The sequence below is a fragment of the Armigeres subalbatus genome, chromosome 2 (assembly GCF_024139115.2).
Source record: "Armigeres subalbatus isolate Guangzhou_Male chromosome 2, GZ_Asu_2, whole genome shotgun sequence".
In the NCBI taxonomy this organism is placed as follows: domain Eukaryota; kingdom Metazoa; phylum Arthropoda; class Insecta; order Diptera; family Culicidae; genus Armigeres; species Armigeres subalbatus.
Genome location: NC_085140.1, coordinates 363,144,439 through 363,216,527, shown reverse-complemented (window position 1 = coordinate 363,216,527; position 72,089 = coordinate 363,144,439). Strand labels below are relative to the sequence as shown.

The 72,089-nt window shown below is 38.0% G+C and overlaps 1 pseudogene; it reads right to left on the bottom strand.

Annotated features, from left to right (window-relative positions):
* Positions 1-49,114: 49,114 nt before the first annotated feature.
* On the bottom strand, positions 49,115-61,875 carry LOC134210087 (uncharacterized; annotated as a pseudogene).
* Between the last annotated feature and the right edge of the window lie 10,214 nt (positions 61,876-72,089).

The following is a 72,089-nucleotide window of genomic DNA, read 5'->3' as shown; positions in this document are numbered from 1 at the left end:
GAACTGCAAATTTCTCAACTTCATCGGGAGCACACGCATACTCGCCGATGTGCTCAAGGACCGTGGATTCGGCATCGTAGCGCTGCAGGAGGTTTGTTGGAAGGGATCAATGGTGCGAACGTTTAGAGGTAATCATACCATCTACCAGGGCTGCGGCAGCACACACGAGCTGGGAGCAGCTTTCATAGTAATGGGCGATATGCAAAGGCGCGTGGTCGGGTGGTGGCCGATCAATGATAGAATGTGCAGGTTGAGGATCAAAGGCCGGTTCTTCAACTTCAGCATAATCAACGTCCATAGCCCACACTCCGGAAGCACTGATGATGACACTGAAGGACGCATTCTACGCGCAGCTGGAACGTGAGTACGACAGCTGCCCAAGCCACGACCTCAAAATTATCATAGGGGATTTGAACGCTCAGGTTGGCCAAGATGAGGAGTTTAGATCGGCCATTGGAAATTTCAGCGCTCACCGGCTAAAGAACGCAAACGGTCTACGACTAATTGATTTCACCGCCTCTAAGAGTATGGCAATTCGCAGCGCCTACTTCCAACACAGCCTTCCGTATCGGTAGACCTGGAGATCACCAGACAGAATAACAAATTGACCACGTTCTGATTTATGGACGGCACTACTCCGACATTATCAACGTCATGACATATCGTGGCGCTAACATCGACTCTGACCACTATCTGGTGATAGTTAAACTGCACCCAAAACTATATCCGTCATCAACAATGTTCGGTACCGACGACCGCCGCGGTACGACCTAGAGCGACTGAAGCAACCTGATGTCACCACTGAATACGCGCAGCATCTCGAGGCAGCGTTGCCGGAAGAGGGTGAGCTCGATGGGGCCCCTCTTGAAGACTGCTGGAATACTTTCATAGCAATAATTAACGACGCGACGCAGCGAAGGGCAACGTCGGGTATTTGGAACGAAGTCGACAGAACGATTGGTTCGACGAAGAGTGCAGACTGATTATAGAGGAGAAGGACGCAACGCGGACTATCGCGCTGCAGCAAGGTACCCGGAAGAACGTGGAACGTTATAGACGGAAGCGGAGACAGCAGACCCGCCTTTTTCAGGAGAAGAAACGCCGCCTGGAAGAAGCAGAGTGCGAGAAGATGGAACAGCTGTGTCGTTCTCAAGAAACACGCAAGTTCTATCAGAAGCTCAACGCATCTCGCAAGGCTTCGTGCAGCGAGCCGAAATGTGCAGGGATAAGGATGGAAGCATCTTGACGGACGAACATGTGGTAATCGAAAGGTGGAAGCAGCACTACGAGGAACATTTAAATGTACGACTTGAGTCGAGTCAAGTACGAGACACTGAAGACGGCCTTACATTTGAGGTCGAAATACGTATCTGTCAAGATACAATTAAGTGGTGGAATTCAATGGGATTGTATTAACTCGTCTTATGACAAGTGAAGACATTCCACTAAAAAGCTCAAAATAATTTTCTTATCAAATTCTATTTTTTTTTTGTTCGAGATGAACTACTGCGATCATTTCATTGAACTTTTGTAGTATACCCGTGTTTGTTTAGTGCATGTCTTTCTGCTTCATTTCTATTGAGAAGAAATGAAGTAGTCGTTTTATATTCAGATATTTTCTCAAGCTTAATGTAAGGCCTCTTTACATTAAGGTACCGCTAATTATACCCTTCGAGAAATGGCTTATACTAACTCTAACTCTAACTCGATTTAGAACACGGGTCCGAAACCTTACAATAATCCAATGTTATGCGTAACCCATGCCGATCTGCAAGACAAAGAGAACTTCTACAGTCAACTCAATGCCATCGTATATAGTATTCTGAAGGGTGATGTCAAGATCTGTTTGGGCGACTTCAATGCGAAGATTGGATCCGACAACTCGAACCATGAGCGCATTATGGGACGCCATGGTCTCGGAGAAATGAGTGAAAACGGAGAGCTGTTCGCAGAATTTTGTGGTAATAACGACATGGTGATCGGGGGATCGCTCTTCCCTTATCGACAGGTTCATAAGGTCACATGGGTCTCCCGTGACGGTTTTACAGTTAATCAAATCGACCACATCCGCATCAGCGGAAGATGGAAACGGAGCCTTTTTGATGTACGGAATAATCATAGTGCCGATATCGCGTCTGATCATCACACCCTTATCGGCGAAATACGCCCGCGCATTGCGCGGATTCGTCGGCAGGAGGAGAGAGTTGGACGACGGTTCAACACACGCCGACTGGAAGATGCCACGGTGAAACGCTCTTTCGTTGAAGAACTGGAGACGCGTGCTGCAGATATTCCAGAAGGTGGCAGCGTGGAAGACCAATGGACCGCCATCAAGAATGCCTTCATCGCCACCAGCGAGAACAATCTGGGCGAACTGCGCACCCAGAGAAAACAATGGATCACCGATGAGACCTGGAGGAAGATAGAGGAGCGAAGAGAAGCCAAAGCCGCGATAGAGCGATCAAAAACCAGAGGAGCCAAAGTCTTAGCCCGTCAACGATACTCGGCTCTTGAGAAGGAAGTAAAACGCTCATGTCAACGGGACAAGCGAGCGTGGACAGACTCGACGAAGGAGAGAGAGCCACAGCAACCGGGGACATTCACCTTCTCTACGGTATCTTACGACGCTTAAGCGGGGCGAAGATGAATGCAACGATGCCTGTGAAAGACGCGAATGACCCAACTGACCAGCTGAAACGCTGGTTCGAGCACTTCGAACAACTTTTTCAAGTACCAGCCACCAACACCTCGGCATGATCTTCCTAGGATCCGACGTATAACACGCGTCAATACCAAAGCTCCATCACTGTTAGAGATTCAAACAGCCATCCAAAGCATCCCCAGGGGTCGATCGCATATCAGACGAGATGCTCAAAACTGACCCCATGACATCCGCTAAACAACTGCATCGTTTATTCACCCAAAAAGGGTGACCTGACTGTATGCGATAACTGGCGAGGCATTATGTTGCTGTGTATCGTTCTCAAAGTTCTATGCAAAGTTATCCTAGCCCGGATTCAGGAGAAGATCGATGCGACTCTCCGGCGGCAGCAGGCCGGATTCCGGAGTGTTGCACAATGGGGTCTTGTTCGACCCTATCCAGGTCGTAGCTGGTGTGTGGCAAGGATGTATTCTATCACTGTTACTGTTCCTCATCGTAATCGACGAAATTCTGGTAGATGCGGATTCGATTGACCGTGAACCAAACCGCGGGCTGTTATGGTAACCTCCTCGCTCAACGGCGCTCTGATATGCAGAGTAAGCTCTACGACCTTGCCGAGCGCTCCTCTTCGGCAGGCTTAGTAATCAACGTCAACAAAACCAAATCGTTGAACGTAAACACGGTGATCCCTTCCAGTTTCACAGTAGCCAAGCAACCAGTTGAAAGCTTCCAATATCTTGGTAGCCAAATAGCGTCAGACGGCGGTACCAAGATCGACATAGGCGCACGGATCAAGGAAGCAAGGGCTGCCTTTGCGAGTTTAAGAAATATCTGGAAAACAGGCAGATAAGTGAAAGCACCAAAATACGAATTTTCAATTCTAACGTGAAATCTGTGCTGTTATACGCTAGCGAAACATGGTGTGTATCAGTGGAGAACACTCAACGGCTACAGGTGTTCATCAACAGATGCCTGCGGTATATAATCAATCAAGTTCAGAGACCAAGAGATCAAGTTCGTAATTTCATTACTTTTGGAGATTTAATGATTTTTATGTCAATAAGTTTTGAACATGTTCGGATCGATGTATAAACATACAGGGTAGGGTGGCTCAAAAAACACTTTTTCAATTTTTTGTTGGGCCGCCCTCTTATTCGGTTCTAGTTGATGCCCTGATGCTCTGGACAAAATTTCAGCCAAATCGGTCAACGTTTGGGCGGTGCTAAACTCGTTGGAAGTTTATATGCAAAAATGTATGCAGAAACATCCAAAAACAGTGATTTGTAATTGTACGGCACAATTTACGATCAAGAACAATGATACTCATTCAGTTCTTGTAGAATTAAATACAGAATGTTATGCTGAAAACCGCGAGAAGATTAGAGTTTATTAGGCAAAGATATTGGCATTTTATTGGAGTGTTGTAGGGGTGAATTTATTTTTTTTTCAAAGGTAAAAGAAACGAAATTTGCTCAAACCCTACTACAGAGAAATGTTTATAACTTAGCCGGGCAAACCGTAATCTTCTCGCGGTATTCAGCATAAAATTCTGTATGAAATTCTTCAAGATCTGAAAGAGTATCACAGTTCTTCATCGTAAGTTGTGCTGTCCAACTGCAATTCACTGTTTTTGGATGTTTCTGCATACATTTTTGCATATAAACTTCCAACGAGTTTAGCACCGCCCAAACGTTGATCGATTTGGCTGAAATTTTGTCCAGAGCATCAGGGCATCAAATAGAACCAAATAAGAGGGCGCCCATCAAAAAAATTGACAAATTCCCATACTAATTTGAGTATTACAGGGGTTAGACAAAATGGTTGAGATAGGCAAAATTTTGCCGAAGTTCAAGTCAGCATAACTTTGCGAAGAATGATCCAATTTTGATAAAATTGGAACCGTCGGACGCGGAAACTCTTCTAGTATACTATCCTTAGGCAAAAGGGCGGAGATGTTCTGGGTTTTCCGAGGCTACGTTCAAGTTGCATTTTTCCACTGCTTGTCATTTCAAATGACGTTTACTTTCATCATGTTTTGTGCTTTGTCCAAAAACTAGAACTAATATGCCGACCAATGGTGGCTGTAGAACGAGAATCCATCAAAACTACACAAAGATATGGCCATTTCCGTAAAAACGGCCCCGGGAACATGATGAAATGATAACAGATCAGAATAATCCAAATATGAGTATCTAACTTCATGGCTTTGCGATACGATGATCACAGAAACATTTCCAAAATGATAGTGTCCACTGCCACCCTTATAGCAGGTTTCAAGGGCCTTCCCGGAAGGTTTTCTCAAGACGATGAATATAGGATCTTTATTAAAGATATATTTTGAGGACTGTAAAACTCTCTAGCCAATTTGTAACAGGTTCCGCATGTTCTGCGAAAGTGATATTTATTCAGAGTGTGGCCAATCCCGTACCGTTTTCACGAAAATGCCCATATCTCTGCGTATACCTATTGGATTTTGGCTCTGTAGCCAGCATTGGTCAGCATATTAATTCTAGTTTCTGGGGAAAGCATAAAACAAGATGTCAATAAACGTCACATAAAATGACAAGCAGAAGAAAAAATGCATTTTTAACATACCCTCGGAAAACCCGGAACATATCCGGTGGCCAAGGACCAATCTCAGGTTTTGGGGATAGTATACTAGAAGAGTTTCCGCGTCCGATGGTCCCAATTTCATCAAAATCGGATTTTTCTACGCAAAGTTATGCTGATTTGAACTCCGACATAATTTTGCCTATCTCAACCTTTTTGTCTAACACCTGTACAAGTGCATGGAGACGCATGGTGTATTAAGTTCATCAACTTCTTGATTGGTGATTGATTTAAACCTTTCATAGTAGGAAATGGTTTTTGATGAAACATTCCTTACATTCGCTTACAACTCTACAGTTCATGTATTAATTTAAAGTTCATTACTTGTACTTTGTTATGCGAATGAGATTGAGTGCCACAATTTGCCCGTTGTCAAGTAGCAATTAAATCAAATTTGACTAAAAAATCTAATAAAACTATTATAACTTTTTTTTATGTTTTTACATCACAATAGCCACCAAATGGCGAATTTCAATATTATCTAAAACATTCTAGAACATGCACAAAATGTAGAAATTAAAGTGAAAAAAGATATGATGAAAAAAAACATTTTAAGGGGTTGTCTGCATAAAACGTAAAAAATCTCGAAAAGTAACGGAATTACGAACTTGGTGTCTTCGACAAAATTTTTCAGGAGAACTTTTGCTACAACTTTTATAAGGAATCAAACTTTACATGTTGTCAAGTTTTTTTTTAAATCTTTCGTTTATTTTGGAGGCTCAATTGCCGTGAAGCGTTACGGAGCCGAAATCAAGTTTAACAATTCATTTCTTAAATCTTATACATAATGTTAGTTTTATTTATTTATTTATCATCAGACTAAGGCCGGAGTGGCCTGTGCTGCACATAAAAGACTTCTCCATTCAGCTCGGTTCATGGCTGCACTTCGCCAACCACGCAGTCTGCGGAGGGTCCGCAAGTCGTCCTCCACCTGATCGATCCACCTTGCCCGCTGTGCACCTCGCCTTCTTGTTCCCGTCAGATCGTTGTCGAGAATCATTTTCACCAGATTACTGTCCGACATTCTGGCTACGTGCCCGGCCCACCGCAGTCTTCCGATTTTCGCAGTGTGAACGATGGATGGTTCTCCCAACAGCTGATGCAACTCGTGGTTCATTCGCCTCCTCCACGTACCGTCCGCCATCTGCACCCCACCATAGATGGTACGCAACACTTTCCTTTCGAAAACTCCCAGTGAGCGTTGGTCCTCCACGAGCATCGTCCAGGTCTCGTGTCCGTAGAGAACTACCGGTCTTATAAGCGTTTTGTAGATAGTCAGTTTGGTACGACGGCGAACTCTATTCGATCGAAGCGTCTTGCGGAGTCCAAAGTACGTACGATTTCCAGCCACTATGCGTCTCCGAATTTCTCTGCTGGTATCGTTATCGGCGGTCACCAGTGAGCCCAAGTACACGAATTCTTCAACCACCTCGATTTCGTCACCACCGATAGAAACTCGTGGTGGGTGACTCCACATTGACCTCTCTTGAGCCTCTTCCTATCATGTACTTCGTCTTCGACGTGTTGATGACTAGTCCAATCCGTTTAGCTTCGCTTTTCAGTCTGATGTAGGCTTCCTCCATCCTCTCAAAGTTACGTGCCATGATATCAATGTCGTCGGCGAAACCAAATAACTGGACGGACTTCGTAAAAATCGTACCACTCGTGTCAATCCCTGCCCTTCGTATTACTCCGTCCAAAGCTATGTTGAATAACAGACACGAAAGACCATCACCTTGCCGTAACCCTCTACGGGTTTCGAAGGGACTCGAGAATGCTCCTGAAACTCGAACTACGCACATCACCCGATCCATCGTCGCCTTGATCAACCGTATCAGTTTATCCGGAAATCCGTTTTCGTGCATTAGCTGCCATAGCTGGTCCCGATCGATTGTATCATATGCGGCTTTGAAGTCGATAAATAGATGATGTGTGGGCACGTTGTATTCGCGGCATTTCTGCAATACCTGACGTATGGCGAACACCTGGTCTGTGGTAGAGCGTTCACCCATAAATCCTGCCTGGTACTGCCCCACGAACTCTCTTGCAGTTGGTGCTAGTCGGCGGCATAAAATTTGGGAGAGTACCTTGTAGGCGGCGTTCAGCAATGTGATTGCGCAGTAGTTGCTACAATCCAGCTTATCGCCCTTTTTGTAGATGGGACACACGACACCTTCCATCCACTCCTGCGGCAGAACCTCATCCTCCCAAACCTTGGTAATCACCCAATGCAGCGCTCTAGCCAGTGCTTCACCACCGTGTTTAAACAGCTCTCCTGGTAGTTGGTCAACTCCAGGGGCTTTGTTGTTTTTCAGCCGGCCGATCTCCTCCTGGATTTCCTGGAGATTCGGAGCCGGAAGTCGCATGTCCTGCGCGCGTACTCCTAGGTTCATTACCATACCGCCACCGTCGTCTGCCATATCGCCATTCAGGTGCTCTTCGTAGTGCTGCCGCCACCTTTGGATCACCTCACGCTCGTTCGTAAGAAAGTTCCCGTCTATATCCTTACACATATCGGGCTGTGGCACGTGGCCCTTACGTGAACGGTTCAACTTCTCATAGAACTTTCGTGCGTTATTAGCGCGGTACAGTTCCTCCGTCTCTTCACGGTCTCGATCTTCCTGCTGGCGCTTTTTCCTCCGGAAAATCGAGTTTTGTCTGTTCCGCGCCCGTTTGTATCGTGCCTCGTTCGCCCTCGTGCGGTGTTGCAACAATCTCGCCCATGCTGCATTCTTCTCCTCAACTAACTGCTCACATTCGCCGTCATACCAGTCGTTTCTCTGATCCGGAGCCACCGTGCCTAGTGCAGCGGTTGCGGTGCTTCCAATGGCGGATCGAATATCTCTCCAGCCATCTTCAAGAGATGCTGCGCCTAGCTGCTCTTCCGTTGGGAGAGCCACTTCCAGCTGCTGCGCGTAGTCTTGGGCTAGTCTACCGTCTTGTAGCCGCCCAATGTTAAGCCGCGGCGGACGACTCCGACGCGTGTTGATCACCGTCGAGAGTTTTGAGCGCAGACATACTGCGACGAGGTAGTGGTCGGATTCAATATTCGCACTGCGGTAAGTGCGTACGTTCGTGATGTCGGAGAAGAATTTACCGTCGATTAGAACGTGGTCGATTTGGTTTTCCGTTACTTGATTAGGTGATTTCCATGTGGCCTTGTGGATATTCTTACGGGGAAGAAAGTGCTTCGGACTACCATTCCGCGGGAGGCTGCAAAGTTTATGCATCGTTGGCCGTTGTCGTTCGATACGGTATGCAGACTATCCGGTCCGATGACCGGTCTATACATTTCCTCCTTCCTACCTGAGCGTTCATGTCACCGATGACGATTTTGACGTCCCGCAGTGGGCATCCATCGTATGTCTGCTCCAGCTGCGCATAGAACGCTTCTTTCTCGTCGTCGGATCTCCCTTCGTGTGGGCAGTGCACGTTGATGATGCTATAGTTGAAGAAACGGCCTTTTATCCTCAGCTTGCACATCCTTGCGTTGATTGGCTGCCACCCAATCACGCGTTGGCGCATCTTTCCCAGCACTATGAAGCCGGTTCCCAGCTCGTTGGTGGTGCCACAGCTTTGGTAGAAGGTAGCCGCTCGATGCCCGCTTTTCCACACTTTCTGTCCTGTCCAGCAGATTTCCTGCAGCGCTACGACATCGAAATTGCGGGGATGTAATTCATCGTAGATTATCCTATCGCAACCTGCGAAGCCTAGCGACTTGCAGTTCCATGTTCCAAGCTTCCAATCGTGATCCTTAATTCGTCGCCCAGGTCGTTGCCGATTGTATCGAGTCGTATTATCTTCTATGTCGTTCGTAATAGTTGTTTTTAAAGGCGGCTTATTGGGCCTGCGCAAACCTCCTGTCTCGTCAGAGGGCTGTTTAGTGTCCCACCTAACACCAGGACTTGGGCTTGTGCGCTTTGAGCGGCACACGGTCGCTTTGGCGGAGCCTACTTGCGGATACATGCAGCTTTTTATAGAGGTTTAACAGGGCCCACTGTCAAACCCCACCACATCCTAGGCAGGCGCCACAACTCGCAGATGGCCTGGGGAGGGATCGCCAAGCCCTTGGACATAGTCCCTGCTGCCCCCATAATGTTAGTTTTGGGGAACTGAAATACTCGCGGTTTGATCGAGGTTAGGGAATACAATAATATAGTAGGAAAGGTAAGGAATTTAGGGTTCTTAAGTAATTAGGTTGTTGATGTTCACATACTTGACATTCTTGGCGATGTTTCACATCTGTAACGGGACAAACATTTTTTTTTAAAGACAACAATGAGAGGAATACATACGAAAGGGGTTAACGACAGACATTGAGATGGACAACAAGAGGAAGACATTCTATATGGGGTACGACAGACAAGGGGGTGGGCAGACTAAGATCACAATCGTACATCAGCAACTTTCACAAATTGGTGGACGAGGGACATGTATTCGAGATCAAGGCCCGCCAACACTTCTCTAATAGGCTTTGGTTGTTTTCAATATGTTGTGAAGTGAAAAAAAAATTTTTTTTCATCTCACTTTTAGGGGGATTGATCAGTAAACTGAATACCTACAAAGTAGCGCATAAACTTACTGATAAAATGTCTCGAACACACCATTACGCTAAATTGCATAATTAAGATACTATTAATTAAACGCGCTCAAAACGCGGGTTTAGCCACTGTGCATTGGCCTAAATAAGGAGGGGCTAGTGGGGTCATTCGGGATTTCTAGAAGACTCTCAATGGAATACCTGAAACATTCCTGCCGGATTCTCTGGAACATTCTCGTCTGAGTCCCTGGAACATTCCAATTCAAATTCCTGAAATATACACGTCGAATATACCTTTACCCTGGAATATTGCTGCAGAATGGAGGATCCCTAGAAGATTCTCGTTGGCATCCCTGAAACATTCCCGATGGAATTCCTGAAGCCTGAAGGATTCCCGTCGACATCCCGGGAGGCTTTGGATTCCCTGGAACGTTCCCTTGGTCCTTGGTGGAAATGTATCCACTGTCTACCGGTGGGAACCTGACGGCGATCCGTCACATATTGTCTTTTGAGTATGCGTGGCAAAACCGAGCGCTACTACACTTAGACGCAATAGTAATACGTTATCAATTTGAGTCGTTGTCAATCATCGGCTGAGGTCTGGTGTCTCCAATAGCCTTGCGAGTAAGGGCGTAGGATTGCCAATCTGACGATGGCGAGTTCGATTCTCGACCCGGTCTAGGATGCTTTCGGGTTGGAGATATTCTCGACTCCCTGGGCATAGTGTATCCATTGACTTTGCCACACAAGAAACAAACTCATACAATGGCGGGTATAGAAAAGCAATCAATGAATAACTGAGGAAATTCTAATAGAATACTAAGTTAAAAAGGCAGACCAAGCTCCAGTTGAAATGTAGAGCCATTGAAGAAGAAGAAGCAACCATCAGCAAACAAACACACTTCGAGAGTGTGGGCTACAACAAAAAGAGAATATGGATGAGTGTGATTGATCCGGAATTGCCTTAGGTGGTTGAGCCGTATTTATTAGGGTAACGGCTGTTTTTTGGGCCCTCCTTAGCCGTGCGGTAAGACGCGCGGCTACAAAGCAAGACCATGCTGAGGGTGGCTGGGTTCGATTCCCGGTGCCGGTCTAGGCAATTTTCGGATTGGAAATTGTCTCGACTTCCCTGGGCATAAAAGTATCATCGTGCTAGCCTCATGATATACGAATGCAAAAATGGTAACCTGGCTTAGAAACCTCGCAATTAATAACTGTGGAAGTGCTTAATGAACACTAAGCTGCGAGGCGGCTCTGTCCCAGTGTGGGGATGTAATGCCAATAAGAAGAAGAAGAAGGCTGTTTTTTGGACCGGGCTCATATTTTGGACCACTTAACTGAATTTTGCATTTTTATCACACAAAACTAAATAAAACATGCAACATTTATATTTTATTGCAAAAAGAAATTATCCATAAGGTATCTCCTACATTTGTTTATTATAAAATATAGCCATTATTATGAATATAATCACTTATTTACGCATTCCGGCTAGATTAGACCAAAACCAAGACGACATTGTAAAATGGAATTCAACTTTCAAAAGCTGTAAGTTTATTTGTACATAGATTTAAAACACGTGAATGATGCTGTTGACCTATTAGAACCTAATTGAAGCAGTTTCAGACCTGGAGTAACACATTGCAAGTTTAAAAACAGTATTCTAAGGCATGTCCATAATAGATTCATTTTTCATTGAACCGAACATATTTTCGACATATCTCCTTTTTAAGTTCTAGAACTCCTAAACTTTTGCCTATTTGCTACCATAGGTAAGCCAGCCAAGAGCTTAAAGCCTCTTAAATGAAGAAAATAAAAATAGTAACTTTTTTTTTTTTTTCACCGGCCATTTATTTCTCTAGTATCAATATATAGTACTGTTCATACCGAATTTATAAATTACCGTTCATTGATGCAAGTCCTAGAAAAATGTCTTTTAAACCAACATGTAACTGTTTTAATTATTTCCATACGAAAATAGTTAAGAAAGCATAGCATGGTAGGAGTGACCAGGTGCCTACATCACGGCCATGGGCCGCACGTTTGTGTTGCTTTGATGATGCTGTACCGAGTGGTACTGACATTGATATTAGTTTCAATACCTTTACCTGTTAGATATTGTTCTAAGCTTTTGAGTGCTTATAAAAATGTATAGGTTAATAAAGACTTTAAGTATGAAACGCCAAAAATGCTGAAAATCACTTATTTAATCTAATAGTAACATAACTTTGCAAGCAATTCAAAATTATTCGAATGGTCCAAAATATGGTAAATAGGTGGTCCAAAATAAAATCTAACATATCTTCAGAATTTATGATATTTTGGTTCTTTCGGTGGAATTTAGAAACATTTTTACCTACAAATCCAACCTTTTTAGTTGCATAGGGAATTGATCAAGAATTATACAAAATCTAACTTTTATACGAAAAATTGTTCGTCCATCTCCTAAAGTGGTCCAAAATATCTCCCTTACCCTACATTATCACTAAGATAACTTTATGAGGTGGTAAAATGTTCGAGAATTTTTGGAAAGAAGCTCAATTTAGAGAAAATAAATGAAGGCCGCCTCAACCCCCTCCCCTAAATTTTGCACCCGGTTTTTGGCCAACTGGTCACAACTGGTCACTTGAAATGAAAAATATGAAGTAAAATTAATTGATGAAAAAAGAACGTTTATTTGGTTCACCTACAGTGACAAAATTAAAAAAAAAATGGCTTTCAATGCCAAAAAAAAAAAATCGTGCCCGCGTACTTCAAATGCATCACAATTGTTGCAATGGATAAAGTTTTCAATAGCGTACATTTAGTGCCCACAATTGGAAACACAAATATTTCTTTACAATGTTCTGAAAACTCATATGTGAATATGTATATTATGTGGAAGATAATGATTTGAAAAATGTATTGGAGGTAACCACTTTCCCTTCGATGGGACTCGAACCCACGATACTCACGCTCCTCTAATGTGAACGTGTACTTTACACATGTGGAAGTGTTGGCTTGACAAATGGATTGCGAGTGATTTGACTATGCGTCCAATTTTGGAATCTCGAGCTCATTCAGTAGCCACTAGGTTGCGAAGGCCGACGGAGGTCGGAGCACCAGTCTAGCGTACTGGGGGTCGTGGGTTCGAGTCCCATCGAAGGGAAAGTGGTTACCTCCAATACATTTTCAAATCATTATCTTCCACATAATGTACATAAATATTCACATTTGAGTTTTCAGAACATTGTAAATTTATGTCCAAGTCGGGTGGTTTAATCCCCGGAAATAGGCAATTAACTTTAATCGAACAAATATTTCACTGTAATTTGAATCACATCGTACACTTTACTGAACCAAATGAAGAAAAGTATAACACTCATCTCTTTCCAATGTTTTGCTTCGATTTATCACACTTGGAAAATGAAAAAAAAATAGAAACACGAAATTTTATTTTTGTTTGCTCGCAGCAAGAAACCATATGCATGTGCATTGTACAAATGATGAATTAAGTTATTATTTGTGCCGATAAAAGGACTATCGAGTAAGGGAGCATATCGAGTAATAATATATAAATCAAAGAAAAAAATATAGGATTCATAACTCTTCATGCAGTTAGAATAAAATACATGTAGTCATTACCGTATCACTTCACTAATTATCCAATAGTTAACAGTGGGCGAGAACGTGCACATGGACTATTATTCCTGTCATAACCAATCCATCAACAACCGATGCTTCATGTCCATCTAAATCTAACACAATGATTATGTATGAAACCAATGACTGGTCTTTTTTTTTTTGCGCGATAGATCATTATTAACAACAACGCTTCCTCTCGAATTCATCAATCAAAATTGAAAAACGAAACCAATTAGCGCCGGATTAACCACGCGGCCACAGATGCCATACACGGTGTGTCTGTGACCATTATTAACGAAAAAAATGTCCATTCATTCTGAACTCGCCTTTCGAAAGATATAATATCCAGGCGTCTGCTATGAAAATTTCAAAATCTTTCATCTAGGGAATCGAAAGTTATAGCAGTTACAAATTTAATGATTTTTGCGTTCGATATCTCACTAATATGCAACCATATATACCGTGAATTTCCTCCTGATTACATCCAAATAAATTATCATCAAATATGCAATTTACAACCTCAATCAACTATAACCAAAAACCTATTCTTTGAATAATAGAAAAAAAATAGCAAAGGATGTTAGAGATAACATTGTACCGTGCAAACTCAAACTTCGGACGCTTAAGCACTTCCTGATGTACAATCATCCTGTTAACTCACAATTTAAATCACACCGTTTAAATCACCATTGCAATCACTAAGTACAGTATTCATCTTTAAACTACGTATTTAATATGTGCCAGATATTGCAAAGAATGTTTGCAATTTATGAAAATGTCCGGCTTCTGTTTGATTTGAATTGAAGCGTCCGAAGTTTGAGTGTGTCCGAATTTTGATTATCCACGGTACAAATATCGATGGCAAAATAGACAATACAACCAAAATACAGTATTCAAATTACAGAATTATTGCACTTCAATCTCCTAATCATACCAAAGTTTGAATATTGTCTATGACAGACAAGTAACTACACTCTGTATGATGATTCTGCTTTTATTAAATATGATAATAGTTGGTAACATAGAATATCGCGCTGAAACAATGTTGTCTTTCATGGGTACTGGGTAGTTAGTAAGACTAGTAACCAACATTTAAACAACAATGTGCATCATTTGTTGTCAGTTATACAACCATCATCCAGTTCGATTCAAGCAGTGGTACGAAAACGAGTTCCATTTGGAAAAAAATGGGAAAGGCTAGATCACCCGAGGAAAACCGCCTTTTCCGAGAACGGTAGACGGAAAAAGCATATATGCACCACTTTGGAACGTCTCAACAATTTAACTGATTTGCTGAAAAACGATGCATTTACTTCATAAAATAATGCATTTACTGCATAAATTAATTTACAATGTTATGAAAACTTATATGTGAATATGTACATTTTGTGGAAGATAATGAATTGAAAATGTATTGGAAGTAACCACTTTCCCTTCGGTAGGACTCGAACCCACGAACCTACAGTACGCTAGACTAGTGCTTTAACCAACTAAGCTACGAAGGACCTCCATCGGCCTTCGCAACCTAGAGGCTACTGAATGAGCTCGAGATTTCTAAATTGGACGCATAGTCAAATCACTCGCAATCCATTTGTCAAGCCAACACTTCCATATGTGTATAGTACACGTCCACATTAGAGGAGCGTGAGTATTTAGTCTGTTGACTTGTAAGGTCGTCTTCAGTGTCTCGACTTGAGTCGAGTCAAGTACGAGACACTGAAGACGACCATACAGTTGAGGTCGAAATACGATATGTAATATGATTTGGTGGAATGAAATGGAATTGTACTAAAATCGTCTCATGACAGTGAAATATTTCTTAAATAGTTTCAGTCTTTTGAAATCTCTCATTTTCTTACCTGGCTTCATGGAAATGCGAAGGTTTCCATCTTCTAGTCGGATACTAGTATTCCCTGTGTCAGTTAATTTATGTAGTAAATGCATCAATTTATGAAGTAAATGCATCGTAGTTCAGCAAGTCAGTTAAATTGTTGAGACGTTCCGAAGTGGTGCATATATGCTTTTTCCGTCTACCGTTCTCGGAAAAGGCGGTTTTCCTCGTGTGATCTAGCCTTTCCCATTTTTGTTCCAAATGGAACTCGTTTTCGTACTACTGCTTGAATCGAACTGGATGATGGTTGAATTACTGACAACAAATGATGCACATTGTTGTTTAAATGTTGGTTACTAGTCTTACTAACTACCCAGTACCCATGAAAGACAACATTGTTTCAGCGCGATATTCTATGTTACCAACTATTATCATATTTAATAAAAGCAGAATCATCATACAGAGTGTAGTTACTTGTCTGTCATAGACAATATTCAAACTTTGGTATGATTAGGAGATTGAAGTGCAATAATTCTGTAATTTGAATACTGTATTTTGGTTGTATTGTCTATTTTGCCATCGATATTTGTACAATGTTATCTCTAACATCCTTTGCTATTTTTTTCTATTATTCAAAGAATAGGTTTTAGGTTATAGTTGATTGAGGTTGCAAATTGCATATTTGATGATAATTTATTTGGATGTAATCAGGAGGAAATTCACGGTATATATGGTTGCATATTAGTGAGATATCGAACGCAAAAATCATTAAATTTGTAACTGCTATAACTTTCGATTCCCTAGGTGAAAGATTTTGAAATTTTCATAGCAGACGCCTGGATATTATATCTTTCGAAAGGCGAGTTCAGAATAGATGGACATTTTTTTCGTTAATAATGGTCACAGACACACCGTGGCCATAGATGGACGTTTGAAATTGAATAATTTATCGATCGCGAAAATTTCACAAACAAGCAACGAGCGGACACACCTTATCCGGGCGTCACAAGATTCGATGAAGAAAGAAGAGAAGACATTATTTATGCGATTCATACACCAATTAGCAGAGCATCCGGACGATGTTGCTGCACAGCAAACGACCTTGATGAAGGGGGAGGCGAATTCTAGTGAATCGATTGTGGCATTCGAGCTTATTATCGGCTGGTTGGCGTAATAACACCCTAGAAGAGCAATTCGTTTCAAAGTAACCTCAGTTTGATTGGAATTGGTTCTTTTTTTAGGGACATGATTCGACGATACAAACCAGCGCTGTATTTGCAGTGTGAACTAGTGTCGAGCGAGACTACATGTATCGATTATACGGTGCGTGAATTTGAATGTCATCAACTGGTTGCCGCGTAACAATTCAAATCACGATGGAATGTAGAAGATGACCACGCTGCCGAGTGTTAGGACTATGGAACATTTTATTGCCGTCTTTACTAACGTCTTCAACCGGCGAAGGTATTTTTGTTTGGAAACAGAATGGTCACAAATTAGAATTGGGCAGACGGATAAAGGGTAATCGGATGCGTAACGAAAGATTATTGATTATGTCTAACACCAGCGACGTTGTGCTAGCGCTGTCCATAGTAACACTTACTGGAAAGAGCCGCTCATCAGCACGTGAACCTTGTGTGCTTGTTGGTTGAAAAGATAAAAATCTTAACTGCTCGAAGAAGCAGCCACTCAAACCGCAGTTTCATCTCTTCTTGTGTATGTATAGTGGCCGTCTTCTGTCGTCATTGAAAGGACGTCTCGAACAAAATTGATACCGACGACGATGAGGATTTTGAGATGCTACGATGAAGGTTGTATTTTTTACTTTTTATGCAAGCTGCTAGCTTTATACAGCTATAAGAACGGTTAATATGCTCGTGAGAAAATTCTTGCATTTTAATCAAATTAGGAGCTACTCACGCATAATGCCCATGAATATAGATTATGCCATGCACGTATAATATGACCCAGGAATAGACGAAACTGTTATATCTACCAAGGATAATTAAATCAAAACTGATTAAGGTATACGCTTACGAAAATGTATCCAAAAAGCGTGTTTAGAATAATCCGAAAGTGAATAATTACTACGGGGAGACAGAACAACTTTAAATTGCAGAGGCAAAAGGTTCATATTTTCTTTACACATTTTCCTGGAAAATGCAATGCGGATATGATTCCTTCTTTATGACTGGCAAGACCTAACCTAATAAGCAGCTGTCCACATACGTACCACGTGGACAGTTTAGGGGGGAGGGGGCGTATAGCAAATGTCCACGGTCTATACAAAGTTTTGAAAATTTATATGAGCGAATGTCCACGCTGGGGAATGGGGGGTATCTCAAACTGGCCAAATCCTGTCCACGTGGTATATGGACAGCCCCTAATCAGTTGCTATAATGTCGTTTAGCATGCTCATAAAATGAATTTTTCTAAATCCATTCCTGAAACATCGCATGACCGAAAAACGCGAAAGAATATATTTCGTTTCTTACTAATAAACCAAGCTTTATAATGTCAAAGCGTCAGCAGTTTAGTTGTGTAATGTCTCAATTTATTCGTCGACGATTTAGTCATTCGAAACGTCAAATTGTACATGACATCCAAATCCGATCTTTTCATTGGTTCCGCATTCTATCGTCTTAGTTCTGGCACTGATGATTGCGACAGGCAATTAAAGATAGGTTACATTCTTAACTTAAATATCAATCAAACGAACCAACAAAACGGAGGTACCTACTCATCCAATAAAGCGTTCAACCCATACAAGGTCCTGCCACTTTATGCTTCTTCAGCCCGGCACAGAGATCATGGTTCCCAACCAAAGTAGTAAAGAAGTAGCAAACCATTCACGGGCTCTCGAGTTAGCTCGTAGTCATCGTCTCTACTAAAAACCCCTCAGTTAGAGAACTAAAGCCTCAATGCGATGGGAATCAGCATCATGCCTTCACATTCTAAGTTGGAGGTAAACTTCACCTCAATTGATATTGAAATTTTTGTCATGTCGATGATCTAATGTTATTTTCCCTGGAATGGCACTTCACTACATTTGACGTAAAATTCGCATGTTGAGTTCAACAAACATGTCACATATAGTCATAAAGGGTAATATTACACTGCCCCACACAGCAGCATACCACGCTTTTATGCCTCATAATTCGCACCTCATGCGATCTTTTTACTTGGCCCGGAACGAATTGACCAGAGACTTCCACGTTCGAGCGCAAAATAGATGCTTGTGGTCTTTGTTCGCTGTGAGTACTTCGGAACCGACCATTCAGAAAAGTGTAGTTCAGTGCCCACTTCAAACGGCCGAACGATGAATCATGTATCCAAGCAAAATAAAACGATGAACTCAGTGTCTGCCTCTACTGGGTATGACCATACAGACCAGGTTGCCGTTTACGGAACAGCAGACTGAAACTGTCCACCCAAACTCCAGCAGCAAATCTGGTTGATGCTTTTATCGTCATCAAGGTATAATAAAACGAGACGTGTTCTGTTCATCCATCAAACGATTTATTGTCCGTCAAGTTTGTCCCAAATAAGCGGCATCAAAGCTACGAAATGCGATTTAAGAAATACAACTTCCTAACATATTGATACCGTTTCTTTTACATTCCGAACTTGATTGGTGATCGAACACAAGATTTAAAAACTTCACATCTCCTTCAATCAAGATATTTCTCTACCGGATGCTTTAGTGAATTGCAATTTTGAACCTCCAGACGTGTGACATGTTTCAGCAGTCGTACAAATATTCGATATTTGATAATTTGATAACGATAGTTTGTCTGATTGCCTAAGTCACTGATTCTCAACTTTTTCGTTGCAACTGCTTTTTCTCCTTTGTTATTTGGAATTCTATCCATCACAATTCTGAGAGAATTTCAATATTCTAAGAAGTTTTCAATAGTTCCCGGAAACATATCCGCCAGTGAAACTTTAAGATTCTGATTGAACTTATAAGTAAAATTGTCCGGCATTCTTGCAACATGTCCTGCCCATCGTACCCTTTCGGCTTTAGCTACCTTCTGGATACTGTGTTCGCCGTAGAGTTGGGCGAGCTCGTGATTCATTCTTCGCCGCCACACACCGTCTTCTTGCACACCGCCAAAGATGGTCCTAAGCACCCGTCTCTCGAATACTCCGAGTGCTTGCAAGTCCTCCTCGAGCATTGTCCATGTTTCATGTCCGTAGAGGAAAACCGGTCTTATAAGCGTCTTGTACATGACACATTTGGTGCGATGGCGAATCTTTTTCGACCGCAGTTTCTTCTGGAGCCCGTAGTAGGCCCGACTTCCACAGATGATGCGCCTTCGTATTTCACGACTAACGTTGTTGTCAGCCGTTAGCAAGGATCCGAGGTAGATGAATTCCTCGACCACCTCGAAGGTATCCCCGTCTATCGTAACACTGCTTCCCAGGCGGACCCTGTCGCGCTCGGTTCCACCCACAAGCATATACTTTGTCTTTGACGCATTCACCACCAGTCCAACTTTTGTTGCTTCACGTTTCAGGCGGGTGTACAGTACTGCCACCTTTGCAAATGTTCGGCCGACAATGTCCATGTCATCCGCGAAGCAAATAAATTGACTGGATCTGTTGAAAATCGTACCCCGGCTGTTACACCCGGCTCTCCGCATCAGTGCCGGAAAAATTCATCAAAATGAACCTCTTCAACACTGAATTCGTGGAATTTAGCATTCAGTGTAAGTTTTTTCACACGATGTTGATTCACGAGAAAAAAGTTTCAACAGATTCTGCGTGTGTATTCATTATCAAATGAATTTTGTGTTTTGATTCATTTCGAGAATGAGCTTACTATCAACTTCAAAAATATCAGTGTCAGCACTTCGGCATAGCAGATATTGATTTTGAACTTGAAGCTTAAATTCACTAAATGCAAAAGTTGGAAATCTTTCAGTATGTACTATCTAAAGTTTCAATACGGGAAGCAAAATTCAGTTTTTTAAATACAGTATGTTATTATTATTTACATTGTGGATTTCATAGACAATCAACATGCACACCATTTAATGCAACTTGCATTTCGTTGAATTAAGCCAACACATCAAGGCAAGCTGTAACGTGTGGGCAGAAAGAATTATTGATTAGACTTAGCTGCTCTTGAAATTTCATCGACAGTATTTGGCAATTCCTCGACTTTTATGTATCATTATCCACATCAGTACCACCTTCTGCACCATCTTTCGAGGCGCATTTTTAGCTGTGCAAACCCAACGCATCATTGTTTACCATATCGAGAAAAATCTATACAACTGAGACACCATAAGATTCCAATAACTCTATAGCATCTAGCTATTGAGAATGATTTCTATTCATCTTTCCTTGATTTCAACCATTAAGCCTAGTATGCAGATCTCAAGGAAAACGCTCAAGGAAAATTTGATCAAATTACCAAAGTAATTTTCACATATGGTGAATGCAACCGAAAAAGTAGGCGAAAACATGTTTTGTGCTCATTCGTCATTCATTTGGCAAAACGTCATAGTGCAGGTGAGTTAATTGACCTGGAGCTTTTTTTATAAATCATCTGTTGTTGCTTTACTTCTAGATGAATTTTTAACGGAATTGTTGCAGATGGTTTCTGGGAGTTCGAACGTGAATGATCATTCGGGATGCGCTATAGTTGCATTGATGCCGCATTAGTGCCACCAGGATCCACAATAGCCGCAACTGACCATCCTCGGGATACTACCGGTACTATTTATGCAGTTTGGAATCTTTTTAACAACTGGAGCAGAGTGTGTCGGATGTAATCTAAAAGCTATAAATCTTTATAAATAAATGGTTTCTCATGGCTTCCATCGGTATCTAGAAAGAAAACAAGCTTTGCTGTATACACAGATCGAGTTTAAAGCTGAGCTATGCGCCGATTGAAATTGGCGGCGGTGTGATAGACAATTTTCAGTTCGCGGCGGCGTCACACCATTCAAAATCGGCAGCGGCGATGCAGCGTCGGATCGGTGAAAATTAGTAAAGCAAATGTTAAATATTGTCGATTGCTCTTGAAGGGGCAGTTTTCAAATCAATGATTTGTCAATAAAAGTCTCCAACCGTTTTGAGTATATAATGGTACCAATAGTGAAGTTATTGATATGAGCATAAAGGGCAATGATTAAAAAAATGATAAAATATCAAAATGTACACTTTGCAGTTAGTTTATCGGAAATCACCATAAATTCTTTTGCAAACTCCACCATGAATTATCCTAAACTTTACTCATGGAAATTCAACTAGGAAACTCCCAACAGATTTCTCTAGCAATTCATCGAATATTCTGCCAGGGATTCCTCAGAAATTCTATTGGGAATTTATCTCGAAGTTTGAAAACTACTGCAGAAATTCCTCCAGAGAAACAATTGAAAAATCTTTTGGAAGTCATCAGCAAAATTTCAAGATATTTGATCCCTCTTCTAGGAATTGTCTTGGAATTTTATTCAAGAATTCCTCCGGAACAGTTTTATAAAATCCCAGGAAATAATTCGTAGGTTCCCCCATGAGTTCCTTAGAGAGTTCCCTCGTAAGTTCCCTATTAAAAATTGACCCAGAAAATTCCCTGATAAATTTCTTAGTAACTTCAGTAGTTCCTCAGGAAAATTCTACAAAAGTTCTTTCGAAAATTCCACAAAGAAACTCCAAAACCAGAATTCCTTAGAAGTTACTAGGAATTGTCCCATGTAGAATACCGCCGGATGTCTCCCGGGTAGTTTCTATGAAGTAGCCCTGTGCGTCGATAGTCTGCGTAAGCTTATTACGCATTAAAAATCTCCGGGAGCTCTCCCAAAAAATCATCCAGGAATTACTCCAAAAGATCCTACATGTAATTTTCTGTAATTAATTATTAAATATCAATAATTATAATTAATTCAATATATAATCAAAGGATAATATAAGTAATCACTCCGGAAGTTTTATCAGGAATTGCTTCAGAAGTTTCTTCCGGCATTCCTCCGGAAGTTCTATCAGGAACTCGTCCAGAAGTTCAATCAGGAATTCATCGGGAAGTAAATTATGGAAATCCTCCGGAAATTCTTTCAAGAATTTCTGCGAAAATTCCTTCGAAAATTCATCCAGAAGTTCCTTTAGGAATTCATCCGGAAGTTCCTTCAGGAATTCCTCCAGAAGATCTATCAGAGATACCTCCGGAAGTTTCATAAGAAATTTCTCCGGAAGCTCCCGGTGATATTCCTCCGAAAGTTCATTCAGGAATTCCACCAATAATTCCTTCACGAGTTCCATCAAGTATTTCTCTGAAAGTTCCTTCAACAATATCTACGGAAGTACAGGAATTCTTCCGGAAGTTCCACCGGAAGTTCCACCGGAAATTCTTTCAGAAATTCTATGGGGGTTCCTTCAGAAATTCCTCCTGAAATTCTTCCAGGATTTCCTCCGAAAGCTGCTTAAGGAATTCCTGCTGAAATTCTATCACGAATTCTTCCGGAAATTGCCTAAGAAATTCCTACGGAAGTTGCTTCAGGAGTTCCTGTAGAAGTTCCTTCAGGAATTCCAACGGAAGTTGCTTCAGAAATTCCCCCGGCAGTTCCTTCATGATTTTTTTGGTTCGGAAGTTCTAACAGAAATTGCTCCGCAAGCTCCTCCGGAAATTCCTAGGAAAGTTGCTTCAGAATTTCCTCCTGAAGTTCTACTAGGAATTCCTCTGGAAGTTCCTTCAGAAATTCCTGCAGAAGCTCCTTCAAAAATTCCAACAGAAGTTGCTTCAGGAATTTCTCCGGCAGTTCCTTCATGAGTTCCTCCAAAAAAATTTTGCATGAGTTCCTTCAGGAAATCCTTCAGAATTTTCTTTTGAATTCCTTTAGAAATTTGTTCGGTGCTCCTTCAGGAATGCTTCTGGCAACTCCCTTAGGAATTCCCTAGAAGTTCCTGCAGAAGTTTCTCCCGTAGATAGACCAGGAATTCTTTTCGAAGTTCTTACAGAAGTCTCCAGTAGCATTGAGAGCAAAGGCGCAGGATTTCCAATCCAAAGTAGATAAGTAGGCCAAGTTGCAATTTTAATATAGAGCCATTGAAGAAGAAGACAGGAATTCTACTTAAAATTTCATCAGGAATTTCTCTGAAATTTTCTCATGAAATTCCTCCTGAAATTCTTCCAGGATTTCCTCCGAAAGCTGCTTAAGGAATTCCTGCTGAAATTCTATCACGAATTCTTCCGGAAATTGCCTAAGAAATTCCTACGGAAGTTGCTTCAGGAGTTCCTGTAGAAGTTCCTTCAGGAATTCCAACGGAAGTTGCTTCAGAGATTCCCCCGGCAATTCCTTCATGATTTTTTTGGTTCGGAAGTTCTAACAGAAATTGCTCCGCAAGCTCCTCCTGAAATTCTTGCGGAAATTCCTAGGAAAGTTGCTTCAGAATTTCCTCCTGAAGTTCTACTAGGAATTCCTCTGGAAGTTCCTTCAGAAATTCCTGCAGAAGCTCCTTCAGAAATTCCAACAGAAGTTGCTTCAGGAATTTCTCCGGCAGTTCCTTCATGAGTTCCTCCAAAAAATTTTTGCATGAGTTCCTTCAGGAAATCCTTCAGAATTTTCTTTTTGAATTCCTTTAGAAATTTGTTCGGGTGCTCCTTCAGGAATGCTTCTGGCAACTCCCTTAGGAATTCCCTAGAAGTTCCTGCAGAAGTTTCTCCCGTAGATAGACCAGGAATTCTTTTCGAAGTTCTTACAGAAGTCTCCAGTAGCATTGAGAGCAAAGGCGCAGGATTTCCAATCCAAAGTAGATAAGTAGGCCAAGTTGCAATTTTAATATAGAGCCATTGAAGAAGAAGACAGGAATTCTACTTAAAATTTCATCAGGAATTTCTCTGAAATTTTCTCATGAAATTGCTCGGGAAGTTTTTTCAAGTGAACTTTAGGAAGTTTTTTCAGGAATTTGTATGGAAGTTCCTTTCGGAACTCTCTCAGAAGTTCCTTTAGGAAATCCACTACTTCGATTTACACTTCTTCGATGGGTGTATGGGAATTCTTTCGAAAGATCTCTCTTGAATACCTTGCGAAATACCTCCGTAACAATCAGCAGGAATTCTACCAGAAATTCTTCCAGGAATTCCAGAAGTTTCTTTAAGATTTCCTCGAGAATATCATCCAGGAATTCTTCCGGATGTTACTCTAAGAGTTCCTCGAGAAGAAACTGCAGCAATTCCTTCAGGAATTCTTTGTGAAGTTCCTTCAATAATTGATCGTGATATCCTTCAAGAACTTCCCAAGCAATTACTGGAGCAGATTTTCAAGGCGTTCCTGGAGGAACTTCCCCAGCAATTCTTGGAGAAACTTCTGGAGGAATTCCTGGAAGAATTTAAGTAGACTCTTCCGGGGGTTCGTAGAGCAGCTTAAGGAGGACCTTCTGACGGAACTTTCCGAGGCATTTTTGGAGGAACTTCCCACAGAACTTCAGGAAGAATTTCAAGAAAAAATCATGCAGGTATTTACGGATGAATTTCCCGAGAAATTCCAGAGAGATACTTTTTGAAGAAATTCCTCATGGAACTTCAGAGGAATTCCTAAAACGATTTCTGGAAGAATTCCTCAAGGAACTTCCCAAAGAACATTTGAAAGAACTTCCAGAGCAAATTCTGGAGCATCTTTCCGAGGATTTCTTGGAGGATCGCCCGGAAGAATTCCTGTTAGAGCTTCCGAATGAACTTCTGGTCTATATCCAGGAGGAACTCCTGCAGAAACTCCTGCAGGAACTTCTAGGAATGCCTAAGTGAACTTTCGGTGACACTAATAAAAGACCTCCTGAAGGAATTTAGAAATTTATGAAGGAACTTTCAGAGGGATTCCTGGAGGAACTTTCGGAGGAATTCCTGGAGGAACTTCTGGAGAAAATCTTGGAGGAACTTCCGGAGAAATTCTTGGAGGAACTTCAGGAGAAATTCCTGGAGGAACTTCCGGTGAAATTCTTGGAGAAACTTCCGGAGAAATTCCTGGAGGAACTTTCGAAGAAATTCCTGGAGGAACTTTCCTCCAGGAATTCCTCTTCCGGAAGTTTCTCCGGAAGTTCCTTCGGGAATTCCTGTTCCTCCAGGAATTCCTCCGGAAGTTCCTCCAGGAATTCCTCCGGAAGTTCCTCCAGGAATTCCTCCGGAAGTTCCTCCAGGAATTCCTCCGGAAGTTCCTCCAGGAATTCCTCCGGAAGTTCCTCCAGGAATTCCTCCGGAAGTTCCTCCAGGAATTTCTCCGGAAGTTCCTCCAGGAATTCCTCCGGAAGTTCCTTCACGAATTCCTCCGGCAGTTTCTCCAGGAATTCCTCCGGAAGCTCCTCCAGGAATTCCTCCAGAAATTCCTCCAGGCATTCCTCCAGAAATTCCTCCAGGGATTCCTCCGGAAGTTCCTCCAGGAATTCCTCCGGAAGTTCCTCCAGGAATTCCTCCGGAAGTTCCTCCAGGAATTCCTCCGGAAGTTCCTCCAGGAATTCCTCCGGAAGTTCCTCCAGGAATTCCTCCGGAGGTTCCTCCAGGAATTCCTCCGGAAGTTCCTCCCTGAATTCCTCCGGAAGTTCCTCCAGGAATTCCTCCGAAAGTTCCTCCAAAAGTTCCTCCAGGAATTCCTCTGGAAATTCCTCCAGGAGTTCCTCCGAAAGTTCCTCCAGGAATCCCTCTGAAAGTTCCTTCATTAATTTCTAATTTCTAAATTTCCTTCAGGAGGTCTTTTATTAGTGCTACCGGAAGTTCACTCAGGCATTCCCTAGAAGTTCTTGCAGGAGTTTCTGCAGGAGTTCCTCCTGGATATAGACCAGAAGTTCATTCGGAAGCTCTAACAGGAATTCTTCCGGGCGATCCTCCAAGAAATCCTCGGAAAGATGCTCCAGATTTTGCTCTGGAAGTTCTTTCAAATGTTCTTTGGGAAGTTCCTTGAGGAATTCTTCCAGAAATCGTTTTAGGAATTCCTCTGAAGTTCCATGAGGAATTTCTTCAATAAGTATTTCTCTGGAATTCCTCGGGAAATTCATCCTCAAGTACCTGCATGATTTTTCTTGATATTCTTCCTGAAGTTCTGTGGGAAGTTCCTCCAAAAATACCTCGGAAAGTTCCTTCAGAAGGTCCTCCGTAAGCTGCTCTACGAACCCCCGGAAGAGTCTACTCAAATTCTTTCAGGAATTCCTCCAGAAGTTTCTCCAAGAATTGCTGGGGAAGTTCTGGGGAATTGCTGGAGGAACTTCCGGAGGAATTCCTGGAGGAACTTCCGGAGGAATTCCTGGAGGAACTTCCGGAGGAATTCCTGGAGGAACTTCCGGAGGAATTCTTGGAGGAACTTCCGGAGGAATTCTTGGAGGAACTTCCGGAGGAATTCCTGGAGGAACTTCCGGAGGAATTCCTGGAGGAACTTCCAGAGGAATTCCTGGAGGAACTTCCGGAGGAATTCGTGAAGGAACTTCCGGAGGAATTCCTGGAGGAACTTCCGGAGGAATTCCTGGAGGAACTTCCTGAGCTCCTGAAGGAACTTTTGGATAAATTCCAAAAATTGGATTTCCGAAGGAATTCCTAAAGGATCTTCGGAAAGAATTTCTAAAGGAACTTCCGAAGGAATTCATAAAGGAACTTTCGTAGGAATTCCTAAAGGAACTTCCGGATGAATTCCTGTAGGAACTTCCGAAAAAATCCCTAATAAATCTTCTTGAGGTATTCCTGAAGGGACTTTCGAATACATTCCTGGAAATATTTCCGACGAGGAAGGAGGAGGAATTCTTCAAGAAACTTTCAAAGAAATTTCTGAAGGAACTTCCAGACGATTTCTTTGCTAAACTTGCGGATGTAACCTGATAAGACTTCCGGAGGAATTATTGAATGAATTTCCGGACAAATGCCTGTTAGAACTTGCGGAGTAAATCTTGAAGGAACTTCCATAGAAATTCGTGAAAGAACGTGCGGAGCAGAGAAATTCCTGAAGAAACTATCGGAGAAAATTCTAACGCAACTTCCGGTAAGTATTTTCTGGGGCATTTCTGATGGAACTTCCTGGAGCTTTAATGAAGGAACTCCCGGAGTAATTTCTGACGGAGCTTATGGAAGATTTCTAGAAGAAACTTCCAGAAGAATTCTTGAAACAGCTTGAGGAATTTCTGGAGGAATTATTGAAGGAACTTCCTAAGGATTCTTTAAGGAACTTCCGTGTGATTTTCTAAAGACAAGAAAAATACTTCCCAATGACAACTTGAAGAAACTTCCCGAGCAATTCCTGGAGAAACTTTCAGAGGAATTTTAGAAGGATGCTCAGGAAGAATTCCTTTGAAATGATGGAGGAATTCAATCAGCAAATTTCGGAGGTATTCATGAGAGAACTTTACAAGACATTGTTGGAACAATTCCTAGAAAAACTTTACAGAGAATTCCTGGAGAAACCCTTACGGAAACTTCAGGAGGAATCCTAGAGGGAGCTTCCCGAAAAATTGCAGGAGAAACTTTCAGCGGAATTCCTAAAGGAATTTTTGGAAGGAACTTCCGGAGGCGTTCCAGCAAAAATCTCCGGAGGAATTCCTGAAGGAACTTCTTGAGGAATTTCTGAAACAACTTATGATGGAGCTCTTGAAGGAACTTCCGGAGGAATTCCTGAAGAAATTTCCGAAGGAATTCCAAAAGGAACTTTCGGTGAAATTCGTCAAGGAACTCCTGATAGAACTTCCGGGGAAAATCCTGAAGTACCCCTGATAAAAACTTCCGGAGGAATTCCTGAAGGAACTTCCGCGAAAAAATACTGAAGGAACTTCCGTAGAAATTCCTGGAAAACCTTCTGGAGGAATTCCTGATGGAACTTCCGGAGGGATGCCTGAAAGAACTTCTGGAGGAATTCCTGAAGGAACTTTCAAAGGAATTCCTGAAGGAATTGCCTTCCGGAGGAATTCCTGTAAGCACTTCCGGAGGAATTAGTGAAGAACTTCCGGAGGAATTAGTGAAGAACTTCCGGAGGAATTCGTGAAGAACTTCCGGAGGAATTCGTGATGAAATTTCCGGAGAAAATTGGGATGAAACTTCCGGAGGAATTCGTGTAAAAACTTCCAGAGGAATTCAAAAGGATTTTCCCGAAAAATTGCTTGAGGATCTTTCATAGGAATTCTTGAAGGAACTTCTGGAAGGAACTTCTTTAGGCATTTCAGCAAAAAAAAAATCGGTAGGAATCCCTGAAGGAACTTCTTGAGGAATTCTTGAAAGAACTTATGGAGAAATCCTTGAATGAACTTCCAGAGGAATTCCTGAAGGAAATTCTTGAGAAGTTCCAGAAGGAATTCCTGAAGGAACTTTCGGTGGCATTCGTGTATGAACTACCGGAAGAATTCCTAAAGGAATTTCTGGAGGAATACCTGAAGGATCTATCGAAGGAACTCCTAGAGGAAGTTCCAGAAGAATTCCTGACGAAACTTTCAGAAAAACTACTGAAGGATCTTTCGGAGGAATTTTTATAAGATCTTCCGGAATAATTAGTGAAGAACTTCCGAAGGAATTCTTGAAAGAATTTCTGGAGAATTTCCTGATGGAACTTTCGATGGAATTCCTGAAGGAACTTCTAGAAGAATTCCTGAAGGATTTTCCGGAGAAATTCTTGTAAGAACTTGCGGAGGAGTTCCTGGAGGAACTTACGTAGGAGATCCTGAAGAATCTTCCAGAAGAATTCCTGAAGGAACTTCCGGAGGAATGCCTGAAGAAATTTCCGGAGAAATTCCTGAATGAACTTCCGTATGAATTCCTGAAGGAACTTTTGGAGGAATTCCTGAAAAAGCTTCTGAGCTTTCGGAGACAATACTACAAAAAACCTCCAAAAATTTTCACTAAATTAACTTCGAGACTTCTTTCACAAATTCCCTCGGAAATTTCTTCAAAAATTCTTCCGGATATTCCTTTTGATTTTTCTCATATATTTTCTCAAGGTTTTCTCTAGAAACTGTTCCGGCAAAAATAATTTCAGGAGGAATTCACGATGGTGTGTATGTTGGAATATCCAAAGAAGTTCCCGAAAGATTTGATGAAGCAATTCCTGGAGGATATTTTGTAGAAATTTCTGAAAAATTGAGAGGGAAGCGCTGCGTTGAATCTCCGGAGGATTCTTTGAAAAAAAAAACTTTAATTTCCCTTTGTAATTTCGGGTAGTTTATAGAAACAAGAAGGGATGGCTAAGAGTTTGATGAAAAAACTGATAACATCGGTTGAAAAACAACTGAGATCATATAGCCATTCGAAAATTTAGTAGTAACTGTTTTCTGAACCAATGAATCATAGTGTTAATAACAAAAAATATAGTTCATTTATTTAATATCGAGAATCATGAAAGATGTGTGACAAATCAATTCGACGAAGTACTATAAAACCTACTGTATAACCTTAATCCCATGAACATATATTGACTTATAAACGAACTTACATACACTTGAGCCATTAGTAAGAACTTAAAAAGCATGTAGCAATGACATTATTAATTTATTCAAATAAATATTTTTTTTTATGTGCCTACATTCGATGAAAACGCTACGATTTATTCTTTACTCGAGCATAGCAACTTACTCTACGTTGGGGCAATAGCACAAAATTTATTTTATATTTAATATGGATTTCTAACGAATACAAAGTCTCAAAGAAAAACTCCTTTAATATTCCAAACGGTATTCGATGAGTTTGTCGTTTTTATTGGTATTAATATCTATTGTTGCTATTTGTTATACTTTTTTTTTTTTTTTTCTTTTTTTTTTTTTTTTTTTTTTTTATGAAGGTTTACTGGCGGGACTCTGAATAGAGTAGAAACCTCTGCACCAGGCCTTTGATGATACCGTTGCATAATTCCTTTCGAAGCAGTTTGCCAGCCGTACACGGAACATGTCGTCCAAGAAGACGCTGTTGCAACTGAATCAGAGGGAATTACGTTCATAAATAGTCAGACAGGTCTCATGCTAACTAACATCGTTATAGTTTAAAGTCATTTTTGTCATTTTCTTGGCAGAATCAAACTATTTTGTCAGTTTTTATGCTATTTAGACGTCTATTGTCATTGTACGCGCTCAAAATCGACCGAAGCAGTTTATTCGACTCACATGGAACATGTTGCCATTGCTTCATCGTAGAAACTGAGCCGAAAGTTTTTTTTTATCAAGTATAAGAAAGTGTTCAATCCCCGATTTGTAAAAAATGAAGTGTTAATAACTTTTGAAGCAGTTTCCCAGCCGTACAAGGATCATGTCGTCCATTAAGACACTGTTGAACTGGCTCAAAAGACATTACATTTACAACTCTAATAGATACTCTCTCCTATTATCTCATTCCTAATCACATACATTTTTTTTAATTCTTTCGTTTATTTTGGAGGCTCAATTGCCGACTCATATATATTGATCTGTACGATGTCATTCTTGTCGGTATGAAGTCTCGCTTAACTTTTCAAAAGGTCCTAAGTAACATTTTTTTCATGAATTAATTTGAGTACTGCAATCAAAAGCTTTCATGTTGTTCTGTTGATTGTGCTATTCAAATCAATTCATGAAAAAAATGTTACTTAGGACCTTTTGAAAAGTTAAGCGAGAAGTATGCGTTTTTTGAATTACTTTGTTTGCCTAAGTTATTGGTTCATCCTGTGTCAATACTATCAAACGCAATGTAAGTTATGTCTTGTAAAAAGTGAAAACTGTTCGTGCATTTAGTCTTTTTTATTGTTATTCCTTTGTCAAGGTATTACTATTATTATGTTCTAATAAGTAGCTTGATCGTTTCCAAACTAACTGTCATTATCTATCATGTACTAATGATCAGTTATGAGTCAGCTATAGGATTCACTTTTCGGTGGCAAAGTAAAGCTTCATCACGTCTATTCCCTACTATTAGTAAAAATTATCGTGAATGAAGCCGTCATAAGATTGTTCATATACCATCATTATAATGTGTGGTATTTCTTATTATTGCTCTTCGAAGTGAGGCATAACAAAATAAAACTGGCACCACGTTCCTAGTTTTGAAAAAACTTCTACTCAGTGAATCCAGCAGTCAATTCCCTACGAATGTCTTGAATACTTTGTTTTTTTTTTTTTAAATAAATACCTAGCTAGCTAAATGTAAGCGTGGCTACGACTCATCGTCACAGGGAACGCATCAGAAAAGTATTGCCGAAAAGAAGAGAACTCACATCATTATCACTGATGAAAAAGGCCTCTGCCTGACTGCACTACCATTCAAGGTTCCAAGACACGATGTCCGTTGGATTACATGCATATGCCGTAAATTAGTGCGTCAATGCCAGATATGTAACGCGGCACCAAACAAAAATAGTCAACATGTGATACCACCACGACAGGATATGTCTTTGGTTGCCATATCAGTGCTAATGGCGTAAGCCGACCCACCGCGGCAAGGTAACATATCCGAGGGGAAGGATTGTTGCTATTTGTTATACTTGAAACAAAATACGTAGATCACATTGAATGGTTCTTAGCTTCCTGCCAAGTAATCAATCCTGACGGGAACTAGTCGATTCCTAGCAAGGAAGGACTGGAACAATCGGAGAAAACCACAGCGACGATTAAGAACTGATGAGTAGAAGTTCCAATTCGTGCAATAGCAAATCCCTCATCTTCATCGGGTCGAAAGCAATTTGCCGATGTATTGAAGGAATGCGGATTCTCCAAGGTATCGCTGCCGGAAGTGTGCTGGATGAAACATTGGGGCGAGCGCGTAAAGGTAATCGTACCATTCATTAGAACTGCGACAACACACGAGCTGGAAACAGTTTTCATTAGTGATAACCTATATGCAGAGATACTACGGAATCACTGATAATGATAACTTATTATATACGCAGCTCAAAACGCGAGTAAGGCAGCTGCTCGAGCTATGCCATCAAAATCATCATGATCCGAACGTTCAACTTGGCCAGCGAAGTTCGAACCGACTGTTGGGAAGCTCAGCGCTCTTTGATAGACGAATAAGAACGCCCTAATTCACTTTGTCGCTTCAAGAACATAGCCTGGCCATTTGCAGCAGCTACTTCCATCATGGCCTTCCGTTTCGCTACACTTGAAGCTCGCCACAGTCGGAGAAGCACTAGACCTGAAACGAATCGCAAACAAAAACAAACAGAATGTAGAAAACTCAACTAAACGTCATTTTACTTGCGGAATAATGCATCAGTGCATTATTCCGCAAGGAAAGACTCCAGTCTGTGTTTTCTTCACTGCAACACGCCTACTATTGACTAATCATTCGTTTTCCTTGGCAGCTCCGTACTGCTCAAGAAATGTCGGCAGCAGAATCATTCCTTGACCGCTACTTGTCCTATCTATTTGTACAGTACTTTAGAAGTCCATACCACCCTTTACACTGTAGTCGGTTTTTTTTACGCTGGGAATACGTACAGGGTTGATCGGAACCGTTAATCTCTTTATCATGGATAAATAAACAACGTAAATTACAAAAAGGGCGTTTTAAACGACTCCAATAAGGGTTTTCGCCGTTTTACATATCCCCCGACCATTTCGAAAAACAAGGCAAAAACAAACTTTGGATAAAAATTGCGTGAATTCCAAAATCTACGTTTAATAGTCTCGTAAAAAATAACCTGCGTAGAAAAATCGTGTGAAAAACATTAGCAAAAGCATTTAAATTATCGATTTAGGCTCGATGCGCAGCGCAATCCCAAGTGCAGTTGACAGAGATTCAGCATCATTCGGTATCCCTCTCATTCTACCCAGGCCAACAGCCGGTTATGATATAAAATTACCTTTAGCATGGCTTATATGACCATCCTGCTACTGCTGTCTATGGAACGTTTTGCACGAAAGTGGTTAATAAAATTTCGATATTGCAACTTGTTTGAACGTAGTGGCAACTCGTAGTAAGTAATCGGTTGAGGTGCCGACCATCAATACAAGCTCCGTTACAATTTACTGCAACGTTCGCTTTCCGGATATAAATTATTTTAATGCAAACGATCAATAATTTGCTTCACATAATACCTCCATCATGCTTCAGGTATACAGTGGAGCTTTCTTCTCGAGGATCTATTTTCATAAAATATCTATCTACAAAATAAACCGTAACTGAAAATATTCAATTGCCGAAATGAAATTGAACTTCTTTCCAATAAGCTCACTTCTGATTATGATATTTTCAAAATGGTCGAAAAGCTGGAAATGAACAGCAGTGATGGTTTGCAACATGAACTGCAGAATGAGTTTGACAGGTAGGTTTGTTTATATGCGGTGGATGAACCAAGTCATGAATTTTCACGAAAATAATAATCAACTACACTGAAAGTAGGGAGAGTCAGTATTTTTTACTGTAGATCAATATTCTTAGACACTGCTCCGCATGACACCTTCTAGCGCAATGTTGAACAACACACACGAAAGTCCATCACCTTGTCTTAGTCCCCGGCGCGATTCGAACGAACTGGAGTGTTATTTACTATGACAAATTATACATCTTAGTGTCCAATTGTTATAATTGTTTCCGTAATAATTTAGATTAAGTACCCTTGTGGTATTCTTTCTGCTCGACTATGCAGGGAGCTAAAACACAACCGAATGCTGTTAGAGACCGAACAGAAGTGAACGGATCAGATCTTTTATTCGTAGATATAACTATAAATGATGACCATGCTTTCAGACCACAATATATCTATCATACAGTGCGAGCTCTATAAAGCGAACACTACAGCTCTCCACCCTTTAAGCTGAATCATAATTGATCCTAATTATACAATAAAAATATTTCGAGCTGACGATGGTCAAATATAAATTCACATAATGGGAATGATTTCATTTCGACATCAGATTATCTGAACATTTTAACTTATGATACAATTAAAAATTTCAATCGATTCAATTGTAAGCAAAATCCTTAATCCTATTTGGGGCTCTAGCCCTTTTCGATCTACTCAGTGGAGCGTCCGGTAATCCAGCCGCCTGAACATCACGCTTTCTTCTTCGACCGTTGCGATTGGTTTCGACAGGGAGTTCCCCGGTATTTTCCCGTTGTTCGCCCCTTGGCACTTTCATTATCTCTCGTGGCGGTATGAATACATTGGGATGCGTAGGTATAGTCAAAGTTTTAGGCATCTTCAGCTGGTCGCGATGCGCGATGATCCGCGCGCTTCCAATCATGATCTGGAAAGTATTGATTGAAAATCCTCGTAAATAAATAGCTTTTAAGGTGATTATACAATCAAGCCAAGTGGTGAATTTCAAATTCACCACACGATTTTCTACTCCTATTATCAAAAGTTCAAAACTAGAGTAATAACTTTTGTATTATGCTGAAAATAAAGTCGATTGTTTAGCAGAAGTAAGCAAACGATCTACGGATGTTTCATCCCCATGGGCGTTTTGGTTCTCTCAATTCGTGCTCTCGAAAAATCCTTAGAAAAAGCACGTGGTTTCCAATATGGCCGATTTGCGGCTTTGTTGTATAACCACCTTAACCATCTTGAATGATTATTTGGATTGTGGTTCTTATACCACACCTCATCTCCTTCAGCTAAATGGTCTAAATATAAATATCAATGGAGCGAACAATGCCAAAGGAAACTATCTTACTATCTCAAATGCCCTTTGACATTGTTCGCTCCAATGATATTTCACATCCTTCTTCAACAAATTGTACAAACAGTACAACTTCGATGATATATTAGGTATGAACTTATGGTAATAATTAATTAATCCCATGAATGATTTCAATTCAGTTGCATTATTAGGAATATGAGCATTTTGAATAGTTGATATTTTGTCAGAGCATGGCATTAAGCCTTTTTCGCCAATAATATGGCCTAAGTATTCCAGTTCAGTCACGAAAAATTTACACTTCCCCCAGTTTACTTTAATGTTTGCATCACTAAGTCTTTCCAGTACTAATACTAGTTTCCTTTTGCAATCACTCACCTGCTATTAAAACATCGTCCAAATATACATATACACCATCAATTCCTCTTAAAAATTGCACCATAATTTGTTGAAAGATTGAGGCACTAGAAGAAGCACCCTGAGGCAATCTATTGTATGTGTACAACCCCTTAATGGTGTTTATAACCATAAACTTTTTGGATCTTTTAGATAAAGCCAATTGAGTATAGGCTCCTTCCAAATCTAGGGCGCAAAAATATCGACTTCCTGCTAAATTGACAAACAAATCTTGTGCGGAGGGAAGTGGGTATGTGTTAGGAATGATTTGTTTGTTGATTGAAACCTTACAATCAATGACCAGTCTTATTTCATTGCTCTTTTTCATCACCACCACTACAGGCGATGCCCACTCGCTGGTCTTTACCGGTGTTATAACATTCTCCTTTTCTAATCTATCCAAATAATTAAAAACTTTTTCCCTAAGTCTATAAGGAACGTCATACGCTTTTTTAAAAATGGGTGTATTATCTCTAAGTACAAGTTCAGCCTCATAGCCGACTATTGGTGAGGAAATATCTTTCACAAAAACTTTAGAAAACCTTCGCTTTATCTCAACTATTTCGTTTACCTTGCAAGACTCCATCATATTGTTTACCATATTTAAATTAGAAAAACATTGCCTCCAATTTGGGAAAAATTTGTCCAGCCACGTTCGGCCCATTAAGAGAATAAAATCATTGCTACAATTTAAAGCTAAAATTTTCAGTTGCTTTTGCATTTCTGCATACTGAACTGAAACAGTGGCTTCTCCTTCAATTTGCAGTTTTGAACCGTTTACCACAATTAGTTGCTTAGTACATTTAACCAAAGGTTTTTCAAACATTGAAAAATAACGCTCCCGACTTATTACCGACACCGCAGAACCGCAGTCTACTTCCATCGTAATTTCCCATCAACATACAAATTTATCAAGCAAGGTTCACTGATTCTATTTACAGAGGACACTAACATACACGAAAAAATCACCTGCATCGTTGTCGTCACCATCGTCCTCACTGTCCGAGTCACGCGTTCTCATGCGATTCAGCATCTCATTCAAATGTCTGTCAGCAGTAGGTCCACACACTACAAAAAAGTCCTGTAACATTATGTCATTTAAGACCGACGTATGCAAGCGAACCAAAAGACGCATTATTGCGTTCAAATTAATTTTTACAAGGCTCTGAAAATGTGTATCCTGAATTTTACACGGCCAAAAAACTAGTGTATGTAGCAAAAATGGTAAGGCCCAGCATGTCAATCTAACACCAGATCTTATGAGTGGGAGTCCCGTTCGATACCACTCTTCCATTCCTGCTGCTTGGTAGAAGGGAGATCGAAGCTTAACATGTTCTACAATTTCACGAATATGGGAAAGCATCAGCCCATCCACTGCTTGTTCCTTGCAACTGCGCTGAAGGTGAAAAAGGAGAAACGAAAACAGTGCTCAGCTGGTGCGTAAAGAATCCTGAATCCTGAATCCTGGTGTCTGAAGCAAATATGACACAATATTATGTTATGATTGGATATGCATCTCGGTTGATTACGTCAGATTAAAGGATTGCGTCCCTTATAAAATTCAGAATTTTTCGGTGTGCAGGCTTAAAGGATTCTACTAGATTAACCGCGTCCCGTCTGAGATTTTGCAATCTAAAACATTTCCGTTTTATATGCCCTTTGGCACCACAAAAGTCGCACGTAAAACCAGAATAATCTGGACGCTTTCTAAATTGGCTCCGTTTCCAATCTGCTGAACGAGAGCTTTCCCCCCATCTATTATCCATTTGTCTATCGTTCGTACGTTCATTGTCATACGGTTTGCATCCTAATCTACTTTTAACAGGCCCTCTAACTGAAGCCACTTGTTCTGTATTTTGATTGGCAATAGCGTATGTCATTAATAGTTTAATCAAGGCTTTCCCGGGAGATGGCAAAATGCCATTATTCACTCCTAAACTCCTAGCGTTTGCACCCGCCTGTAATGTTTTTCTCCGCAGCCTGTAATGTTAAGTTCTCCTCATTGAGTAATCTCTGTTGCAAAGCTTTTTCTCGAACACCGGCTACTATGCGGTCCCTGATTGCAAGTTCATTAAAAGTCCTAAAGGAGCAAAATTCAGCCTGTAATTTTACAGATAAAACAAAATCTTCCAGCGGTTCGTCTAGTTGTTGTACACGGTTATTAAATTTAAATCGCTGGATCTAATCAGATTCTGTCTTATCCAATCTCGTTTTCAATCTGGCAATCAAGTCCGCATAAGATATCTGGCTAACATTCGTGTTCGGGTACAAAAGCTTAATTTCTTTGTACACCACTGGCCCACCTAGGGTAATGAAATAGGGTTTTTTCAAATTATCAGGAATACTATTCGCTTCGAGTAAAGTATTCTAATCAATCAACCCAATCCGCAAAGGAAACCCCTCTACGAAATGGTAGCTATGTTATGCTGAGCCATTGTTAAGCCGACTCAATAGAAACACTTGACAATGCGCTATCGAACAAAAGAGCGTATAAGCAATAGATTGGGTATAGGGAACAAATTAAAAACTCACCAGATTTATCGGTTCAACCTTCGTCGACATTGACACTCCTCGGACACTTCCGGAATAACCAGTCTGATGGAAATAACTAGTATACTACCTCTCGGATGACACCAATTACTCATCACAACCTGCCAGTTCCAAAAACATTCAGTTAACAGGTAGTCCAAATGACCGTTGATGCGCACGTGGAAGCGTTGTCGATACTATGTACTGCACAATGTGACGAAATCCAGGAAGAATCAAGGCACAACTATAAAAAATATAAAAATCGCTCTTCATATCACTAAAAAAAATCGTCTTGTGCGTGGTAATCTTCAAAAAAAAGTCGTTTCAGTAGCTAATTAAAAATTATAACCACATGAAAAAAGCTTCGTTTTAGTGTTATCACAGCTCTATTCAATCTAAGAACAACATCACTCTTTTGATAAGGAACAGATAGATGGTGAATAGATATGTTTGCGATAAATTATTTCTCCACCGAGTACCGATGGTGGACCGTTTAGTGCACTACAATTTATTACGCATTGCAAGAAAAATTTGGAATCCTGGAAAATTCAAAGCGCCTCCAATGAATATTTTCCGGGCTAATGATCAAAGACAGCTAATGCAAAATTTTCGACGTTTTATTTATATTTATGACATTTCTATATTTAATTCAATCTGAAGAAAAATAAGGACAAGGACTATGCCCAAGAGTCTCAACAACCCCTCCCTTAGCCACTGTGAGCTGTGGAATTTGCCTAGGATGTGGTGGGGTCTTGACAGAGGGTTCTGGTAAAAGCTGCATGTATCAACAGCAGGACCTACCAGAGCGATCGTTTGCCGCTCGAAGCACACTGACCCAAATCATGGAGTCTTAACAGACCCGTAACGACGGCCTCCCGGCGAGACAAGAAGTATACCCAGACTCAATAAGCCACCGATAACACCAATCATTACCAAAAAAAAATAGTGTTCTAGGACGTGAAACTGCATAACATTCTTCTTAATTTGATAGATATTTCTTCGATTAACTGGCTTTAGTACTGAGCCACTACATATTAGGAACCAGTCCTACATTTCGGGTTTATTGACATGAAAAGGGTGCTGAGCTGATGATGAGTCCTTCCATATTTATATAAGTAGGTACACGTGTAAACACGCTATTCAACTTATTGGGCTTTATGACAGTTGATTTGATATCATGTTCAATTCAACGCACACTATGTATGATTTGTTCTATGCGGGGATTGCCTTCTGCGCGTTATTTCCGCGGAGCCATCCAAATTTTTCTTTTTCTCCGTAATATCACACACTTTACAGTTTTTCTCGTCTCCAACTTTAGTGTCCAATTGTTATAATTGTTTCGTTATAATTGTTTCCAATTGTTATAATTTTCAAAATCATGAAAATCATGAACTGGCAAGTTCATGAAATCATGATTATAATTCATGATTTCAGAAATATTATTCATGATACTGTGCAATTCCCACCAGTACACAAAATGCATAACCGGTTAAACTTCTAACACTCTGTTCTCAAGAATTAAACGACTGAGAAGTAGCACGTCGGGCTCGCACTCAGTGGACTTGAGTTCGAGCTCTGTGTTAAACTTTTTTTTATTTAATTTTTAACCTTTCTACTTTTAACGAATCGTCTCAATAACAAAAAGTATCTTCCTCCGTGTATTGTATGTAGCACTTTTGGCTCGAAACCTATCAACACTTTCCAGTCCACCTCTTTTAACGCCCACGATGCATGTCCTTTAAGGGCCATTGGTAGAACCAGAGTTTTACAAATAACAATTTTTTTCGGGGCTAAAAATCTGATCCGTTGTTAATTGGCCCTCATGAAAAATTGGTATTCGCCGACGAAGGACTTTTCAAGCGTTCTCAGTCTGTTAAACAGAATACGCGACAGTTCAAAAGGGTGATCCGTCTGAAATTGGCATACACACACAGACATCCATCAGTACATCGAACATTATCGGTATATAACACTCTTCTATAAAAAGTTTGTTTTTGGAACGAACGCATAGCCTTTCGATTCGTTAAGTGCACGAGAAAGGCAAAGGTTTCCTTCCAAAACTGGAACAATAACTCAAATGAAAATGAACGCCTCAAACCTTCTTGGCAAAATTCTCGAGAACAGAACGAACCCTCGATGAAAAGTATTAGAACATATGTAAGTTCGACGTAAAATCTAAAGGACAAGAGGCCGTATAGGAAAAACAAAATATAAATGCCAATTAGTTTCAACAGCTGATCATGTCTACGATTTAACGTTCGAAGACAGAAAGAAGCAAATAAAGAAAGAGACAGCTCTGTAATAAGTTATGAGCTTGATTTACTTCATATGCACATTTTCTATCTATAACTCAACTCATGAGACAAATCATGTGAAGATATAGAAATTTTGTTTATTCGATTGTTCCTTTCGATCTTGCGTTCCGTCGAGCTTTTGTCATTTCAGTTTCCTGACAAAGAAAGTGGGTTTAACAACCGAGTTCAGGGTGGCCGTTTCTTTAATAATTAAAAAAAGGATTTCAGACGGAGTTTCCGTGCTATATCAAAAATAATATTATGGCGCCCATTACTCGATGTGAAGATTATCATCGGGGATGCAAACGCGTAGGCCATATAGGTACTTCCGCATACAATGTGTACGTATATCGTCTCCACTTTAGCATCTTATGTTGAGTCATATACGATTTTGTGTTGACTGGGATATCAATGAAACTGTGACAACAACAGCGCAAGGAAATGTTAGGCACTGCACACAACGACATCAACGAAATGGTTGGTTTGTTAGGAGTGCCAGCGAACGGGCTAGGAAATGCTGCCAGGAGTCGAATGCTAGTCAATGGTACCCTATGCAATAGATAACGGTACAGTGTAGCAAGGGCAGAAGGAGAAGAGGAGAAGTGAAACGAATCCACCGCACCGAACATGGATAGAAACGATATGCGGAAGTTTTACGCGACTGTCAATGATGCGTGGCAGAAGACTGCGCCTGTGCCCGCCATGTGCAATCATACACTGAACCAAAACATAAGTCTCATAACGACTGATTCTTGATTCGCCTCGGCCCCTTAACGAACGTCATACCAATTCTGGATGATACGCATTCGATTGCTGCGGATGCCAGATGATAAACACCATATGCGCACAATCCAACAACCGAATGAGGTTGAGAACAAAATGTGAATAACAAACTGGATGTTTTTCGAACGGCTTTGAAATGGGAATCGAATGCCTTCAATGTAGTTTCTATTTGATTTTCATTCAAAATTATGAAGGATTTGATTTTGTGAAAACTATAAACTATTGGGAAAACGCTATTTTTTAATAAATAAATAAATACATTCAACGATTTTATTTCCTTTTAAGTCATTAAATATAATTGGGAAAAATAAATATATTTATGTATTTTAAGGTTTATGGAGGCCGGCAAATTTGCACAATTGCCTTAGCTGCGCGCCTTGGGAACGGGAGGGACATTTTCCAAATCCGACAGGTTGGAGGTTCACACTCCTGGCGCCTGTGTGAGTGTTTTGCTGTCGTGGTTTTGCACCGAAGTTTTCTGTAAAATACACAGAATATGTAGGATTTTCGGTGAAAATTATGTCAAAATATAGATAAACAACAATTATTCCTGGCATATTTCTCTAGAATGGTGAAATCATATTCAAAATCAAGAATTTACCAGCTGAGTTGTAAACATGTTCAGCCGAAAAAAAAAAAACATTCGTTTTCATGTTAAATATCTTGGTTGTGCATATGCACAGCATATGTTTCGAAATGGACAAATTGATATGAAATTTGCGAAAAAGAATCCACGTGTCTTGGAGGGACTCGAACCCTCAACCTCCTACTCTCTAGATAGGCGTGATAACCCCTACACAACAAGACCACTTAAAGGTCACGTTTGCGGAAAAGCCATCAGAATCCGAGTACCAACCTCCACCGCGGTTAGCTCTCTTTTTTGCAAATTGAATATCTTTCGGATGCTTGATTTGCCCAATCTCCACATTTGCTTTACTGTTGTATATCCACAGCCAAGCGAGTGCACATTGTTTATTAAACGAGAGGATCGCACTCCACTCGTACGGCCGAGTTGCCGAATAATATGCAATTAATTGTTATTCGTTTTCAGTTTATGCTGGTTATAAAAATGCCGGGATTTTATGTTGTTATGCTATTTTGACTTACCATTGTCCGCACATTTAACTATTCCTGCAGGTATTCGACGAAACAGACGAGAATAATATTATTTTCCTCCTGCCTTGTACGCTTCATAAATCACTTTTACAAATGGCGCTCTCGTTTTGGCTTCGAATGGAATATGACAGATCATGGGAGTTGGAGCAGCGAAACCGTTTCCATTACAAAAGCGAATGATGATGCATCCCGAAAATGAATGACAATCTGAAAGGGGCGGGGCCATCGCACATATCATCTGCATTCAGGATGAAAATCTTTTGCTACTCAGCGCGTCGAAAGCCGTATGACAGTGCTCACCATTGTTGGGGGCAGTGAAGGTCGGGAATGAGATGATTTTCCTTCGATATCAAAGTAGGGTGGCATACACCAACTCTTGGCACATGAAATCGAGAATATGATTTTATGAATCGACGGGAATGGCGTATCATATCTTGGAAGGAAGATGATTTGGCTCAGTGTAGAGAGAGAAATTTGCTGACAGGCAAGACTATGGTGGCAGCCATAGTGGAAGGAGCAGATCGAAGAATTGTTGAAGGGTAAAAACAAGGAAAATAATCAATATCGGTCAAGCTGAACCATCAACGCTGGATGAGGTTGAGCAGGTGAGGCAGTTGAGAAGGTTGAGAAGGTTGTGCTGAAAAACAGTAAAGCTGCTGGCAAGGACGAGATCCCGGTCTGGGTTATGTTTTCGCGAAGGCCGATCAACGACGGATCAAGTTTTTAGCCTGCAGATATTCCTTGATAAATGCCGGGAGAATAAATTGCAGACTAACCATCTGTTCATTGATTTCAAAGCAGCGTATGACTAAGTGAAAAGCAATGAGTTGTGGCAGTTAATGTCTGAACATGGTTTCCCAACGTAACTGAATGAATAGGCTGATATGTGCAAGGCTTGATGGCTCGAAATCTAGTATTCGGATTGCAGACAAAGTGTCAACCCCGTTTCCCAAGCAGCACAAGTCTAATGAAACTGGTTACAGCAACCTAATTGTGACTAAATCGGGTCACACATAAGCTACTGTGATCTATGTACAACATGTGTGCCGCTCGAGTTGGGACTTCAGAATTAGAATTTATTGTTCAATGTTACTCGAGGGGGCAATTAAGACATCTGGCGTGCAAAGGAACGGCACTATCATCACACGGTCGCATATGCTGCTGGGTTTTGCAGACGCCTTCGACCTCATTGGATTCGTTCACATGGCAGTAGTGGAGGCTTTTATCTCACTGAAGAGGGCGACAGCGAAGGCCCTACATTGACAAAGCACATGGTTGCGAGTAGAGATGGAGGTCGATGTGGTACGTTGCTGAGGTAGTGCATAGTGAGGATGTGTTCGAAGTTGATGCAGGATTGGTTTACCCTGGAATGCTTATGCATGTGATAATGATGTTTCCCGTGAAGTGAAAAGACGTATTGCTGCTTGCGAATGGGGCCTTCTGAGGCTTACGTAGCCACCTTAGGTCCCGCAACGGACCAGGAAGCTTTCGGGGTTTTCGAGCGAAACCAGAAAATGGTGTATGGCGTAGATGAATGAATCATGAACTGTATGAAGTGTACACGTGTATCAAGTGTTAAAACACTTTTGTTCTAGACTTGCTTGAAAAAAAAACCAATGGGCAAATAGTCCAGGATAATAAAAGTGGATTAATTTTCTTAAGTTTTACAGGCATATCTCACTATGTGATCAACATCAAATGAGAGGGTCAAACGCAAAGGGGTGTAAGTGACAAAAAGTTATTTAAAATTGTATGAATGTTCAAAAAATTACTAAATTTCGAAAATTTAAAAACAAGAAAGACAATTAAAATTAAATGAAAATTCAAAAAATTACTAATTTTCTGTGAATTTTTCACATTTTTTATAAACATTGTACAAACTATATCAATATATTGCCGCAAAGTGCGAGAACCAAAGCATTTTTGCTGCAGTCAACTCAATTTTGACCAAAATATCACTTACACCCCTCTGCTTCTAGCTATAGCTATAGTGACGTGACATTGTGCACATTGTGACATCCTTTTACAACATTTGTACAATACACACATTTTTAAATCACTTTAAGTTTAATAAAACCTAATTCTGTTATTGATATCATACTCTGTTATGAACTAGCCTTGCATAAGAGGTAGAATACCAAAAATTAATATGCACGATACTTCAGGCATAACACACTCTGTTATTGCAATTCTGTTTCAATACCAAATGCACAGCAAATTATTATTCATTTGGTATTGAAATACCTAAGCATGTTATACCTCGGATATAAGTTTTTAGTATTATTTTTTGGTATTTTACCTCTTATGCAAGGCTAGTTCATACCAATTTCTGTTATCAAGGTCGTCGCTCCTGTTCAGGAAGCTTTATACATGCCTTGATTAGAATAAGAGATAAAATTTGTTTTTACATGTTACAATTATTTTAAATTTCTATTCATACGATGCATAAAGATCCTTCAATCATAACGAAAACTACGTTTTGTCATGTCACACCTGCTCAGCTGTATACCAACCATGTCATGTCGTGACTCCATACACGATATTTTTCAATTAGCTTATCGTTCCATGCTTCGCTGCCAAAAACGTGCTAATCTCTTCCAACCTCTACTAATTGCTATCACACCTTCTGTGCACGCATATTAGTTTTGCCTTTATCTTATAAAAGACCGAGATAAAAATAACAATAATAATACATATTAAATAAATGACCCAAAACTTCTTACCTCGCAGTTTTCCCACACTAAAACCTACCGATTGATTTCTAATTTGCATGCTTCATCTCAACCGAGCGGCAAATTCTTTTCCATATCCCCCGGGGTGGAAACGTCGTGGAAAACATAACGTAACCCATTGTTGGTCTACAGCACTTTAGGAATCTATTCTATCTGTCCATGTTTCACACATTAAACGGCTTTGCGCCCATACGCGGCATCGCATCACAGCGGACTATCGTCGTCATCGTCGACGTTTTGCCACTGTGCGTGCCTAAATCGGTCGTTCTCATGCAAAAGTGCTACCGCTCAATAAAAAACATCCGGACCTCGAGGGGTGATCAAAATCTTTATTTGCATTGGATGGGGACGGGAGTTGCCAAGAGCTTGGAGACTTCAACGCCACACAAACGACGAGCATGTTTCAAACACATATAGCAAAATTGTCCTAAATTATAAACTCATGATAAGGAATATTATGAAATGTAACTCAAGGAATGCATAGTATATAAAAATTTAGAACTGCTATGTTCTCAACAATTTGTGTCAAAAACATTGCTGGGTTTAGATTATATTAGATGTTTTCTAAAACATTCCTACTAAATAATTGATTGATTGTCAAAGCATTCAAACTTTTGTTTATAATTGATCATCCCCAGTCTGCATAAGGCCTACGGGGGTCCAGTGCTATGACATGATTTATCGAATTCCCAAAGTGGCTCAGCCAAACACAAGTCGTGAATGCGGAACGTTGTAACCGATATCTACGCCCCGTACGCAGCACTCCCCTGATCCTCTGCCCACTGGATGGCCAACTCCATCCACTAACGATGACCTTGTGTCACTCTGAATACCACTTGGCGTATTTCTTTTCTTTTCGTCGTGCGTGAACAATAATATGAACCACCCTCTTCGATTCTCCCAAGATGCTTTACAGCGATCATAAAATTACGCTGAATGTAAGCCACACGCTCGTAATGAGCTCTTCAGTTGGCACTCGGGTCAGTGAAGTGGAAAAGAGGTGTGCAAACTTTACACATGTCCACCAACAAACTCGAATGGCTCAATCGCATGACATTATATTGCAAATATTTTAGTGACCCTTCTTGAGGATCGGTACATGTTTTCTAAATAGCCCATTAAATTGGCATCTGGCGAGAAACGCTTTTGCCACAATGTTGTCTGCTTTTGTGTGATTGATGTACTTATGACGGTACTCAAATGGTTATAAATCTTTATTAACCATGTAAAGGCGGCTCATTCTTGAACACTGGTTCGAGACTGGATGGATTTTAGTAGGTAGTTAATGCAGTTATTGGGGTGTTCTAATTCCTCAAAAACTCATTGCACCATTACTTTAGCAGCTATTTACATGGTGATTTTGTACCAGAAAAATGAAACAACAATTGAAAACAAACCTAATTGACTTCTTCAGGAGCTAATAAGCCTACCCCGTGGAACCTCAATTTAACACCTAACAGAAAGTGAATTGTGAGATCAAAATAGCAAGCTTCTGACACCCTATTGTTTACCCCACCGCCAGATCGTAGCCAGGTTGTCCCGGGCACATTTTTTCGATGACAGCGGGCTATGTCTATTGGTGCTGATGACACCACGCTTGTCACATGCTCGCAAAATAGCCTATTAGTAATACTGACTGCTTTCAGGACCATTGGGGTCCCCTTGAAACGCATATGGTACATTAGGTATAATAAAAAATGAAATGACGAAAAAAAAATCAAGAAAAGTTTCATATATTGCCTAACGTCCTGCACCCTTAACAGCTTTTTGTTTTTTGCAACAAATAATGTTGCTAGTCTATCTATGGGGCACTTAGATAGGCGAGATAGTAAGTTTGAATACAGATAATACAACTCAATACTATCGGCAATGACCTAGTTGCGAATAAAAGATCGCAAGGTTTTGCAGGTTTGGAGAGGACAATTCATGATTACATCCCCTCAAATTTGACGTCGTGGCACTGCCGAAAATTTGCTGGACTGTTGAGTGGCATGGTAGCCATAATTAACGTAAGGTGCCCGCCAGAGGAAACATGACGAGCGATGTGACGTGACGCGACTCACGTAAAGGAATAACACATATTATCAACAAACTGACAAATTGCACTGTCACGTCGCGTGTCGCATCGCGCTCTCGTGCCTACACTGGTTTCACTCTACGAATGCAAGCTGAAGATCAAAGGCCATTTCTTCAACTTCAATCTTTTCAACCCGACAACAAGAAGGAAGCGTTTTATACACAGCTGGAGCAGACATTCCAAGCATGATGGCTGAAGATGGCTGAGAAGATATTCGATTCACCGCCACAGCCACTCCACCAGTCACGCTGTCCTTATGATCAGAGAACCGGTAGGAGGGCGAGGAGGAAAAAGCGCCAGCAGGTAAATCTAACCAGTGAAGAGACTATTAACATTTCCTCAGTTATTTATTGAAAGCTTCTATACACCCGCCATTGCATGAGTATGTATCTTGTGTGACACAATGGATACACTTTGCCCAGGGTATCGAGAAAGTGTCCAACCCGAAAACATCCTAGGCCGAGAATCGAACTCGCCATCTCCGGATTGGCAATCCTACCTCTTTGTTCGCAAGGCTACTGGAGAGCCCAAAAAGCACGAAAGTTCTTTGAGAAGTGAAACCGTTCCTGTAAGGATCACGTGCCACAGCCTGACGTGTAGAAGGACTTTAACGGGAACCTTCTTACGAACAAGTGTGAGGTGATCCAGAGATGGCGGCAGTAGGACTAAAAAAAGCACCTGAATAGCGATGTGGCTGACAACGATGGCGGTGTGGTGATGAAGCTGGGAGTTGCTCGGCTAAAAAATAAAAAATAAAATCCCTGGGGTTAGTCATCCACCAGGATGATACTTAAATACGGGCGATGGTGCTGCATCGGGTAATTACCATTTTGGAGGATGAGTTCTGCCGCAGGACTGGATGGAAGTTGTGGTGACCCATATACTCCAAGCTGGATTGCAGCAACTACAGTACAATCACATAGTTGAGCGCCGCCTGTGGGGTCTCCAGTCAGCCTTGCAAGCAAAGGCGTTGGATTGCCAATCCGTATATGGCGAGTTCGATTCTTGATCCGGTACAGGACGTTTTTGGGTGGGAAACATTCTTGACACCCTGGGCATAGTGTTGCACTTGCCACACAAGATGCATACTCATGCAATACTTTTAATTAATTACTGAAGAAATGCTAATAGAATACTAAGTTGAAAAGCAGGCCAAGTACCATTTGGAATGTAGAACCATAAAAAAGAAGCTGTCTGCAAGGTACTCTCGCAATTATTATGCCGTCCTCTAATACTAATTGCAAGAGAGTTCGTGGGGCAATACCAGGCGAGATTCATTGGTGAACCCTTTACCATGAACCAAACATTCGCTGTGCCGCAGATATTGCCGCGAGAACAATGTGCTCACACATCATTTATTTATCGACTTCAAAGCTGCGTATGATACAGTCTATCGAGACCTGCTATGACGGTAAGACACGATCACGAGTTTCCGGATAAACTGCTAGCTTACTTTCTTATGGGTCCAGTACACCCCGAATGTGAGGTCACAAGGCACGAAATATGTGCCGCAGTCATCTATGGGTCTATGGAAAAAAGCTCAGTTTAATCCTTTTTCTTAATTTTTTTTTATTGCTCTTATTGATTTTTTTGTGGAAAGTTTTTAATTGTTTTGAAATTTTTTTTTAATTGTTGTGGAAAAAAAAGTAGAAGGTTGTATCCGACACACGACCGCCAATTTGACAAAGGATTACGTAAAGCTTAAATAATTCAATATTAAAATTCTGAATATGTTTACTGATGCTAATCTACAGCTGATATGGTCGTTGCGATTAAACTACATGCGGCTTTAAACTATCATTGAATAATTGAAATTTTTGCTTTTCCTTAGACGTAATTAATTTTCTGCGTTTGTGTTTACAGTATGAAAACCTTTATTTGCTCTACATGACTTCTTCAAAACCAGCATAAAACCAGATGTCAAACTGGGAAATGGTAGTCTGAAAAAGGAATTAATTTATAATATTGGAGCCTTCCAATAATTAACAGCAACAAAAACAAAGTTAAAATCTTGTGAAAAAAGAAAATGGAGTGCTATTGACTGAAACGTGATAGACCCCATCAATGCTGCTCCCGATTTCAAGCGATTACGAATTGCACTTTGAAGAAAATGCCTTGACTCTGGTATTGTATTGGAGCACTGGTATCGAGCCAACGAGTCGACCCCAAAGGTACCAACAGGGGAAGGAGCGGTGCCTCGGTCTCCAGTCCAATCGGAACCGATCGACATAACTACCGGAACGAAGCACCGAACAACCAAACATCATGTTATTGAAAGTTGGCGGCGGAAAAGCAGTAAAAAAAGGTGGCAGCGAAGATGTCTGCTACGGCAGCAAGACTCAGAAAAACATCGCCAAAGACGAAAAGCAACCGCAGCGGGAGCCACGGAGGAAAGAAAGCTATGCCATCTGCAATTACAAGATGTAGAAGCAGGTCCACATGGGCATTAGCGTCTTGTCGATGACCGTCGTGAACAGTTTCGTAAACGACATTTTAGAGCGTATCGAAGATGAGACTGTGCAGAATCCACACAGAATCTATTTTTAGAGTTCGTTAATGTTATCATTGCTGGGTCCATCTCATCGTGCGTGAGTCCATTGTTGTCCATATCGTGAATCCAATTTCTCGTTGCATTGTTTCGGTTGCCATTTATCCGGGTACGTTGGAGGCATGCCTCCGAGAAGAACAATTTTTCAGTCGTCATTGGGCAGCCGTGCCGGTAAGACGCGCACCCCAAAACGCCACCGTTTAGGCTGCACCTCCGGCGGGCTTGGTGGAAGGGCTGGGAATCGAACCCATGACCGTCCGCTTATAAGGCGAACGTATAGCCAACTACGCTACGGGACCCTCCTAAGAAAATGTTTAAGTGTATGGGAATTTCGCATTATTTAGGGAAATTTTATATACTCGTCAGACCGAACAGGTTATTTGGTGGAAAACGGCATTTGACCGGAATGGTCGTTTGGCAGAAAAAGCCATTCGGCCCAAGGGAACATACGACCAAAAATGTCGTTTGATCTAACAGTGTAACTGTTCAGCGGATTTCTCAAGGGTACGGCCTAAACTTGGTGGCTTAAGCGCCAATCCCGCGAACGAGAGACCAACAGTTCAATTCGTGTATTTGCCCGACTTGTGCTGACTATTTCCCTCAGGGGACTCTCTCGAACAATCGCTGACTTGAATGCTAAAACGGACGCAACATTCTTCCCCCAGTACTTTGCTACTCTTTTCCCCAAGTAAACGCCTTAAGCTCGCTTAACCCACGAAAGAGCAAATCAGACGGTCTCGAACCTTTTCTTGAGAATAAAACCGAAAACGAAACGGCGAGACGGAAAACGCAATAGGGGTGGAGTTTCCCAGCACCGTGAAACGTAGCAAAACTAAAACTCTAAACCAGAATTCTCAAAAAGAGTACAATTTGTATTTATTTCGCTCATTCGGGTTGGACCTACAGATGTCGCAAATTAATCGATTACTTCGATTAATCGATTCATCGTTGTGATAATCGATTAATGTTGAATCGATTATTACCCAACGATTAATCGATTCAATAATCGAGAGGAATCGTGAGTAATCGATTAGTTACTAATCGATTAATCAGAAATTTACGACATCATAAGGATGTCGAAAATTAATTGATTATTTCGATTAATCGATTCATCGTTGTGATAATCGATTAATTTTGAATCGATTACTATACAATGATTAATCGATTCAATAATCGACAAGAATCAAGAGTAATCGATTAGTAACTAATCGATTAATCGGGATTTTAATTTTACGACATCTCTAGTTGGACCGTAATTCAGTTCGAAACGGAATGGCAGCGATTAAGGTTTGAGCTCATGCAACAATGGCCGTATCTATAGTTGCGGAAAGGAAGCGGTGGCTGGACGAAAGGCCAACGATTTCGGGTCGAGAGCGTCCGAATGACCTTTCCCTCTAATCGAAAGCCCACGTTTTCCTACGACCCGGCTTCGCGTACCTTACTCCCAATTATCAGTTCCAGTCCGGTCCTGCGCACGATAGTTACCGGCATACAGGGACCGCGCTCTGGCAAAGTATCGATCAACGAGGAAATTGACGTGTATGGATCTAGCCGATGGCTGGTTGACTACCGTCGGGCACTTTCGATATTCTAACAAGCGACTTTGATCCTCTCCGTTTGGCTACCAAAAGACGGACCTTGATGGATGCACGAGTTCTATCCTGCACGAATCTTACGGACGGGAAGAGGCTCTACACTCTACAGTGCTCCCCGGTTTCACCTCGAATTTACCAAATCCAGCCCGTACCATAAAAATCCAAAGCGCTGGAAAATCTAACGCGAATTTACTTTAGTAGGTAATTGCTATAAAAACAAACACTAATTCAAAAACTAATACAAAATCGTTTCACTACACACTACTAGAAAATCCTTCGCGGAATAATGGTCAGACGTACTGACATCCGTAATGCCAACCTTTCGAGCGGAAATAAGAAATTTAAAAAACTAATTAAATCCTCGAAACTACCTTTTGTCGATTGTCGTATCATTTTTATTGATGGACGTGGTGAAACAAATTAGTATACGTTACAACAGGTAATTTTCCCGAAAAAAATGTTTGGCAGAAGTCATTTAGCTGAAATGCCGTTTGGCCAAAATTGTTGTTTAGCAGATAGGGTTTTTCGGCCGAACGGGTTGACATTTTTAACCATAAGGCCCGTTAAGCAAATGACATTTTCGGCCAAACCGCACTTTCGGAAAAATTGCGTATTCGGCCAAACAACTTAACGACCGAATAACCTTTCGGCCAAACGAACATCTCAACCAAACAGCGTTTTCTACAAATGATCTGTCAGGTCTAACGGCTTTTTCACATGTCATAAGACGAGGTTGTAGGGTAACCAACTTGATTTGGACCCCTACACACCCCTCCTGGCGATATTTGCTTGGTTTCTGAACTAAAATCAATGCCGCTGCTAATTCCCCCATTGGTAGAGAAAAATAATATTGTTCAGCATCTGTTTCCCTGGTTTCCCGTGCGAAAATAGCGATATTTAGATGAAATTTCGAGGACATTAAATGTTTGTTCAAGAATGCGAGCGTTACAATGCGTTACGCTTAAAAGTATACATCACTGAAAATCTCAGAACGCACACAATAAGTTTTTGTCGAAATTCTTCTCATTGATGCATGTCAATCGAAAGATAAGACTTTGCTTCGGCTCAATTGACCAGGGTAAACTAGAAATTCGACTTAGAAGAGACTAAATTGGGGGTGTCCAAAATGTGTACATTTGGGGGTCCAAAATATGATGCACTGTCCAAAACGATGAATATCTTCATTTCAGAAAATTACAATTCTCAGCGATTTATCAACACTTTATGCCAATTTCAAGTTTCTATTTCCTTAATTCCGCCTATATCAACCGTGCCATTTGCAGCAGATATCGGTACGCACTTCTTCTAGGGGTCCAAAATGGAACATTTACCCTACTATCCTAAATAATTCTACCCAGAGCATAACATATTCACCTGCACGAAGCAACTTCGGCCCGAATATTGACAAACGTCGCATGGCTAATCAAAACATTGAATGACTTACACAGCATTCTTATACACAGATTCATTCATATGATTGGTACTGAGCAAGATGAATACACTACTAGGTACACCAATCTTCAAATTCATGGTTCAACAATCTTGGATTTTAGTATGGGGGAGCCAGCGAGTGTTTTCGTTTTGCACTGAAAATGAATTTTTCATCCCCGCCTTCCTCTCTTCCATAAACTTGGTATACTGGAGCACCTAGTAGTGTATTCATCTTGGTACTGAGTATGGTCACTGCGTTCGAAGAAAACATAATTAGCCTTGATTATATAGACTTTTGGCGCTAAAAGTATCCCTTACTTGAACGAGTGTTCAGCTTTACAGTAATTTGATTTACGAAATTTAGTTTACGAAATCTGAATAAATACTCACTGACGGATATTCGATCGGAATTTGACAGTGTTCAGCTAAAATAAAATGTCCATGAAGAATTAGAAATTTTCCATCAAAACTTAGGAAATAGCCAAAAAAGAAGTAAGGGTATGAGCAATAAATAAATATAAAATTTTCCAATCTATGGAAAAATGCTCAGTTTTATTGTTTTTTTTTTATATTTCTTGATGGAAATTTTCATATTTTTTGTATTGCTCTTTAATGATTTTTTGTGGAAAAAATATATATTTTGTGAAAAATTTTGTAATTGTTTATTGCTGATTTTTTAATGGAAATTTTGTTTTTGCCTTTCTCGTATACTAAGTATACGGTAAAGGCTATATGATCGCTCCAAAAACAAACTTTTTATAGAAGGCCCGGAGACCCATAGTGTTATATACCAATCGACTCAGTTCGACGAATCGAGGTGATGTCTGTGTGTGTGTGTGTGTGTGTGTGTGTATGTGTGTGTGTATGTGTGTGTGTGTGTGTGCGCAAAACTACTAAAAAAAATGTCACTCATTTTTCGGGCACTTACCCTCAACCGATTTTCTCGCAACAAGTTGCATTCGACGCAGAATCCTGTCCCATTGTTTCCTATTTGAAATTGGCCAGATCGGATTATGGGATCAGAAGTTATGGCCAAAAAACAAATTCATACGAAAAAATCGCGTAAAAAATGTCACTCATTTTTCGGGCACTTACCCTCAACCGATTTGCTCGCAACAAGTTGCATTCGACGCAGAATCCTGTCCCATTGTTCCTATTTGAAATTGGCCAGATCGGACTATGGAATCAGAAGTTATGGCCAAAATACAAATTCATACGAAAAAATCGCGTAAAAAATGTCACTCATTTTTCGGGCACTTACCCTCAACCGATTTGCTCGCAACAAGTTGCATTCGACGCAGAATCCTGTCCCATTATTTCCTATTTGAAATTGGCCAGATCGGACTATGGAATCAGAAGTTATGGCCAAAATACAAATTCATACGAAAAAATCGCGTAAAAAATGTCACTCATTTTTCGGGCACATATCCTTAACCGATTTGCTCACAACAAGTTGCATTCGACGCAGAATGTCTCATATTTTCTTATTGAAAATTGGCCAGATCGGACTATGGGCTTAGATGTTATGGTCAAATTACTATTTATTGCGAAAAAGAGTTCGAAAAAGTCTAGCTCACTTTTTTAGCACTTAGACTTCATCTATTGACGCTCGCAACAGATTGCATTCGACGCAGAATCTTGTCCCATTGTTTTCTATTGAAAACTGGCTAGATCGGACTATGGGATCGGAAATTATGGCTGAAACACCATTTTTGCCTTTTTCTACGAAAAGGCTGTATGTTCGCTCCAAAACCAAACTTTTACAGAAGGCCTGGAGACTCATAGTGTTATATACGTATAAGCTCGATGAACTGCGATGATGTCTCTGTGTGTGTGTGCGCGCACCAAAAGTGCGAAAAGTTTAGCTCACTTTTTTGGAACTTATCCTCAACCGATTTAATTCCAACTATAGATAGTAGAATAGATAGATGAGCGAAAGCATGGCTGAGTCGATTTTTCTGCCCGTGCACACGCACATATGACGTCACAGCCCTTAACGTTTCCATTGAAATCGTGACGTCATGCTCGTTTGGAGACACGTTTGACAGTTCGTTTGGAGACAGAGGATTTATCTTCACTCATCTATATATTCCACTATCTACACTGACAAAAATCCAATCATATCCATTATGTGTGGCACACATACATTTTGACTATAGCATTTCCCACATAACGGCTATGTGAATTCGCATAGCGTATATGTGGAAACACACATAACTCTTATTAACTAATAACTTTTATGTGGATTTTCCCATAGCGGGTGGTTATTAACGCACACATAAAATTTATTTGGAAATTTCTTTAGATTTTGCCAATAAAAATGTGTGGATTTTTATTAGTGTATAATTCCAACAAGTTTCATTCGACGCGGAATCCTGTCGTATTGTTTTCTATTGAAAATTTGGATCATGGGCACAGAAATTATGGCCAAAATATACTATGTGTTATAAAAAAGCGAGTAAAAAAGTCTAGCTGACTTTTAATGGACTTACCCTCAACCGATTTACTCACAACAAATTGCATTAGATGCGGAATCCTGTTCTATTTAGAAAGTTGGCCAGATTGGACTATTACCTTTGAAATTATGGCCAAAATACTTTTTGCCTTTCATGTGCAACAAAGTTGTACCGAAAGGCTATAATTTCTTTCCGAAAACGAACTATCGGATGCTTCCACACTGATACACTTCCCTTCCTCTTCATACGGGAGTTTGGTAGAAAGACGGTCATGAGATTTATATCATAACAAATATTGCCCTCCGCTCGCTTGATGGGAATAACATTTTCGTTTTCTTTTTGTGTAGTCGGAGCTTCAGTTCAATTTACATCCAAAAGTGATATCCTTAAAATATATGACTGGGTAAAATAAAACAGGGGTATGTACGTCAAAAGATTGGAAAAGGAAACAAAATGTCGAAATTCTTATTAGCATATTGTAGATCAAGCTGAAAACCGAACTGAGGTTTCGCGACAATCGCATTTCTCGCATTTCCGGATGTTGCAACTGCATCGCGAGTAGTGCGCAACTGTGCCATAGTCGGGCACCACTCGCGATGCAGTCGCGACATCCGGAATGGGACAAAATATGATTTTCGGTTTTCAACTGGATCTACAATATCTTTGCCATAAATAATCTGATTTTCATAGAACGGACAAAGAAATTTGTCTTTTTTACTCCTAGCTACTAGCTCATCTATTTTCAAGCACACACATTTTACGAAGGTCGAGAAAGGCACCATCACCGCTAGGTGGATTAATCTGGGTTTTTTGTGGAACATTTTGGTTTCTTCAGTTGTATACAATATTTTATCTGCAATCACTTTGATGAATGACCTATGGGAAGGAATTATATGAAATACAAATAAAAACGTGCATTAATTGATTTACTATCCGAACAGTACAGAGCCAAACAAAATATCTCGAGTCGTGCGACCGTTTTGCTTGCTTATCAACGTAATCGCGTAATCAACACATAACTTAATTCTTGGGTCCCGCGAAAGTTATGCGTCTGATTTACTATCCGACCGCACAGAATAAAAATAAACACCCGAATCCGCATCCGATACGTAACATGATCAATCACGTCATTTGGCAGTTGATTGGCCCAATAAGTCATTTGGCCGAACAAATCACTAAGTCGAAGCCCATCTGGTCGAAAATGTCATTTGGTCGAAATGAACTACTAGTCACTTGACCGACTAGGTCAATTAGTCGAAAATCCTGTTTGACCGATATGGGCCATTTGGCTGAAAATGTTATTTGTCCGAAATGGACATACGGCCGAAAATGACGTTAGGGTGAACTGGTTTACTGTCCGAAAAAGTCGTTTGGCAAAAAACTGTTTTCTAAGCCAGAAACTGTTTGGCCAAACGTTCAATTCCGCCCGGGTTTCCCGCCGAATAGCTTTCGACCAAAAAAAAACTCTACCCATTTTTGAACAATTTCCCGTGGAATTTCCGAAAATGTTGGACAACACAAAAAAAATCCCGTAGAAATTTATTTAAAGCTCTGAAAAACTTTACATTGAAATTTCGAGAAATTTTCCGAGATTTTTTTTCAATTCTGAAGAATTTCTCAAGAAAATTTTCTGCAGAAATTCCAAATGATTTTCCTTAGAAATTCCAAACGTTTTGATTTGGAAATTACAAACGATTTCCATTCGAAACTTCAAATAATTTTCTTTGGAAATAGCGAACAATTTTCCTTGAGAATTTAAAACAAAATCCCTACGATATTCTGAAAAAAGGCGTAGGAATGTCGAAGAATTACTAGTAGAAACTTCAAAGTATTTCCCGTGGAAAATCCGAAAAAAAACCAATATTAATATTTTGGGAAAACATCAAAGAATTTTCTGGGAAAGTTCATTAGATTCCTCCGACGAAAATAAAAAAATCTCCCGTTGATTTATTGAAAATAGGGAGCGGGACCATTTGGGCAGCACCCCCTATTCCCGTCCGCAACGTTAATAACTCGACCGCGTTCCAACCAAATGGCTTGACATGTACATCACTAGATATCGACAGAAACTAACCGTGTACCAAAAAACAAGTAAATAGGTTTTAATGCACTCGAGTAATGAACGTTGCGGACGGGTTCTGCCCAAATGGTTCTCTACCCTATCTCGGAAAAATCCAGAAAAAAATCTTTAAAAAACGAACGCAATGAAAAAATAAAAAGGCTTTCGGCGTGATGCCGACAAAAATTAGGACAAAAGCCGCTGACGATTTTTGGTACGGTATGGAAAGTTCGGTTCGATACGGAAAGTACGTAAAGGTAAAGTAAAGGTAAAGTAAAGGTAAAGTAAAGGTAAAGTAAAGGTAAAGTAAAGGTAAAGTAAAGGTAAAGTAAAGGTAAAGTAAAGGTAAAGTAAAGGTAAAGTAAAAGGTAAAAGTAAAGGTAAAGTAAAAAGGTAAAGTAAAGGTAAAATTAAAAGTAAAGTAAAGGTAAAAAGTAAAGAGTAAAGCAAAAGGTAAAAGTAAAGGTAAAAGGAAAGGTAAATAAAAGAAAAGTAAAAAGAGTAAAAGTAAAGAGTAAAAAGCAGAAAAGGTAAAGAAGGTAAAGAAAATAAAAGTAGTAAAAATGGTAAAGTAAAAGGTAAAGTAAAAGCTAAAAGTAAAAAGTAAAGTAAAAGCAAAATAAAATAAAAAGTAAGAAAATAAAAAGGTAAAGTAGTAAAAAGAAGTAAAAAGAAAAAAGGAAGTAAAGGTAAAGTAAAAGAAAGTAAAGCAAAGAAAGTAAAAGAAAAGTAAAAAGGTTAAAAAATAAAAATAAAATAAGAAGTAAAAGTAAAAAGAAGTAAAATAAAGTAAATAAAAAGTAAAAGGTAAACAAGTAAAGAAAGGAAAAGTAAAGTAAAAGAAGTAAGAAGTAAAAATAAAGTAAAAGAAAGAAGAAAGTAAAAGAAGAAATAAAGTTAAGGGTAAAAGTAAAAGTAAAAAAGAAAAGTAAAGAAAAAGGTAAAGAATGAAAGGTAAAGGTAAAAAATAAGAAGAAGGTAAAGAAGTAAAAGGTAAAAGTTAACAAGAAGAAAGTAAAGGTAAAAAAGATAAACAAATAGGTAAAGTAAAAGGTAAAAATAAAAGGTAAAAGTAAAAGTAAAAGTAAGGTAAAGGTAAAAAGTAAAAAGTAAATGTAAAAAGTAAAAAGTAAAGTAAAAAGTAAAAGTAAAAGGTAAAATAAAAGGTAAAGTAAAAATAAAGTAAAGTAAAGTAAAGAAGAGTAAAAGTAAAAAGGTAAAAAGTAAAAGGTAAAAGTAAAGGTAAAAAGTAAAGGTAAAAATAAAGGTAAAAAGGTAAAAGTAAAAGGTAAAAGTAAAAAAGGTAAAAGTAAAGGTAAAGTAAAAGTAAAGTAAAAAGGTAAAGTAGCTAAAGGTAAAATAAAAGTAGTAAAAAAAGGTAAAGTAAAAAGTAAAAGAAAATAAAGTAAAAACAAAAGCAAAAAGGTAAAGTAAAGAGTAAAATAAAAGATAAAGTAAAAAGGTAAAAAGTAAAAGTAAAAATAAAAAGGCAAAAGTAAAAGTAAAAGTAAAAAGGTAAAAGAAAGTAAAAAGGTAAAGGTAAAAGTAAAAGGTAAAAGTAAAAGGTAAAATAAAAGTAAAAATAAAAGTAAAAAGTAAAAATAAAGTAAAAGAGTAAAAATAAAAGTAAAAAGTAAAAATAAAGTAAAAGGTAAAAAGTAAAAATAAAGTAAAGGTAAAAAGTAAAGGTAAAGTAAAAATAAAGAAGGTAAAGTAAAGGTAAAGTAAAGGTAAAAGTAAAAGGTAAAGAAGGTAAAAAGTAAAAAAAGTAAAGAAGGTAAAGTAAAAGTAAAAGGTAAAGTAAGTAAAGGTAAAATAAAAGTAAAAAGTAAAATAAAGTAAAAAAGGTAAAGTAAAGGTAAAAGTAAAGGTAAAGAAGGTAAAAGTAAAGGTAAAGTAAAAGGTAAAGAAAGATAAAGAAAGTAAAAGTAAAAAGTAAAATTAATAAAAGGTAAGTAAAGTAAAGGTAAAGTAAAAGTAAAAAGTAAATAAAAATTAAAATAAAGGTAAAGTAAAAAGGTAAAATAAAGGTAAAAGCAAAGGTAAAGTAAAGGTAAAGTAAAGGAAAAGTAAAGGTAAAATAAAGGTAAAAGTAAAAGGTAAAAGTAAAGGTAAAGTAAAGGTAAAAGTAAAGATAAAATGAGTAAAGTAAAAGTAAAAGTAAAAGGTAAAGTAAAAAGGTAAAAATGTAAAGTAAAAGGTAAAGTAAAGGTAAAAGTAAAGTAGTAAAGGTAAAGTAAAAAGGTAAAAAAGGTAAAGTAAAGGTAAAATAAAGAAAAGAAAGTAAATAAAGTAAAGAAAAGTAAAAGTAAAAAAGTAAAGGTAAAGTAAAGGTAAAAATAAAGGTAAAGTAAAAAGGTAAAAGAAAAAGTAAAGGTAAAAAAGGTAAAGTGTAAAAGGTAAAAGTAAAAGATAAAAAGTAAAGTAAAGCAAAGTAAAAGTAAGTAAAAGAAAATAAAGTAAATAAAGTAAAGTAAAGTAAAAGGTAAAAATAAAAAGGTAAAGTAAAGATAAAGTAAAGTAAAGGTAAAGTAAAAGTAAAGTAAAAAGCAAAGGTAAAATAAAAGTAAAGATAAAGTAAAAAGGTAAAGTAATAAAGTAAAGTAAAGTAAAGGTAAAGAAAGGTAAAGTAAAGGTAAAGTAAAAGGTAAAGTAAAGGTAAAAGTAAAGGTAAAGATAAAGAAGGTAAAGTAAAGGTAAAGAAAAGGTAAAGTAAAAATAAAGTAAAGGTAAAGTAAAATAAGTAAAAGGTAAAGTAAAGGTAAAAGTAAAGGTAAAAGTAAAAAGTAAAGTAAAGTAAAAAAGTAAAAGTAAAGGTAAAGTAAAAGAATAAAGGAAGGTAAAAGTAAAGGTAAAAATAAAAGGTAAAAAAAGGTAAAAGTAAAAGGTAAAGCAAAGGTAAAGTAAAGGTAAAAGTAAAAGGTAAAGCAAAGGTAAAGTAAGGTAAAATTAAAAAGGTAAAGTAAAGGTAAAAAGTACAGAGAAGTAAAAGTAAAGATAAAAGTAAGGTAAAAGTAAAAGTAAAGTAAATAAAGAAGTAAAACAAAGGTAAAAAGTAAAGGTAAAAGGTAAAAGGTAAAGGTAAAGAAGATAAAAAGGTAAAGGTAAAGTAAAAGTAAAGTAAAAAGTAAAAGTAAAATAAAAGGTAAAAGTAAGTAAGTAAAGTACAAGTAAAGGTAAAGTAAAGTAAAGTAAAGTAAAAGATAAAAGTAAAAAAGGTAAAGTAAAGGTAAAGTAAAGGTAAAGTAAAGGTAAAGTAAAATAAAGTAAAGGTAAAGTAAAGGAAGTAAAGGTAAAGTAAAAGTAAAAGTAAAATAAAAGATAAAGTAAAATAAAAAGTAAAGTAAAGGTAAAGTAAAGGTAAAGTAAAGGTAAAGTAAAAGATAAAGGTAAAAGGTAAAGTAAAGGTAAAAGTAAAGGTAAAGTAAAAGATAAAGTAAAAGGTAAAAGTAATAAAGTAAAAGTAAAAGGTAAAGTAAAGGTAAAGTAAAAAGTAAAGATAAAGTAAAAGTAAAGCAAAGGTAAAGTAAAGAGTAAAGTAAAGATAAAAGTAAAGGTAAAGGTAAAAAAGAAGTAAAGGTAAAGGTAAAGTAAAGGTAAAGTAAAAGATAAAGTAAAGGTAAAGTAAAAGATAAAGTAAAGTAAAGTAAAGGTAAAGTAAAGGTAAAGAAAAGATAAAGTAAAAAGGTAAAAGATAAAAGTAAAAGTAAAGTAAAGGTAAAAAAGGTAAAGTAAAAGTAAAGTAAAGGTAAAAGTAAAGATAAAGTAAAGGTAAAGTAAAAGAAGGTAAAGTAAAAAGTAAAGTAAAGTAAATAAAAGTAAAAGTAAAGTAGTAAAGCAGTAAAAGTAAAAGGTAAAGTAAAGATAAAAGTAAAATAAAGTAAAGGTAAAGTAAAGTAAAAGTAAAGTAAAGTAAAAATAAAAAGTAAGGTAAAGAAGTAAAAAGTAAATAAAGTAAAGTAAAGTAAAGCAAGTAAAAGTAAAGGTAAAGATAAAGTAAAGGTAAAGTAAAAGGTAAAAGTAAAAAAGGTAAAGAAAGATAAAGTAAAGGTAAATAAAGAAGGTAAAGTAAAAGTAAAGGTAAAGCAAAGAAGTAAAGGTAAAAGAAGGTAAAGTAAAAAGGTAAAGTAAAGATTAAAGTAACAAAGAAATAAAAGTAAAAGAAAGGTAAAGTAAAAAGGTAAAATAAAGGTAAAAGATAAAGAAGAAGTAAAGTAAAGGTAAAAAGTAAAAGGTAAAGATAAATAAAATAAAAGTAAAGAAGTAAAGAGGTAAAGTAAAGGTAAAGTAAAATAAAGAAGGTAAAGTAAAGGTAAAGTAAAAAGGTAAAGTAAAGGTAAAAAAAGTAAAAGAAAGGTAAAAGAATAAAGTAAAATAAAGTAAAATAAAGAAAGGTAAAGTAAAGATAAAAGGTAAAGAAAGGTAAATAAAAATAAAGAAAGAAATAAAAGTAAAAAGAAGAAAAAGTAAAATAAAAATAAAGGAAAGTAAAGCAAAAGTAAAGAAGGTAAAGAAAAGTAAAGGTAAAGTAAAGAAAAAGGTAAAGAAGGTAAAGTAAAGTAAAGTAAAGGTAAAAGTAAAGGAAGGTAAAAGTAAAAGGTAAAGGTAAAAGGTAAAAGTAAAGGTAAAGGTAAAGTAAAAGTAAAAGTAAAAGGTAAAAGTAAAGGTAAGTAAAAAGGTAAAGTAAAAAGTAAAAGTAAAAGTAAAGTAAAAGTAAAGAAAGGTAAAATAAAGTAAAATAAAGTAAAAGGTAAAGTAAAAGTAAAGTAAAGTAAAGTAAAGGTAAAGTAAAGGTAAAGTAAAGGTAAAGTAAAAGGTAAAGTAAATAAAGTAAAAGTAAAAGTAAAGTAAAAGTAAGTAAAAGTAAAATGAGAAGTAAAGTAAAGGTAACAAAAGTAAAAGAAGTAAAAGTAAAAGTAAAAAGTAAAAATAGTAAAAGTAAAGTAAAAGGTAAAGTAAAGGTAAAAGGTAAAGGTAAAGTAAAAAGTAAAAGTAGTAAAAGTAAAAGGTAAAAGTAAAAAGGTAAAGTAAAGGTAAAAGTAAAGTAAAAGTAAAGAAGTAAAAATAGTAAAGGTAAAAGTAAAATAGTAAAAAGTAAAAATAAAAAAGTAAAAAGAAAAAGTAAAAGAAGTAAAAACAGAAGTAAAAGGTAAGTAAAATAAAGTAAAAAGTAAAGAAAGTAAAGAAGAAAAAGTAAAAAAGAAGTAAAATGAAATAAAAAGTAAAGAAATAAAGGTAAAGTAAAAGTAAAGTAAAAGTAAAGTAAAAGTAAAAGTAAAAAAAGCTAAAAGAGTAAAAGTAAAAGTAAAATAAGTAGAAAGTAAAAATAAAGAAGTAAAGTAAAAAGAAGAAGAAAAGCTAAAGTAAAAGTAAAAGTAAAGTAAAAAGTAAAAGTAAAATAGTAAAAGTAAAATAAAAGTAAAAAAAATAAGTAAGAAAAGTAAAAAGTAAGAAAGTAAAAGAAAGTAAAAAATAGAAGGTAAATAAAAAGTAAAAGTAGAAGTAAAGAAAGTAAAAAGTAAAGGTAAAAAAGAAGAAATAAAAGTAAAAGTAAAGGTAAAAGTAAAGAAAAAGTAAAAAGGTAAAGAAGTAAAGGTAAAAGTAAAGGTAAAAGTAAAGGTAAAGTAAAAGGTAAAGAAAGGAAAAAGGTAAAAGTAAAGGTAAAGTAAAAAGTAAAAGGTAAAAGTAAAGGTAAAATAAAAGGTAAAAATGAAAGTAAAGTAAAAGGTAAAAATAAAGAGTAAAGAAAAGTAAAGTAAAGTAAAAGTAAAGTAAAAGTAAAAGTAAAAAAAGTAAAAAGTAAAAGAAAGGTAAAGTAAAGGTAAAAGTAAAAAGGTAAAAAGTAAAAATTAAAAGGTAAAAGTAAAGTAAAAAGTAAAAATAAAAAGTAAAAGTAAAGTAAAAGTAAAAATAAAGTAAAAGTAAAGTAAGAAGTAAAAGGTAAAAGTAAAAAAGGTAAAAAGTAAAAATAAAGAAGTAAAAGTAAAAAGTAAAATAAAAGTAAAAATAAATAAAGTGAAAATAAAGTAAAGTAAAAGTAAAGAATAAAAGTAAAAAGGTAAAGTAAGTAAGTAAAATAAAATAAAAAGTAAAAATGAAAGTAAAGTAAAGTAAAAGTAAGTAAAAAGTAAAAGTAAAGGTAAAGTAAAATAAAGTGAAAGTAAAGTAAGTAAAATAAAGGTAAAGTAAAGGTAAAGTAAAAATTAAAGTAAAGGTAAAGTAAAGGTAAAGTAAAATAAAAGAAGTAAAGGAAGTAAAGGTAAAGTAAAGGTAAAGTAAAGGTAAAGTAAAAGGTAAAGTAAAGGTAAAGTAAAAGGTAAAGTAAAAAGTAAAGTAAAAGTAAAAGGTAAAACAAAGGTAAAGATAAAGAGTAAAGGTAAAAAGGTAAAGTAAAGGCAAGGTAAAGTAAAGGTAAAAGTAAAAAGTAAAAGGTAAAGCAAAGATAAAATAAAGGTAAAGTAAAGGTAAAGTAAAGGTAAAGCAAGTAAATGTAAAAGGTAAAAGTAAAAGTAAAAGATAAAGTAAAGTAGTAAAAGTAAAGCAAAGGTAAAAAGTAAAGGTAAAGTAAAGGTAAAGTAAAAGGTAAAGAAAAAAGGTAAAAGTAAAGGTAAAGTAAAGGTAAAGTAAAGGTAAAAGTAAAGGTAAAAAAGATAAAGGTAAAAGTAAAGTAAAGGTAAAAGTAAAGAAGTAAAAAGTAAAAAAGGTAAAGTAAAGGTAAAGTAAAGGTAAAGTAAAGGTAAAGTAAAGGTAAAGTAAAAGTAAAAGTAAAGGTAAAGAAATAAAGTAAAGGTAAAGTAAAAGTAAAAGTAAAAGGTAAAAGTAAAGTAAAGGTAAAAAAAGTAGTAAAAGTAAAGGTAAAGTAAAGGTAAAGTAAAGTAAAGTAAAGGTAAAGGTAAAAGTAAAGGTAAAAGACAAAGTAAAAGGTAAAGTAAAGAAAGGTAAAAGTAAAATAAAAGGTAAAGTAAAGGTAAAAGGTAAAGTAAAAAGATAAAGATAAAGTAAAGGTAAAGTAAAGTTAAAGGTAAAGTAAAGGTAAAGCAAAGGTAAAGTAAAAGATAAAGGTAAAAGTAAAAGTAAAGGTAAAGTAAAAGGTAAAGAAGGTAAAGATAAAGTAAAGAAAGGTAAAGTAAAGGTAAAGTAAAGATAAAGTAAAGGTAAAGTAAAGGTAAAGTAAAATTAAGTAAAGGTAAAGTAAAGGTAAAGTAAAGATAAAGTAAAGGTAAAGTAAAGCTAAAGTAAAGGTAAAACAAAGGTAAAGTAAAGGTAAAATAAAGGTATAGTAGAGGTAAAGTAAAGGTAAAGTAAAGGTAAAGTAAAGGTAAAGTAAAGGTAAAGTAAAGGTAAAGTAAAGGTAAAGTAAAGGTAAAGTAAAGATAAAGTAAAGGTAAAGTAAAGGTAAAGTAAAGGTAAAGTAAAGGTAAAGTAAAGGTAAAGTAAAGGTAAAGTAAAGGTAAAGTAAAGGTAAAGTAAAAGTAAAGTAAAAGTAAAGTAAAAGTAAAGGTAGTAAAGTAAAGGTAAAAGTAAAAGAAAGGTATAAGTAGAGGTAAAGTAAAGGCAAAGTAAAAGTAAAAAGTAAAGATAAAGTAAAGGTAAAGTAAAGTAAAGATAAAGTAAAGGTAAAAAGTAAAGTAAAGGTAAAGTAAAGGTAAAAGTAAAGGTAAAGCAAGTAAAAGGTAAAGTAAAAGATAAAGTAAAAAGTAAAAGTAAAGGTAAAGTAAAGGTAAAGTAAAGGTAATGTAAAGGTAAAGTAAAGGTTAAGTAAAGGTAAAGTAAAGGTAAAATAAAGGTAAACAAAAGTAAAAGATAAAGTAAAGGTAAAATAAAAGAGGTAAAGAAGATAAAACAGTAAAAGTAAGGTAAAGGTAAAATAAAGGTAAAGTAAAGGTAAAGTAAAAGGTAAAGTAAAGGTAAAGTAAAGAAGGTAAAAGTAAAGCAGTAAAGTAAAGGTAAAGTAAAAGTAAAGTAAAGGTAAAATAAAAAGTAAATAAAATAAAATAAAAGGTAAAGTAAAAGGTAAAGTAAAAGCAAGTAAAAGTGTAAAGCAAAGGTAAAAGTAAAGGTAAAGCAGTAGGTAAAGGTAAAGTAAAGGTAAATAAAGGTAAAGGTAAAAGATAAAGTAAAGGTAAAGCAAAGGTAAAAAGTAAAGTAAAAAGTAAAAGGTAAAGTAAAGGTAAAGTAAAAGTAAAAGTAAAGGTAAAGTAAAGAAAAGTAAAGAATAAAGTAAAGAAAGTAAAGTAAAGGTAAAAGTAAAGGTAAAAGTAAAAAGGTAAAGTAAAGGTAAAGAAAGGTAAAGAAAAAGGTAAAGCAAAAGGTAAAAATAAAAGTAGTAAAGTAAATAAAGGTAAGTAAAAGTAAAGAAGAAGGTAAATAAAAGTAGTAAAGTAAAGGTAAAGTAAAAGAAGAAGTAAAGGTAAAGATAAAAAGTAAAGGTAGAAGGTAAAGCAAAGGTAAAGGTAAAGTAAAGGTAAAGTAAAGGTAAATAAAGATAAAGTAAAAGTAAAGGTAAAGTAAAGGTAAAGTAAGGGTAAAGTAAAGGTAAAGTAAAGGTAAAGTAAAGTAAAAGGTAAAGTAAAGGTAAAAGTAAAGGTAAAGTAAAAAGTAAAAGTAAAAAAAAGTAAAAGGTAAAGTTAAAGGTAAAAATAAAAGGTAAAAAGTAGAGGTAAAGTAAAGGTAAAGTAAAAGATAAAGTAAAAAAGGTAAATGTAAAAGATAAAAGTAAAGGTAAAATAAAATTAAGAAAAGGTAAAGTAAGGTAAAGGAAAAGGTAAAGCAATAGAGTTAAAGTAAAAGATAAAGTAAAGGTAAAGCAAAGGTAAAAAAATGTAAAAGTAAAAGATAAAGTAAAAGGTAAAATAAAGGTAAAAGTAAGCAAAGTAAAGTAAAGGTAAAGTAAAAGTAAAGGTAAAGGTAAAGTAAAGTAAAAGGTAAAAAAGATAAAGGTAAAGTAAAAGTAAAGGTAAAGCAAAGATAAAAGGTAAAGTAAAAGTAAAAGTAAAGTAAAGTAAAGGTAAAAGTAAAGGTATAAAATAAATAAAGTAAAGTAAAGGTAAAGTAAAGTAAAAGGTAAAGTAAAAGTAAAAAAATAAAAGGTAAAAATAAAGTAAAAAGGCAGTAAAAGTAAAAAGTAAAGAAGGTAAAGTAAAGGTAAAGTAAAGGTAAAGTAAAAGGTAAAGTAAAGGTAAAGTAAAGGTAAAAGTAAAGGTAAAAGTAAGGTAAAAGGTAAAATGGTAAAAGTAAAGCATAAAGTAAATAAAGTAAAAGGTAAAGTAAAAGGTAAAGTAAAAGAAAGTAAAGTAAAGGTAAAGTAAAGGTAAAGTAAAATAAAGAAGGTAAAGTAAAGATAAAGTAAAGGTAAAGGAAGGTAAAGTAAAAGGTAAAAGTAAAGGAAGTAAAAGATAAAGTAAAGGTAAAAGAAGAAAAAGTAAAAGGTAAAGAAGGTAAGTAAAGGTAAAGTAACAAAAGGTAAAGTAAGAAGGTAAAGTAAAGAGTAAAGAAGGTAAAAGTAAAGGTAAAGAAGGTAAAAGGTAAAATAAAGGTAAAAAAATAAAGTAAAGATAAAAGTAAAGGTAAAGAAGGTAAGAAGTAAAGGTAAAGTAAAGATAAAGAAAGGTAAAGTAAAGAAAAATAAATAAAAGTAAAAAGGTAAAAGTAAAAGGTAAAAATAAAGTAAATAAAGTAAAGTAAAGGGTAAAGTAAAAAGTAAAGTAAAAGAAAAAGTAAAGTAAAAGTAAAGGAAATAAAAGGTAAAGTGGGCTAAAGTAAAAAGGTAAGGTAAAATAAAAGGTAAAGAAAAGTAAAAGTAAAGGTAAAGTAAAAGTAAAAAGGTAAAGAAGGTAAAATAAAGATAAAGTAAAAGTAAAGTAAAGTAAAGTAAAAATAAAGGTAAAGAAAAGGTAAAGTAAAGGTAAAAGTAAAGGTAAAGTAAAGGTAAAAGTAAAAGGTAAAGAAGTAAAGGTAAGCAAGTAAAGGTAGGTAAAATAAAGGTAAAAGTAAAGGTAAAGAAAGGTAAAGTAAAGTAAAAGTAAAGGAAAAGTAAAGGTAAAGTAAAGGTAAAAGGTAAAGGTAAAGTAAAGGTAAAGCAAAGGTAAAGTAAAGGTAAAGTAAAAGGTAAAGTAAAAAGTAAAAGGTAAATAAGGTAAAGTAAGTAAAGGTAAAAGTAAAGGTAAAGTAAAGTAAAGTAAAGGTAAAGTAAAGGTAAAGCAAATAAATAAAGGTAAAGTAAAAATAAAAGTAAAATAAAAGAAAAGTAAAAATAAAGGTAAAGTAAAAAGTAAAAGTAAAGTAAAGTAAAGTAAAGGTAAAAGTAAAGGTAAAAAGTAAAGGTAAAGTAAAAGTAAGGTAAAAGTAAGCAAAGTAAAGTAAAATAAAGGTAAAAGTAGAGGTAAGTAAAAGAAGGTAAAAAGTAAAAGTAAAGAAAAGGTAAAGTAAAGGTAAAGTAAAGGTAAAGTAAAAGGTAAAAGTAAAAGAAGTAAAGGTAAAAGAAAAAAGTAAAGGTAAAAGGTAAAATAAAGGTAAAGTAGAGGTAAAGTAAAGTAAAAAAGGTAAAGTAAAAAGTAAAGTAAAGGTAAAGTAAAGGTAAAGTAAAGGTAAAGTAAAGGTAAAGTAAAGATAAAGTAAAGATAAAGTAAAAGTAAAGTAAAGGTAAAGTAAAGGTAAAGTAAAGGTAAAGCAAAGGTAAAGTAAAGGTAAAATAAAGGTAAAGTAGAGGTAAAGTAAAGGTAAAGTAAAGGTAATGTAAAGGTAAAGTAAAGGTAAAATAAAGGTAAAGTAAAGGTAAAGTAAAGGTAAAGTAAAGGTAAAGTAAAGGTAAAGTAAAGGTAAAGTAAAGGTAAAGTAAAGGTAAAGTAAAGGTAAAGTAAAGGTAAAGTAAAGATAAAGTAAAGATAAAGTAAAGGTAAAGTAAAGGTAAAGTAAAGGTAAAGTAAAGGTAAAGTAAAGGTAAAGTAAAGGTAAAGTAAAGGTAAAGTAAAGGTAAAGTAAAGGTAAAGTAAAGGTAAAGTAAAGGTAAAGTAAAGGTAAAGTAAAGGTAAAGTAAAGGTAAAGTAAAAGTAAAGGAAATGCGATCTAGCACAAACTTATCTCCTATTCGAGAAAAAGGGTGACAAAACATTTTTCGTTAAAAAGCTCCAATCGCGCTAACTTGAATCTTCACCCGCTGGAATGAAATTTTTACTGCTTTATTAAGGTGATTTTTTAATTCTAAGAATAAGTTTATCTCTCGCTGGAGTAAGAGGCCGGAGCGCTCACCAGCCAATTACTAGCGCCAAAACCAAAAAATATGATTGATAATGAGCGGAAACATGCTGTGTTCGCTCGTTGATATAGCTCCATACTCCGTACGCATATTTAAGGATATTATCCTAAATACCAGTAGCACCGTCCCAGGAGTGTCTATACTCTCTTCAATATTTACATACAGATCAATTAACAAATGTTTGCCTCTCTCGTGCACCAAGATTTTAAATAAGCACTTCAGTAATCCTAACAATGATATCATTGTAATCCTCTACACTCTAGTAATCAACTTGTGTAGTGAACGTTCGGCCTACTAACCACTGCGACGGCAGCAAAGGCAGGTGTGATGACCGATCAGCTCAACTTTTTGCACGCATCTTTACATGTTGATGCTTGGCAGCGATATTACACCACCACTGTTGTGAGAAGTGGATCCAGCGGGGGCATCTCATTTCTCGGTTCCGTAATGAAATACACTTGTACAAAACCCAAAAAAAAAAGATAATGAAAAGTAGCTAGAAGAAAGGTTGAATTTATGCTGCCAACACTTGTGCCAGATTCGCGCTAAAATAAAAAAAACTCTTCTCAAAATTTCTTGTTGTTTGTTATTTACTGCTAATATAAACACATGCGTGGAACAGGTAACCACGCACCGCATTAGTAAACATAATATGATCGTATATTAAATTATTTAGTATTGACCAAAGGATGCGACAAACAACATTTGAACACACACAAAAATGCTAATTAAGATACCCCTACTGCATCTCGAAGGGAATGGCATTGCCATAAATAAACCTATTTTGGTGATACAGATAAACTTAAAACAAGCATAATGACATTGAAAATTTTCCTCATAAGAACAAACGGTGGATATGGTAAATAGTTTCGTAGCTTGTTAAGCAGACTAATTTGTAGGAGGTCTCACGACCGTGAATGTTTTGAGTTGTGTCGTTTCTCTGCTTGAACCTTGAGTTGTGCCTCTTCTACGCGACTTTGAAAGAACTCCTCAAAATGGATGTTTACTGTCACCATTAAATAATTTCTATCACTATTTTTCCATTGCACTTAATCAATAAAAATCGTGCCCGGTTAACCACATATCAATTACTTCAGAAACCAAGCTGGTTATACTTGTCGTCACTGTTTTAAAATAGAAAGACTCCTGAGGGTCATCCATCGTCGAGAAAAGCGTCAAGCAATAAAACTAAAGAAAACGGATGTACCTACATGAGAAATAAAAAAATCGTTGCTTTTCCTTTTTTTGCGCTTGCCCTGCTCAGGAATACTTGAAAACAGGATGTGTTAGGTAACCCCAATCTTAATACAGGCAGAAAGAAACATCGGGTGGTTTGTTTCGTCTCCACCCACTCTCACACGAGTCACCAGGCACTTATTGGTCCAATCAACATTCGAAAGTGCAGCCCATGCAAAAAAGTATTTACGAAACGGGGGCAATTATGCAGCGATGCACACAACCGCGGCTAGGTAAAAAAAACGATAAGGACACGGATCACACAAGGGACTGTCTGCCGGCAGGGCAGACTGTCAACGCTTTATCTTAGATAGCAATGTCTCAGAAGGTGACACGAACAACACAGGCTACGTGCGATTGCATGACTGCTTTTTTTTTATTCAAAACACGCGGCCTTCGAGCTGCCGGTTGCAAAACAGGAAAACCAAAATCATCGAAACTCAATCTCAAGGAGCACCGACCAGCAGCACAGGCGAGGTCACTGCATGGCATCGAGAAAAGAAAAATGGTCTTCTTGAGATTGTCCTTAGTTGTCGTATGCGTGTGCTCTTCCTCCTCAAGAAACAACCTATGATATGTAGGTATGTAGCGCTTTCTGATGAATTTATGCTAATGCAATACGCACGATTTTCCAGATTGCCGCGGCGGATGCTGTTTGGGTATGGCATTTGTTCAGAGTATTCAAAGTAGCGGAAAAGAACAAATTTAGCAACAAACGCAAATTATGTTTAAGCATATGTCAAAGGGAAATAGGCCCTGCCCTTTAGTTAATGTGTAACCTTTGAAAACATGAGTAGGATGCAAATTTCTAAATTGATATGCTTTTGCTATCAACTGTTTAGCTAAAAGCCCGTTTGTTCGCTGTCATCGCAGATTGGTGGGTATGGCATTAGTCACATCATCAAAAGGCATTGTTCAAGTCCAAGAGCAACATCGCAACACACGTCCGCGACGCATGTGCATTCGGAATGAATGCTATTCGATAAGGAAATACGTCAAACGGATTAATGTGATTATTCGATTCGAATCCTTCAAATCACGCGACGGCGCTTGTAGGAATTGTTTAACTCTGCGGAGCCACCTTTATAATAACGTGATGGTTTCAGTTTTGTCTTGCATCTTGATGATATTTGGGTGCAGCTGTTCTTGAGTTATGGAATTTACATATGATAATGGAATATTTTCATAATTATCTGAAAGTGGCCTGTTTGGCACATGCTATGGCATATTTTTTTAGTTGTTCCTATTTGTTCGTATCACTAGAACTTATATAAACATCTATATAATAAAAATGAAATGGTCTGTGTTCGTATCCGCATAACTCGAAATTCCTTAAGCAAATACGTTCGTTATCGTTTCCGAGGGGTTTTATATATGATATTTCCTCATGCAAAAATCACGAGTAGGCTTGAGAAAATCGTAAAAACCTAAAATTAAGATTTGTATGGAAATTCCACATCGGCATTGCGCGCTCACAAAATGCGTTTTAAATAGACGAATCCAAATAAAAATAAGAAGAAGACAACCGATGCTGTTGATGGTGGCGAAAATTAACTCAAGTTTAAATTTCAAAACTATGAATGGAATTTCGCCAGTGGCGATAATTGAAATCACCCAGTTTGATGTGCCAAATTTCGCCACCTTTTATTTAACTAAATTAAGACAAAAACATGCAGCAGGGACTATGTCCAAGGGATTGACGATCCCTCCCCAGGCCATCTGCGAGTCGTGGCGCCTGCCTAGGATGTGGTGGGGTTTGACAGTGGGCCCTGTTAAACCTCTATAAAAAGCTGCATGTATCCGCAAGTAGGCTCCGCCAAAGCGACCATGTGCCGCTCAAAGCGCACAAGCTCAAGTCCTGGTGTTAGGTGGGACGCTAAACAGCCCTGACACGACGGCCCTCCGAAGAGACAGGAGGTTTGCGCAGGCCCAATAAGCCGCTTTTAAAAACAACCATTACGAACGACATAGAAGATAATACAATTCGATACAATCGGCAAGGACCTAGGCGACGAATAAAGGATCACGATTGGAAGCTTGGAAAATGGAACTGCAAGTCGCTAGGCTTCGCAGGTTGCGACAGGCTAATCTACGATGAATTACATCCCAGCAACTTCGACGTCGTAGCGCTGCAGGAAATTTGCTGGACAGGACAGAAATTGTGGAAAAGCGGGCATCGAGCGGCTACCTTCTACCAAAGCTGTGGCACCACCAACGAGCTTGAAACCGGCTTCATAGTACTGGGAAAGATGCGCCAACGCGTGATTGGATGGCAGCCAATCAACGCAAGGATGTGCGAGCTGAGGATAAAATGCCGTTTCTTCAACTATAGCATCATCACTCGAGCAACACACATGTTGCACAAAAATCACAGTAACTTATATGTGACCGGATTCAGTCACAATTAGGTTGCTGCAACTAGTTTTACCTCACATGTGCTGCTTGGGAACGTGCACTGCCCACACGAAGGGAGACCCGACGACGAGAAAGAAGCGTTCTATGCACAGCTGGAGCAGACATACGATGGATGCCCACTGCGGGACGTCAAAATCGTCATCGGTGACATGAACGCTCAGGTAGGAAGGGAGGAAATGTATAGACCGGTCATCGGACCGGATAGTCTGCATACCGTATCGAACGACAACGGCCAACGATGCATAAACTTTGCAGCCTCTTGCGAAATGGTAGTCCGAAGCACTTTCTTCCCCCGCAAGAATATCCACAAGGCCACATGGAAATCACCTTATCAAGTAACGGAAAACCAAATCGACCACGTTCTAATCGACGGTAAATTCTTCTCCGACATCACG